The sequence below is a fragment of the Lathyrus oleraceus genome, chromosome 6 (assembly GCF_024323335.1).
Source record: "Lathyrus oleraceus cultivar Zhongwan6 chromosome 6, CAAS_Psat_ZW6_1.0, whole genome shotgun sequence".
In the NCBI taxonomy this organism is placed as follows: domain Eukaryota; kingdom Viridiplantae; phylum Streptophyta; class Magnoliopsida; order Fabales; family Fabaceae; genus Lathyrus; species Lathyrus oleraceus.
In genome coordinates, this window is record NC_066584.1 from 512001715 (window position 1) to 512073803 (window position 72089).

General features: G+C 38.8%; 1 protein-coding gene across 2 annotated transcripts; it reads right to left on the reverse strand.

Annotated features, from left to right (window-relative positions):
* Positions 1–24682: 24682 nt before the first annotated feature.
* On the reverse strand, positions 24683–32248 carry LOC127098136 (protein RDM16). Of its 2 annotated transcripts, none has more exons than XM_051036641.1 (6): positions 31656–32248; positions 31062–31346; positions 30479–30925; positions 30192–30386; positions 29924–30084; positions 24683–26079 (listed from the first exon to the last, which is right to left on the reverse strand). In XM_051036641.1, the coding sequence occupies exons 1-6, from the start codon at positions 32148–32150 to the stop codon at positions 25197–25199; spliced, it is 2466 nt and encodes an 821-aa protein (XP_050892598.1). In that variant the 5' UTR covers positions 32151–32248; the 3' UTR covers positions 24683–25196. The 2 variants fall into 2 exon arrangements, with proteins under 2 accessions (XP_050892598.1, XP_050892599.1); XM_051036642.1 differs by lacking the exon at positions 31656–32248 and having other exon boundaries at positions 31062–31180; positions 31263–31349.
* Between the last annotated feature and the right edge of the window lie 39841 nt (positions 32249–72089).

The following is a 72089-nucleotide window of genomic DNA, read 5'->3' on the forward strand; positions in this document are numbered from 1 at the left end:
CTTGTGACGGTCGTCACACTCACATAGTTAGAATTCTCGGGGTTTCTGTTTTGTGACTGCGCAAGGGTTGTGTTGATGCAAAATAATGTCCATTTCAAATGAATTAAAGGAATTTAATTTGGTTTTAATAAATTACAGGAATTAAAAATTAATGATAATAATAATGTGTTTGTTATTATCGCCTTGTTGTGATCAGTTATGGCCTTAGTCTTCCTTCATTTTGTTTTTGGTTTTTAAATACGACCTGCGTGTCGTGCCTCTCCTTTTAATCTCTTAATGTAACTTCTTTTCTCATCTCAATCCCTCGTATGTAAAACGAGTTTCTTCTGTAATGTAATGTTATGAAGAAAGAAAAGAAGACAATGTTATGAAGAAAGAGAAGAATTCAATATCAATGGAGGACAACCTTGAAGATCTTGCTTGGAGAAGCTTAGATCGTTATTAGGTTAGCTTAGGTTCTCTCATTGGCTTGGGAGAACAATTGCGCTAGGGGGCCATAATTGTTTCATTATGTATGTTGATGCATGTGTATGTATGTTGATGCATGTGAATATATGTTGATGCATGTGAGAGACGATTTATATGATAAATAAGCCGGTGAGATCAGAACAATTGCAATTCCCTCAAATTAAATATTAAGTTTATGTTTTCCAAGTTTTAGCACTCATCAAGACTAGTATCGGATAATGTAGGTTTCGCCTACGCGAGGTGCATGTTCTATATTAGTAAGTGCGATGGGATAATTGTAATATCCAATTGCTAAAACAATGGGTCAAACTTAACTAAACAAATTATAATAAGATTATATATATGTTTAGAAGCAAGAGTTGGGAATAATCCATATGATGGATTGGAATAAGGAGTTATTCACCCAACTGAAATTTTCGAGAGTTGTATGAGATACAATTGGAAGGAGCTCCTACCTAAATAACCTAGTTTTGTGTAATCCGCCTACGCGGACTTAGAACGAAGTGAAATATGGATCTCGACCCACTAGAAAATCTTCCAACGGGATTTTCCGAAACAAATGATGAGGGTCATTTATTTTGAGTAAAATAGTGGGAGCATATTTAATTAAAGGCCTAATTAAATATGTCAATGATACTTATATTTTCATTAATCCTTGTGTAGATTACCATGACAGCAAACACCTCTAACAACATCTTGCGATCAATCCTTGATAAGGAAAAATTGTCTGGGACAAATTTTCTGGATTGGCACCAAAACCTGAGGATTGTCCTCAAACATGATAAAAAGTTGTATGTCTTGGAGACACCTGTTCCTGAAGAGGAACCTCCTAGTTCTGCACCTAAGGCAGAAAGAGATGCTTATAAGAAGCATGTCGATGATGCCAATGAAACTGCTTGTCTCATGCTAGCTACCATGAACTCAGAATTGCAAAAGCAACATGAGAACATGTCAGCGTTCGATATGATCGAACACCTGAAGATGCTCTATCAAGAGCAAGCTAGGCATGAGAGGTTTTAAGTTTCAAAAGCCCTTTTTCAAGGCAAGTTAGCTGAGGGAGCCCCTGTAGGTCCCCATGTACTCAAGATGATTGGGTATGTGGGAAACCTTGAGAGATTGGGTTTTCCCCTCGAAAAGGAACTTGCAACTGATTTGATCTTGCAATCGTTGCCAGATAGTTTCAGTCAGTTTGTCCTAAATTTCAATATGATTGATATGGAAAAATCTCTTCCTGAACTGCTCGCCATGTTAAGAACAGCTGAGCAGAATCTGAAGACAAAAGGGAAGTCCATTCTGATGATCGGAAATGGAAAGAGACAGAACAAAAGACCCACCAAGCAGGGTGATAAAGGGAAAGGCAAGGAAGTTACCAAACCCAGACCCACTGTTGCTGCTTTGAAGCCTAGTGGAGGCATAGCAAAGGCAGGCACCGGCTTCCATTGCGGTAAGACCGGTCACTGGAAGACAAACTGCCCAAAGTACCTGGAAGATACGAAGAATGGAGTAGAGACTTCAACTTCAGGTATTTTTGTTATTAAAATAAATTTTTATACTTCTGCATCATGGGTATTAGATACTGGATACGGTTCTCACATTTGTACAAATGTGCAGGGGCTGAAAAGGACTAGAGATTTGGCAAAAGGTGAAGTTGACCTACGAGTTGGCAATGGAGCAAAGGTTGCTACTTTAGCCGTAGGATCTTATGTATTGACTTTACCTAGTGGTTTTATAATTCAGTTAGAGAACTGTTATTATGTACCTGCAATTAGCAGGAATATTATTTCCATTTCTTGTTTGGACAAGTTTGGTTTTTCATTTATAATAAAGAACAATTGTTGCTCAATTTATTTGAATGATATATTCTATGCTACTGCACAAATGAGCAATGGACTATATGTCCTTGATCTCGAAATGCCTATTAATAACATTAATACTAAAAGAGTTAAAACCAACTAGGTAAGAATATTAAACTCTTCGATCAGATCGAGGTGGTGAGTATTTAAGCCTAGAGTTTGATGACCATCTGAAAGAGTGTGGGATCCTATCCCAACTTACTCCTCCTGGAACACCCCAATGGAATGGTGTATCTGAGAGAAGAAATCGAACCCTGTTAGACATGGTCTGATCCATGATGAGTCACGCCGATCTTCCAAACTCCTTTTGGGGACATGCACTATTGACAGCAGCTTACACACTTAACCGTGTTCCATCCAAAAAGGTTGAGAAGACACCATATGAGATATGGGGTGGTAAGAAACCACATATGTCTTACATGAAGATTTGGGGTTGCGAAGTTTATGTGAAACGACATATTTCAACTAAGCTTGAGCCCAAATCTGAAAAATGCTTATTTGTGGGGTATCCTAAAGAAACAAGAGGGTATTACTTCTACAATCCTTCTGAGGGCAAAGTGTTTGTCGCTCGAACTGGAGTTTTCCTAGAAAAGGATTTTATTTCCAAAGGAATCAGTGGGAGGAAAGTAGAGTTTGAAGAAATTCAAGAATCACAAAGCATTGATACACCTATGGATAAATTAGAGCAGGAAACACAAGTAGTTGTGTAAGAGCAACCTGCTCAAGTAGAACAAGACCATCGTAGGTCAGGCAGGATACGTCACCTACCTGAAAGATATGGATATCTCATAACTGATCAAGGTGATGTATTACTCATGGATCAAGAACGGAGATGAGCCTTGTGTCTACAAGAAGGTTAGTGGGAGCATGATCGTTTTCCTGGTATTATATGTAGATGACATATTACTCATTGGAAACGATATCCCTACCCTACAACAAATAAAGTCTTGGTTGGGGAAATGCTTTTCTATGAAGGACTTAGGTGAAGCAGCCTATATATTAGGAATCAGAATGCAATCTGGTTATGTTTTTGCTGAAATGGTGGCGCTGTGAGCTTGAAAAGTTCAAAGCAAGATACAGTTGCTGATTCTACAACCGAGGCCGAGTGTATTGCTGCCTCAAGTGCAGCTGTCATACGGTGAACTGACTTTGTGTGTTTTTGCTTTGGAAAGCAAATGTCGCGGATAGCAAGAGTCGCCACCGACTTTTCTTTTATCCAATAAGGAAAGGCGAAAAAGAACAGGAAAGACCTTGATTAGATTTTGGGTTCGGGAGGTACATTATACAAAGGGAAGGTGTTAGCACCCTTTGTATCCATGGTTATCCATGGGCTCTTAATTGCTTGATCACTTAGGTTTGTCTGAAAAAGGTGTTTGTGAATTGCTTAAAAATGTTTTGAAAAGAGAGTTTGACTTTGTAATGATTCTGGTACGAATGTATACAAAGTATTTATCTCATTTAATTTTGAAAGCGGTTTAGAAAAATATAACTTGGCAATGATTCTAGTACGAAGGTATACCAAGTGGTGATTTTCTAGTAGTTGCAAAGTGTGAGGTATGAAAAATGTTTTAGGTTGTGAGCCAGCAATTAAGAGTTATACCTACCCAAGGTCTTTATGGGCATTTCCTATCCTTATGAGGGTAAAACTGTCCTTACTATTGAGAAGTAAGTAGTTTTATCCTTTGGATGTAAAAGGGTCATCGTAGGGTCATCGATTGGTCATTGAAGGCAACATTTGTAAGGATACCTTAGCATTCGAAGGGACAATCATCATTTAACCGTAGGCTACAACGACGGGTCACCGAGGGACAAAATCATATATTCGCAGGCAACATCCGAGGGACTATGATTTATCTTATAGGGACATGATGATTTAACTGAAGGGTCTTTGCTAAGTGTATCCCCACATTCGCGGGACATGACCGTAATACCGTAATACCGTAAGGCAACAAAGAGAGGTCCAAGATCACATATTCAAAGGCAATATTTTATAATCAATTAGGTAATTAGGATGAATCTCCACATTAAAATCAATTAAGTAATTAGGATGAATCTCCACAAGGGTATCCCACAAATAAAGTGGAATACCTAGCAAGCTACCTTTTCCGGGAATATGTGAACCCTTACAAAATTCAGCAAACAGGTCAGAATACCAAATAGGGTGCAATCAAGGGTTGCACCAAACAAAAGGAATATAGCGGTAGGAATATCAGGCAAAATAACACATGGTTAGAATAAAACAGATCCGATAAGCATAGAATAGAACAGAAAAATCGGCGACTGTCACGTTCGCTCCTGCCTCGCCTAGCGAAGGCTTAGCGAATGCTCGCTACATGCTCGCTTAGCGATGTGCTAGCGAGCGGCTGCGGGTTCTGGTTTTACTAACAGTACAATTCCATAAAGCTCCACACCCTATGGCATCCGTCATAGAAATTACATGGTTAAATGTTCAAGATATTCATACATACTTAAATTCACATGCAAAACTTAAGATATTTTTATAAATTCAATCATAATGCCATATGCAAATTAAGAACATAAAGCGGTAATAGTAATGCAAACCTGTTTGCAATTGAATTGCAACCTTGAATTGGCAAGTCACTCTTAGGGTTGGCGCCGGATTGAGTTGGGCGGAAATAACCTTGGTGCAGATGAGTTTCCTTCAGGGTTTCCTTTAGGGTTGCTCTGAATTCTCTGGGTTAGCCTCCAGGGTTTGCTGTGTTGCTTCTGTTAGGGTTTCCTTGCTAGGGTTTCTGTCTGTCTGCCTCTGTCCTCCTTTTCTGAATGAAGCTCTGCTATTTATAATAATTTTTATGACCTGATGGGCTCAGAATGAAGCCCAGAATTTTCTAGTATTCGCAAGCTTCGCTAGGCGAGTGGCGTAGCGAAGGGTTCGCTAGGCGAAGGATTTGCTCGCCTAGCGAGCATGCCAGTTTGAGTCATTTCCTCGGTTTGGCCACCTGTGAGTTGGGTCTTTGTTCCTTTAGGATCAATGCCTTGAAAAAATAAGTCGGAGTGCCTTGAAAAATGCTTGTAGTATTAACGGGCAAATTTTAGGGTATGACAGCTGCCCCTGTTCAATATTCTTGAACCGAGAGAGTTAGAATGGTGTGCACGCCATTTGTGGTCTGGAGGTGGAAGATTATTGAACACTAGAATGCCCCAAAAATTTGCACTTGTTAATCAAAAGTTAGTCTTGATGGAGATGGGCTTAAAGATGTCATCCAGGAAGTTTGATGATGAAAGATCAGAATGGATCATACGCTGCTGGGGATAAAGGATCAGAATGGACCATACACTAGATCGTATCCGAATTGCAGAATGAACCGTCTATTAGGCTGCCTCCGGAGAGGTAAAGATCAGAATGGATCGTACGCTAGATCGTATCTGAGTAGCAGAATGAGTTATCCCTGAGGCGGGTGACTTCGCTGGGGATGAAAGATCAGAATGGATCGTACGCTAGATCGTATCTGAGTTGCAGAATGAGCCGTACGTTAGGCTGTATCTGACGAAGGTAGAATCAGAATGGATCGTACGCTAGATCGTATCTGAGTTGAAGATCCAAATGGGTCGTACGTTAGACCGTATTGGAGTTGCAGAATGAGTTGTACGTTAGGCTGTATCTGAAGAGGAGTCAGAATGGATCGTACGTTAGATCGTATCTGAGTTGAATATCCAAATGGGTCGTACGTTAGATCGTATCTGAGTTGCAGAATGAGTCGTACGTTAGGCTGTGTCTGAAGAAGAAAGTAGTCGTACGCTAGACTACACCCCGGAATGTACCGTACGCTAGGTAGTATCTGAGGATTGAAGATCAGAATGGATCGTACGTTAGATCGTATCTGAGTTGCAGAATGAGCCGTACGTTAGGCTGTGTCTGAAGAAGAAAGTAGTCGTACGCTAGACTACACCCCAGAATGTACCGTACGCTAGGTAGTATCTGAGGATTGAAGATCAGAATGGATCGTACGTTAGGTCGTATCTGAGTTGCAGAATGAGCCGTACGTTAGGCTGTATCTGAAGAAGAAAGTAGTCGTACGCTAGACTACACCCCAGAATGTACCGTACGCTAGGTAGTATCTGAGGATATGAATATCCAAATGGGTCATACGCTAGACCGTATTGGCACAGTTGAAGGAATCATATGTTGTATATGTTGTATTTGCAATAAATGTCTGGGATGGGCTTAAAGATGCCACCATTAGGAGGATATCAGAGTGCTTATCAGAATGAATATTCATATGGATTATATCTGAAAGATGTATCTGAATCTCGAATGTAACCGCTGAGGGTGTCTGTCTGGATAAACCTTTATTTTGACTGTATCCGAAGGATAATTAACCTGAAAAATAAAGTTAGCTTTATGCCATGTCATGATGCATGAGATGTTTTATGCTTTCGAAAATAAATGCGAACATTGCATGCATGTATATGATGTGAGATGATGCATGAATGAATGAATTATGCATCTGAAAATTTCACCAGGGGAAAATAAATCCCAATATTCTGGTTGGAGATATTTGTATTGATGGCCCTTTCTTAGCTGGGGGTATTTGATTTCTGTCTGGTGGTAGAAATATTCACCAGAAGCCTGGCTGGGGATGGAAGAGATGACCAATCTGTCTAGTAATGCCAATTTTTCTGGGGAATAACTGGCTTGGCTGGGGAATAGAATTAGCAACCGGATTCATCGGAAAGCATGGTTAGACCTTATCCACGATCCCAAAGTCTTTTAGTAACTGTTGTTGCTATTTTATGCGTGTATTTTCGGTAAACATCAATCATATTCAAATGCATATGTTAATTCGAATTAAATCAATGGACGTTTATGCAAACAAAACAGAGGAAGTAAAACAACAGCATTTCTTTGGAAGTAAAATTGTATCGATTTTGAAAGAGGGCCTATAAACAGGCAATTTGTGTACAGGGAGACAGAAATCCTAGTAAGAGGAAATTGTCAAGAAAACCAAGAGAAAGCTATGCAGAAAAAGTCCCATCGATTTTAATTCCACGACTGTCATTATGTCTTCAAGCCTCTCATCTCCTGCTGTCGGATAGAAGTGATTGGCTTGTTCAGTCCCTTTGACTTGGGTGAAGCAGACCGAGAATGGGACATAGTCATACGCTTTAATCCCTAATTTTTGCCTGGACCGCCTTTTCAGATTTTCAGTCCACCAGGATACCCTTTTTTGCCCAAGCCGCCTTTTCAGGTTTTCGACTTGCCGGGTGTACATGCGTAGTATTTTTTAACTATGTCAGCGTTCACGGGATGCGGGGACCCTTCGTCATCCATTGTAGCAAGCATCATGGCTCCACCAGAGAATACCTTCTTAACTACAAATGGCCCTTCGTATGCGGGAGTCCATTTGCCTCTAGAATCACCTTGTGGTAGAATGATACGCTTTATTACCAAGTCGCCACTTCGGAATTATGGTGTTTTATTTTGAACTGCGTGCAGAGTTCAGTAATCATCTTGTTGTTCAAATTAGCACCATTATCAATTGTAGCTCTTTCAGGAGGCAGCAGGTTTCTCAAATAGATATTTGATAGAATCCATCTTAGAAATCAATAAAGCGGTATGATTCAACACATACTGTCTTAGTCGGCGAGCAGCCCAAGCCAGAGCACAGCAAGTTTTCTCGAGCAGTGAGTATCTTGTTTCACAGTCGGTAAACTTTTGCTAAGGTGGTATATTGCATGCTCTTTTCGACCAGACTCGTCATGTTGCCCCAGCACACACCCCATTGAATTTTCTAACACGGTCAAATACATGATTAGAGGTCCTCCTTCAATTGGTGGCATCAGAATTGGAGGTTCTTGGAGATACTTCATGATTTTGTCTCAGTAATTTGAAGATGGATTTGCAAGTAGCGGTCAAATGGGAGCTAAATCGGGCGACGTGGTCCAGATTTACGATTTCGATTGATGCCTCATGCGGCTGAATAGTCTTTTCTTCTTGCAGTAGTCTGGCAAGCTCTCTAGGTACCTCACAATCTTCCTCACTTCCATCCTCGGCTTGGTAGATCGGATTTTCAAAGTCATAATGAACAGTAGTAGAATTATTATCAATAGGATCCAGAGTGGATATGGATTTGCAATTTGTTACGTGAGTGTGTGTAAGAAAGCATAGCTTGTTTGAAAGATGACAGGAAAGATAAAGAGCGCAATATTTGAATGCAAAAGGTCCATTGATTTATTGAATGTGAATATGCTTATGAAAATGACAAAACCCATGAAAAATTAGCCATTGTGCCCCGGGTATAGCCACAATGCTTTGAGAAGTTCAATTGTAAAAATTAAAAATTTGCAACACTAAGATAGCAATAACAATTACTCCTGACTAAAGGAAATCGGGATAGTGTCTTCAGCCTTCCCATTATTGAGTCTGTCACCAATTGTTGGGAAAATCCAGCTATCCAAGTCGCAATCGCTATCAGCATCTTCTACAGCATTGACAGTCTTGTCATGATTAGGCAGAGGAGCAGTGATGACCTTAGGAGTCTCCGGAGGATCAGAGGTAGCCGCCTGTATCTTTCCACTTCGAATGCCGCTTTCAACATGTTCACCTGTCAATATAAGTTCAGTGAAACCCGATGAGGAACTTCTCAATAGATGGCTGTAGAATGGGCCAGTCAGTGTGCTCATGAACATGTCCACTAATTCTCGATTAGTCATAGGGGGTTTGACTCTGCCAGCCAAGTCTCTCCATTTTTGAGCATATTCTTTGAAGCCTTCTTTAGATCCCATAGTCATATTCTGCAACTGTAGCCGAGTAGGCGCTAGTTCAGAATTATACTGGTAGTGCTTATAGAAAGTTGTCGCTAAATCAGTCCAGGTGCGGATGTCAGAGCTCTCGAGCTGATAGTACCATTCTAACTGTGTGCCAGACAGACTCTCTTGGAAGAAATGGATCCATAGTTTCCTATCAGTGGTATACGGCTGAATCTTTCTCACGTAAGCTCTTAGATGCATCTGAGGACAAGATGCCCCATCATACTTAGTGAAAGCGGGGACCTTGAATTTGCGGGGAATGACCACAACAGAGACTAGACTCAAGCTTTCGAAGTCCAGACCGGGCGCCTTCTGACCCTCCATAGCTAGCATGCGTTCTTCCAGCAACTTATACTTATCATCTTTTGGAGAGTATTGTTCATTTTCATAATCTTCATCGTCGTCCTCCTGGCTGAAAGGATCAGCATTCTCATCTTCTGAATCTGTCCCCTCTTCTTGATCCTTCGGAATTCTAACCTTGACTCCTGCAACCTGTCCTTTAAGCCTTCTTCCCGGGTTAATGTAACTCACAGCTTTCTTGTCTTTCTTCTTCTCGAGCAAGAGAGCCTTAAGCTCCTCCTGCCCCTTGGATAAGTTCAGGATCATCTCCTGGAATTGAGCATTCTGAGCCTGGAGATCTTTGACAGTTTGTTCGAGAGCCATCTGTTCGAGAGCCATCTGTTTGCAGGAAAACCGTGAGAACATTGATCCCTTTAGAGTACCTGTTATGCAATGTTATGTCATGTTATGCAATGTATGAAATGTTTTCAATGTTTAAAGTCCTTGAAATGGTTAGTACAATGCCACGATGTTATGATGTTATGTAAGTTATGTAAGCAACAGACACAAACAAGTCACACTACAATCATTCCTAAGTTTTAAGGCTTGCATGAGTTCCATAGGTAAGTACCCTCCCCACTGAAGTTTGGTTGGTTCAACCTGTCCTAGAATAGTAACCGGGTTCTAACAGGATCTCCAATCATTGACCTTCCTTTAAGTCCACTTCAGTGCAACACCAAGTGGTTGACCAAAGCTTCCCTAAAGTCCAATCTCAAGGAGTGTAGTATCGAGTCCTCAACCAACCCCAGTCGGAACCGAAGTCAGTTATCTCACTACTTTCTAATGGCCAAGATGAGTCAATTAGGGTTCTAAAGGTCTGGTTAATGCTTTGATGATACCATGCAGACGCCAAATTTCTCCTCAAGTAAACATGAAGAACATCAGGACATCCAAAGTGTCACATTAACCATAGCCATCATTTTAACCATTCCAGTATACGCCGGATAGTCGCGATGATCTCTTGCTACTTACCTAAGGTACACTAGATCCGGGTGTAGGATCTTTCACTCAAGCACAACATACCCAAGCAATCCCTTAAAAGACAATTCAAATAAGTGATCTTGTTTTTTTTTTAAGGTAACCTCTCTTTTTAAGGGTCCCCAGCAGAGTCGCCAGTTCTGTCATACGGTGAACTAACTTTGTGTGTTTTTGCTTTGGAAAGCAAATGTCGCGGATAGCAAGAGTCGCCACCGACTTTTCTTTTATCCAATAAGGAAAGGCGGAAAAGAACAGGAAAGACCTTGATTAGATTTTGGGTTCGGGAGGTACATTATACAAAGGGAAGGTGTTAGCACCCTTTGTATCCATGGTTATCCATGGGCTCTTAATTGCTTGATCACTTAGGTTTGTCTGAAAAAGGTGTTTGTGAATTGCTTAAAAATGTTTTGAAAAGAGAGTTTAACTTTGTAATGATTCTGGTACGAATGTATACAAAGTATTTATCTCGTTTAATTTTGAAAGCGGTTTAGAAAAATATAACTTGGCAATGATTCTAGTACGAAGGTATATCAAGTGGTGATTTTCTAGTAGTTGCAAAGTGTGAGGTATGAAAAATGTTTTAGGTTGTGAGCCAGCAATTAAGAGTTATACCTACCCAAGGTCTTTATGGGCATTTCCTATCCTTATGAGGGTAAAACTGTCCTTACTATTGAGAAGTAAGTAGTTTTATCCTTTGGATGTAAAAGGGTCATCGTAGGGTCATCGATTGGTCATTGAAGGCAACATTTGTAAGGATACCTTAGCATTCGAAAGGACAATCATCATTTAACCGTAGGCTACAACGACGGGTCACCGAGGGACAAAATCATATATTCGCAGGCAACATCCGAGGGACTATGATTTATCTTATAGGGACATGATGATTTAACCGAAGGGTCTTTGCTAAGTGTATCCCCACATTTGCGGGACATGACCGTAATACCGTAATACTGTAAGGCAACAAAGAGAGGTCCAAGATCACATATTCAAAGGCAATATTTTATAATCAATTAGGTAATTAGGATGAATCTCCACATTAAAATCAATTAAGTAATTAGGATGAATCTCCACAAGGGTATCCCACAAATAAAGTGGAATACCTAGCAAGCTACCTTTTCTGGGAATATGTGAACCCTTACAAAATTCAGCAAACAGGTCAGAATACCAAATAGGGTGCAATCAAGGGTTGCACCAAACAAAAGGAATATAGCGGTAGGAATGTCAGGCAAAATAACACATGGTTAGAATAAAACAGATCCGATAAGCATAGAATAGAACAGAAAAATCGGCGACTGTCACGTTCGCTCCTGCCTCGCCTAGCGAAGGCTTAGCGAATGCTCGCTACATGCTCGCTTAGCGATGTGCTAGCGAGCGGCTGCGGGTTCTGGTTTTACTAACAGTACAATTCCATAAAGCTCCACACCCTATGGCATCCGTCATAGAAATTACATGGTTAAATGTTCAAGATATTCATACATACTTAAATTCACATGCAAAACTTAAGATATTTTTATAAATTCAATCATAATGCCATATGCAAATTAAGAACATAAAGCGGTAATAGTAATGCAAACCTGTTTGCAATTGAATTGCAACCTTGAATTGGCAAGTCACTCTTAGGGTTGGCGCCGGATTGAGTTGGGCGGAAATAACCTTGGTGCAGATGAGTTTCCTTCAGGGTTTCCTTTAGGGTTGCTCTGAATTCTCTGGGTTAGCCTCCAGGGTTTGCTGTGTTGCTTCTGTTAGGGTTTCCTTGCTAGGGTTTCTGTCCGTCTGCCTCTGTCCTCCTTTTCTGAATGAAGCTCTGCTATTTATAATAATTTTTGTGACCTGATGGGCTCAGAATGAAGCCCAGAATTTTCTGGTATTCGCAAGCTTCGCTAGGCGAGTGGCGTAGCGAAGGGTTCGCTAGGCGAAGGATTTGCTCGCCTAGCGAGCATGCCAGTTTGAGTCATTTCCTCGGTTTGGCCACCTGTGAGTTGGGTCTTTGTTCCTTTAGGATCAATGCCTTGAAAAAATAAGTCGGAGTGCCTTGAAAAATGCTTGTAGTATTAACTGGCAAATTTTGGGGTATGACAGCAGCAAAGGAAGCTGTTTGGATCAAAAAGTTCATTAGTGAACTTGGCATAGTCCCTAGCATTATGGATCCCATTGGTCTCTATTATGATAACAATGGTGCTATCGCACAAGCCAAGGAGCCTAGATCTCACCAACGATCCAAACACATACTTAGGCGTTATCACCTCATTCAAGAGATAACAGATAAAGAAGATGTGAAAATATGCAGAGTACCTACACTTGACAATATTGTTGACCCACTAACAAAGCCTCTTGCGCAGCTGAAGCATGATGGCCATACTAGATCTATGGGTATTAAGGGTATGCCTGATTGGCTCTAGTGCTAGTGGGAGATTATTGGTGTAAGCCCTAGAGGCCAATACTTTTGGTACTTGTATCGAATTATTTATTAATAATAAAAGGCTTTTTCTTTATTATGGTTGTTTAATAAAGTCCCTAGAATAGATAGTCCGTTTAATGTATTAAGTGTGACTTGATCATGAGAACACATTAAACATAAGGACACTATTCTTAAAGTATCTGTAGTCGAGCTTTAGTGTGAAGTGGGATAACATTAAAGCATTAAGACTATTATGTTTGTAGACTGATGATCACATCTTATGGATCATGGATAAAGAGGTATTAAGTCTTAAACATAGGTATGAATATTAGGAGTAATATTTATACCGGATTGACCCGCTATGAGAATACTATATAGAAAGTTATGCAAAGTGTCATAAGTTATTCTCATGGTGATAATGGTGTATACCACTCTTCGACCTGAAACCACTATGGATCCTAGATGTAGAGTCGAGTGCTTTATTGTTGATCCAACGTTGTCCGTAACTGGATTACCATAAAGACAGTTGATGGGTACTCCACGAAGCATGATGAGGGACATGAGTGACCTAGATGAAATTTGCCCATCCTGCATAACAGGATAAATGTCTATGGGCCCAATATTGAACTGGACAAGGATGACACGGTCTATGCCTTGTGTTCAATATAGACATAAGGGAAAAGGGTAATTATACACATAAGTATTATCACAGAAGGAATTGTCAGATCACTTGACATTTTCGTGTCTTGGGTAGCAGTGATGTGTTGCTAGATACCGCTCACTATTTATTATGTTAAATACATGATTTAATATAATTGCCAATGCCGCGAAAATCTACAGGGTCACACACAAAGGACGGATTGATGAGAGATAGAGTAACTAAGGAATACCGTAAGGTACGGTGCCCTTAAGTGAATTATAGAACATCGTAAGGTACGGTGTACTTGAGTAGAATACGAAATATGGTAAGGTACCATGGGCTTAAGTGATTTTGGGCATATTATAATATATGGGCCAAAATACACTTAAGTGGGTCTTTCAGCTTGAAGCCCACACAAGTGGTTCTATAAATAGAACCCTTGTGCAAAAGCATTTATCGCGGTTGCATTATTTTCATTTTCTCTCTCTCTCTCTCTCACTCAAATCCTTCATTCGTACCAGCTAGCACTGAGATTGAAGGAATCCGTTCGTGTGGACTGAGTAGAGACGTTGTCATCGTTCAACGTTCGTGATCGCTCCGTGGATCTGCATCAAAGGTTTTGATCGTCACAAGAGATCTGCACCAAATGTTTCAATCGTCACAAGAGGTAAATATTCTATCACTGATCATGACCATTCGTAAGGATCTCTAAAGGAGAAAATTTTAATTTCCGTTGCGTTTTGGACCGCAATTCTCCTTCATTCACTAGCTGATTCATCACAAAAGATTCTCACTAAATCTTTCTTGACATTCTCAGTCTAATCCCATTCCTTAAGCTCATCTATGATCACGTCCCTGCTGATCACTACTTGCTTATTCACTGGGTCGAACAACTTGTATCTTCCAGTCGAATGATATCCTATCAGGATCATCTGACTGGACTTGTCATCAAGTTTTCTTCTCAACTGATCTGGCACATGTCTTTATGCTATAGATCCAAACACCCTCATATGACTCAATCTAGGCTTGACACCATACCAACCTTCTTCTGGCGTGATTCCTTCTAGCTTCTTCGTCGGACATCTGTTCAGGATATATGTCGCAGTCGACACAGCTTCTCCCCACAATTCTTTGGGTAGATGCTTGCCTTTCAACATACTTCTAGCCATATTCATAATGGTTATATTCTACCTTTCTACGACTCCATTCTGATGTGGAGTGTAGGGTGGCACCACCTCATGCACAATCCCTTCTTTCATACATAATGCATCTAAGTCTTTCGACACATATTCTCCACCACCATCAGTTCTCAAAATCTAGATCTTTCGACCGCTCTGTCTTTCGACCATAGATTTAAACTTGGAAATTACCTCAATCACTTCACTTTTCTTCTGGATCAGGTAAGACCACAGTTTTCGACTGAAATCATCTATGAATATAACAAAGTATTTGTTACCTCCAATCGAATCCACCTAGAGAGGACCACATACATCAGAGTATATGACTTCAAGAATTGCCTTCGACCTGCTTCCTGCATCCTTACTGAAGTTGTTCTTATGTTGCTTCGCTTACACACTTCGTTTGGAATGTCGATTTCTGGTAATCCTGAAACCATATTTCTTCTCTTCAAATCTCTGATGTCTTTGAAATTGAGATGGCCAAGTCTGTAATGCCATATCCATTCATCTCTGCCGGCTGTTGTTGCAAGGCACTTATGCTCCATCACATTTAGTTCAATCTTGAAGGTTCTATTCTGAGATATTGGAGCCTTCAAGATCAACCTTCCATTTGAGTCAAGAACTCTCATCATCTTTTCTTCAATCGGCACCTTGTAGTTCTTTTCGACCAACTGCCCTATGCTGAGAAAATTACTCTTCATGCCTGGTATATACAACACATTTGAAATTACTGACCTCTTGCCATCTTTCCTCATAATCAGAACATCACCAACACCTTCAGTTGCTAGAGTGTTGTCATTTGCAAATTTCACCATGTTCTTCATTGAGGTTTTTATATTGACAAACCAATCTTTTCTTCCAGACATGTGTGATGAGCATCCTGAGTCCAAGTACCACTGGTCCTTGAATCTCTCTTCTTCTCTTGTTGTAACCATCAACAACGTCTCTTCTTCTTCGTGTTTCGCCAACTTTGCATAAGTTTCTTGATTCTTATGCTTTTCTGGACAATCACTAGAATAGTGACCATAATTCTGACAATTGTAACACTGAATGTGACTCTTGTCTGGCTTTTGACCACCACCCTTTCCTCTACCTGCAACACCATCTCTTTGGTTTCCTTGGTTCCAGGGTTTTCTCTTATTCGACCAGTTTCCTTCTTGCTGATTTTGACCAGTCGAATTGTTGTAGCCTCCTCTGCCTTTGTTGCCATTCCAGCTTCCTTTACCTTTTCTTTCTTTTGCTGATTGAGCCTGCAAAGCCATATCACTCTTCGATTTTCCTGCAGCTCTTTCATCCATTCTTTGTTCATGAGATTCAAGCGTCCCTTGAAGCTCTTCCTTTGTCAAATTTGACAAATCTTTCGAATCTTCTATGGCTACTACCATGTGGTCAAACTTTGGAGCCAACGACCTCAAGATCTTTCCAACAATAGATCTTGATGTCAACACTTCTCCACATACCTTAATTTGATTCACTAGTTTCGTAATCTTGGTGAAGAAATCAGTTATGCTTTCATTGTCTTCCATCTGAAGCAATTCATACGTTCTTTTGTGAGTTTGTAACCTCACCTCTTTCACCTTCTCCGCGCCTCCAAACGATTTCTCTAGAATTTCCCATGTTTTTTTCGCTGACTCTGCATCACTAACCTTTTTTCAAAGTTATCTGCATCAACACATTGATGGATTATAAAGAGAGCTTTATAATCTTTCTTCTTCAATTCTTTATGTGCAGCCTTTTCTTGATCTGTCGCGGCTTCTACAAGCGTTGTTACTCCTTCCTTCACAAGATCCCAAAGATCCTGATAACAGAACACAACCTTCATCTGCTTGCACCAATTCCCATAATTGGTGTTCTTGAGAATTAGAAGATTTGTTGGAAAATGCCCGTTTGGATGATTCGTTGTCATGGTGATTTTCTTCTCACGAATCATTAATCGGAACTCTTGATACCAGATGTTGGAAATCCCCCAAAACCTATGGAGAATTTCAATCAATCTTGATGAACAAGATTGTAACTATCCACACAATAACAACAAAAAGAAAGAACAGTGGAGAAAGAAAGAGTGTATAGAACAGTGAAGGAGAAGAGTAATAAAATTCTGTAGAGTTTCTCTCTGCCCACAAACTGTGGAAAACTTCTTATTCATTTTTGCACCTGCAAAATACTGTGAATTACAAGTGTTGTGAATACTCTATTCACTTCTGTTACAAAATAAAGGTTACTCCCTCTATTTATAGATCTAGGTTAACTTGGACTTCAAGTCAAAACTCAAAACTATAAAAGCCCAAAATAGGTAACATTACTAAATAGGCTTAGGTGGTTTGACACTTCCTTACTCTATCGAACAACCTGCTTCGACACAAGAAATTACAATTCAACCGTTATCAATTAGTTACACATAAATAATTCAATTTTGATCGGTCGGCCTATGGCCTTAAATTTGCTTATTGGGTGCAGTGACCAACCTGCCATTGAACACAAATCAGATCCTCACAAAGTAAAGTAAATATTCTGAATGAGATACATTTGTTATTTTAAGAAAACTATGGAAAGATGAAAAATGGAGTGTGAAAGGTTTGAAATATTAGATAAACTCTCAAACATGAATAACCGTGGGTGTAGAAGAAGAAAACTAGATCAATTATACCTTGCTTAAATTTGAAAACTTGAATTAACAATCTTTCATTTTACTTGTGTTATTCTCCTTTCTTTAATTTTTTTTCCACCACCATTATTTTGTTCATTTAAATAAAAATGTATTTATAAAAATCATTAATAAGAATTATTTTAGTTTTTAAATTTTATAATATTTAAATTTATTAAAATTATAAGTACATACTCAAATATATAACTCATTTATTAACTAACTCAAATTTTATTTAAAGATTGTTAACCTCTTATAATTTTAAACTTTTAAGTTTTATTATAGTATAGTATTATACGATAATCTTATTAAGATAAATAATTCTCATGTGTTTCAGAATTTCACGCTTATGTTCTTTTAGTAGACCACGTACTACATATGTAAACTTTCTTGAGTAATATAATAAATATTATATGTATAGTAAGTAATTCTTCAAAATTTATTGGGGGCATCAATCCATATCAATCCATATTCAGTTGAACGTGAGTCCGTCCCTGAGTCCAGAGATCAATTTTAGTATTAAATGATTTCACCATTAAATTAATTAATGATTGATAATTTTAAACAACGTGTTTAAAATAATAAAAAAATTATTTAAAAAAATTATTTTATTTTTGTCGATGCGTTATTTAATTTTTTTTCATTTTATTGTGGTGCTTTTTTTTCTTAAATTGACAAATTTATTTTAATATTAATGAAAATGAGTTAAATTATTTAGGAGTTGATTCATTTTAATAGATTCAAATTCTAATATTTGATGGATGAGTAATTTGTAAATATCTATATAATTTTCTTAATGAACTATCTAGACGGTGATCATTAAAAACAAATCAGCCTTAGTTCATTACACATGAAATCAATGATTTAGAGTGGACATTGTAAATTGTAAATTCTAATATATCTTGTAGGATTGTGAATGAGCTAAATGCAAATTTAATAAAGTTGTGCAAAATATGTGTATACTCTAAGTATATAAAGTATTTAGTGGTAATTGATGATCATGAAAAGATTGATCAAGTCATTTATCGGTGTTAGTGATTTTGTTCAATAGTGATAACAGTTATGATGTTTGTGGAGTCTAAGGATCTTTAAGGATTGTGACACTCCTGAAGATCTTTTGAACCAACTCTCGTATCTAGCGGTTCATAGAGATGGAAAACTGACAGTAATTTTTCGTTCCCTTCTGAGGGGAAGTTCTCTCAAGATATCTTGAGATTTTAGAGGTAAAACACTTGGTAGAATTTGAATTGGAAAACTCTAATGAAAATATCTAACAAGTAATCTTATTTATGCTTAGTGAATATTATTTATCACTGACATATTTTTTGTTTGAGTTAAATTTTCTTTTAGCAAGATTTCCATACGAAAATTTGAAATATCTAGTCTAAGGGGTGCAACGTTAAAAGAAAAAGGGTACCAAAAGCAAATGAGCATGCCCAAATGCATACTAAGGCCCAAAAAATCAAGGAGACTGAAAACAGACTACATAATTGACTATCATATAGGTCTAATCAATTAAAGGCTTTTTGAAACTCCAATTTCGCGCCTCATAATAGATTAACCCTAAGGCATAATCGATTATGACCTTAATGAGAGTACCCCCCCCCCCCCCCCCCCCCCCATCAATCAACCATCCTGGCTTAAAGTTTCAACAACTTTAATCGATTAGAACAGGAAAATAGTTGATTATCATCAGCCTATAAAAGGTAAACCCTTCATCTCATCTTGCATTTTCTTTTTCTTATTCTTGTTCTCTAGTTATTGTATTTTTGCAAATTTGTGTCTATTCTACTCCTGGTCTTTGTACATCATCATGGCACCCAAGAGAATCAAAACTTCATCTAGCTCTTCCACTCCAGCATACTTTTCAAAAAAAATATCAACCCATGAGCAAGAGGTCAAATGCAATAGGGAGTATGTCACCAGAGAGATCTTGTCTTCTTACATTTTGGAGGTGAGTGTTTTCAAAGATTCTGATTTCTTTAAGATGTTTGAAAAAGAAAATCTGAGAAGCCTTATATGTGGTTCATAGATGGAGATATATCTAACTTTGGTAAAGATTTTATATGTCAACCTCATATATGCAAATGATGATATCACATCTAAAATCAAGAAACATCAAATATCGTTGTCACTTGAAGAGTTTGTTGAAATATGAAATATTCCCTGCTCTGGTCCTCAATACCTGGAAATTGATCAAGGTGGTGGTTTTATATCTTCTGCTTCTTTTTCCTTTCTTCCAGATCCAAACTTCGGCATTCCTTCTCCTTTTCTTGTGGATAGTGTATGCCCGGATATTAAACTAATTCAATACGTGGTGAACCATATTCTCGTCCCTAGAAAACATAATTTGGGACAATTATAAAAAGATGATGTGGTCAGGACCTGGTCATTGGCCAATAAAGTGAGAAAAACTTGGTTAGCACAATGATCCATCACATGATGGTGAGCAAAATAAAGGAAGTTATGTAGAATATCCACTCAAGGAAGACAAGCCCGATAGCAAGCACCTCAGCACGCAGACTCGTTAACTCTAGAGGATTTTGATTACTAAATTCTTCAGACTCCTCCAACCCAATCTCTCCTCCAAACTATCATCAAATGACATAAAAGTACCAACAAGAATATTAGTTTCCTGGCACATAAGCTTGCTCAGATTTAGATGTCATCCGAGTTGTTCAGTGATGATGATGAGGACACAAAGTATACCTCAATTGTTTGCTTGCTTGTTTGTGGTTTTTTCTTTCTGCACATTCCTATTGTATTCCAATTCTCCTTTAAATTAATAAAATATTTTGTTTATTAATTACATGTTCTATTTTCCTTCTTATACCATGATTTATGTGCTTGGATGTTTTTCATATTTTTTTATCTTTTCATTCCTTTTTTATAATGCCAAAGGGAAGGGAGAAGTATACTCTCACGGGAGTAGGATATGCTCTCTATATTTAGAAGAGGGTTTAATTTCTCCAATTCTTTACTGTTATTTATTTATTTATCCACCTCTCTGAGAGATGTGTTATCATCATTAAAAAGAGGGAGAATTTGGATATATATGCTTGCATGTATAATGTATGTAACTGACAGTTAACCTATATGGTTTTGATAATGAAAACAATATGAAGTAAAGTATTCATCTGAATGGATGATCTTGCTGTTATTCTTGGGAGGTCAAATATATTAAAGTCAGTCTCTTAATGACAACATCTGATTTCAAGTTGGTGGAATCCTTGATGATCTTCAGTCAAGCAAATTTCTCTAATGAAGGTGTCTATCAAGAAGATTTAGCAGGCCTCGTCGGATAGAAGAAGTCAAATCCCATATGAAGTGTTAAATCTTTGATGTATCAATCAAGGGATCTTGAAGCTTCAGATTTTCTGAAAGAGGGGAAGTGTGAAAACTCACTTAGTTTGTGTCTAAGTTATCAGAGTCTTCTAAAAGACATTTGAGTAGTTCTTAAACTAATAAAGCATTGAACACATTCACATAAAAGTATTTTCAACCTCACTATTTGGTAAAACTCCTTAAAAACCTTGGAGGAACCAGTAAAGTGCTTGTGGGATTGACAAAGGGTGTCCCTAAACATTTAGGATGTGTATATATATTGTCTAATGGATTAAGGCCTTATCCAATCGATTAGAGCAAATTTTAAAGCTTCATAATCAATTAAGAACTATCTTAATTGATTAGGACACAAGTCGTTATAGGGTATTCCTTTTGGGAATTAGGGATGCCATTTTTATGAAGGACGTCATCATTACGTGATAGGCATGATCGGCTATGAGCATAAAAAAGCCCATGGATAGTTTTCCTTTTTGAGTCATACTTCTCTCATATAAATAGAGGGCTCTCATCACTTTTAAAATACAACAGAAATCATTTTGTAACACTTTTTATCACTTTCTACTCCTTTTATTATCATTTCTCTCATTTCACTAAAATTATCTTAGTGATTTATGAGTGAAAATATCAGTGAGATTTTTGTTGTGTATTTTAGTGCAGGGGTAATATTATAATTTGTGCAAGAGATTTTTTATCTCTTGCAAATATATTTTGTGAGAAATTGTTATTTGGTATATGAGCTTAGCTAGTAAAATGTCTCGTTTGTTTTGTGAGATTTTCTGTTAAAATCTTTGTTCGGCTCGTGAGCTTCATCTGGTATAAAAAATCTCATTTTCTTTGTGAGATTGACCTTTAAAATCTCCCTTTAGTTTGTGAACTTCACCTGGTGTAAAAGCTCTCAAAACTCCAAGGTTGATTATAAGAAGGTATGTGGACACAATCTGTGAAAAAGTTCACACATATAGTGGAAACTCTTAAGAATAAATTCTTGAGAAAAAATAAGGTTAGGTGATTAGGTTGAACCTCTATAAATCTCAGATGAAATCTTCTTATCCCCTATCTCTTTCTATTTCAGTTGTTTTATATTTTTGATGTGCTCAAATATATTTTCTGCTCTTATTTTATTTTATTTATTATTTTGCTGCTTACACTTTACAGAGTTATTTTAAACAATTTCTTTTATCAAAGATTTTTTAATCGGACATTATTTTTCAAAGAAACATAATTCAATTCTCTCTATCTATCTATCTATTTATCTCTATCTCTTTATCTCTATCTCTCTCAGTTTTTTGTCCAAGGAAAAAAACATTGTTAAATAGAAATTTAAAGGATGAAGTCTATATGGAGATTACACCTAGTTTTAATTCCTCGGATGGAGCGAACAAGGTCTGTTAATTGAAGAAGACCTTGTATGGACTAAGCAGTCCCCTCGAGCATGAATTGGAAGATTCACAAAAATAGTTGTATTTGAACTATATACAATGTCAATGAGATCAAACTTTGTTCTTTCAACATACACGAGGAGAGAGAGAGAGAAAAAACTAATTGTACTTATTATCTATGTTGACGATATTATTGTTACAAGAGATGACTGAGAGACAAATACTTCAAAAATTATCGGCAGAGTTTGAGACGGAGAACCCTTGAGAATTCAAGTACTTCTCTAGAACTAGGGTAGCTCATTAAATAAATGTTTTTTGTTTCTCAAAAAAATATATATGAGTGATCTTTTGTAGGAAACAAGAAAACTTGAAAGCAAACATATAAGTGTTATCATTGAACAAAAACAAAAGATGAATTATGAGAAAGAAAGTGTTAAAGTTGACAAGGGTCAATATCAGAGGTAAATGGAAAACTTGATTTATTTGGCACACATTAGACCTGATTCGACACATGCAATCAGAGTGATGAATTAATTTATGCATATGATCTAAGAGTGGGACATTTGCAATTTATAGATTGTATTCTACAATATCTCAAATTCACTTCAGAGAAAGAACTCTTGTTTAAAAGAGGTGGAAGGTTAGCTATGTAGATTTACCCTAATGTTGATTATACATAATCAGTGATTGATATGAGATCTACTTCAAACTATTGAACATTCTTATATAAAAACCTTGTTACTTTAAGGAATAAGAAATAAAGTGTATTTGTCCGATCAAGTGTTGAAGTAGAATTTAGAGTTATGGCATTGGAATTTGTGAAATATGATATGGATAAAATAAGTGTTAGAAAATCTGAAGATACGGTGAGAAGGTTCTATGGAGTTGTTTTGCGATGATAAATCGATCATCATTATTGTACATAATTTGAAAGGATAATTTCATCAAAGAAAAATTGAATATTAGATCGATAAATACTGCCTACATAACTTTTATACCGCCGCCTGTAAATGTTTTAACAAATAATTTGCCCAGAGAATAATTAAACTAATTGTTATACTAACTACCACTAATAAAATTATTTTTAATAAAATAATATCAATTTTATAATTCAAATAAAAAATTAATATTTTTAGTTTTATTTTTTATTTAGTTATTTAGTGCTTGAAATTTTTGTTCTTAATTTCTACGATTAAATGTCTGATCACAACTACCATCTGAACTCGCTTAATAAAACAACAACATTTATTTATATGTATATATTAATGCAAACAAATCATTAATATTTATAAATTAATAACTTTTAAAAAAAAATCCCAATTCTTTCACACTTCAATAAGAGCAATATCACTATCTATAAAGTTCATTTTAATTTTATTTTCCAAAATTATTTGATTAAATTACATGTCAAAAATTTATAACCAACTTCAATCAAATAAATATACAAAGAGAAAAATCACATTTTATATAACTTTTTGAGTCTGGTTTGTTTTGCTAAACCAAACCCATTTATAATCAAATTTATACTAAACATGAACAAATAAAATTTCACATCTTTGAAGTCACACTCATACAATCGTGTTCTTTTCTCAACTATATATTTGAACTCGTAATTCTACAATTAAATTAGGTTTTTAGGTTTTTGCAACTAACAACTAAAATGGATTAATAGAATCCAAAATCAACTAAGGGATTGTTAGTTTTAGTTTTAAAAAAACAGATTTTTTCTTTGTATTTTAAAAATAAATTCTATAAAACTGTTTTTCAAATAAGTTTTCATTTTTTTTTCAATTATTTATAAAAAAAATATACAAAATTATATACACTATAAAAATCATTTTTAAAAACCAAAACAAATAAGTCACCACTTTTCAATTTCAATTTTTTCTTTTTCATGTCTTTTAATATTTGAAATATTGTAGAAATTATAATATAGACCCAATATTCTAAAAGAATGAACTAGACCCGCTTGCCTTAAATAGAATTATATTGAGTAGAAAGAACTTGTGAAAAACAAAATAAAAAATGGATTGAACTATTTAAACTTATCAGTTGACATAAGTAACGTTATTTTCAACTTATTTTTATAAACTATTTATAATGACTTATATAAACAACAAAAATAATTTTTATTTCAGTTTTTATCATAGAAATAGAGATAAGTTATACGTATAATTTAACAATGATGATGTATGCGATAAACTCTTAAATTATTAAATTGTTCATCTAAAATACTACAACCACAACTAAATTTTATTCCACTAAATAGAGATACTACAACAACCACATCCAAATCCTATTCCACTAAATAGAATTAAATATATGAATCTACTTCCACTATAATTTCTATCCATAATCATATTTTTATTAAAATTATTAATCTCAAAATTTTATCCACTATTTTAGTATTATCAACCCTTGTTCAAGAAAAAAAAATGGAATTAAGGTTAGACTTTATCTTCGGTCACTTGTATTAACAAATATTACAGTTTCTCAACATCATATCTTTAGAATCTCATTCATTAGATTTTACATGTTTAAATTTCAATTGAAGTTTATATCCAGTTTCCTAATTTATTTTCATTTAAACAATATTTTTATATCTCAAATGTAAATAAATTAACATGAAAAAATTCATGCCTTCATTTTTGTACCTTGAATAAAAAATGCCTCAAAAGAAGGTCAAAGATAACATTAAAATATTCAACAATTAATTATAGTGATATCATAAGTAGTTCTTCATCTCAGAATTCAGAGTAACAGCATATACTGATGCCATACATACGGCCACCTGTTTGCATTGAAAACATGTTTTTAGCAAGACAGGTGAAGATTACTGATATACTAGAAACAGATCAACACAATGTTTGCATATTCAAACATAATAGTGAGAAAGAAAGTTTACATAGTCAGAAACATTGTAGTAAATCCTGAAGGCCTAAAATTTTTAACCAAATGACATTGCACACAATCATTGGGGCATATCGAAGGGACACTTTCCAAATTAATGCAAGAACTTTTACACCACTAAATGATGTACCAAATTTAGAGTGATTGTAGACATCATTGACCATAGGAAACGAGAGAGCACCAACAGCTAATTTTGTTCAAAATTCTGCTGATTGTAAATTGTATAACCGAATCACTCACCAAAAGATGGTCTAGGCATGCTAATAATATGACCAAAAACATTAGAAGACAATTCAAGCAGCTTCGTCATCAACGTAGTTGACAGCTTGGTCCCAATAATGAGGAACTCCAGCATCCACAAAAACTTTCCTAGCAGCTGCTTCAGTGATGCAATCGTGAACGCTGAACCTATTGAAACTTGGTTTGGCAATACTTCCTTGCCATACCAGAACACATTTATTGACAGGCTTGTCATCATCTGAATCTTCGTCGTCTTCTTTCTCTTTTGAAAAATCACTCCAATTGATACGCCTAAGCATAAGTTTCCCATACCTCTTAATTGACTTGCTTCCACCTTCAACCACAACAACACTAATACCATCACAAATCACAGAACATCCAGTCAAACGGTTTTCTTGAGCATTAACATCAACTCTAAAGCGGGCCTTTGGATGAGAGAGATCATTAATCCTGTAAAGTGAGACAAGTGTGTCCAATGTATTTGGGTCATCAAACAGCTTTCTTTCCTTCTTCTCACGCAGCTCAGCAGGAGTAAGCTTGCGTGCAATATTCCTATCTATGTGAGCCTGCTCACGCTCAGCAGCTGCATTACGTACTTCCTTTTCAAGCCTAGTGGGATCTTGAGTTGCTTCAGTTCCTAGTACTTTCATTAAATTGCTCATCTTGACCTTTGGTTTTGGCGGTTCAATGACACCCTGTCTAATCATCTCCTGCCGCTCTTTCTCCTTAGCTATTCGTCTTTGGGTCCTGAGTTTCTTCTGCTCCTGTTTGGTTAGCTTGAGGGGTTGAGGTGGTGGAGGGGCAGGCTCAGCAGGTGGTTCAATGGGACGAGGATGCTCCACATAAAAGGTGATTTTTTCAATTTTCAGTTTGTCTTCACCTATGGTTCCGTTGGCAATGTCACCATAATTTCCAGAATGCAGAAGTGCCACGTCCCTGACAAATTCTAAAAGTTAATTTATGATTTATAAACATACACAGACATGGAGACAAATATTTTGAATACGTTTTCTGATTCTAATTTTTATACTATTTAAATAACAAGACAGTATCCTCAACACAAACACTACTATATTTAGAAGTAGTCACATTGGTCATTTTGCAGCCATGTCCAAGTATGTTATATCACTATACAGAATGGACGGAAGCACCTAAAATAATGTACAGGTGCTGTGTATTTTATTTTCCACGGTCTGGGGGAAAGATACTGCCTGCCTGACTATCACCAATTGCATCCCCCCCCCCCTCTCCCATAACGGCGTAACCTATATTTATTATCCCCATACACTTCACTCATTAACTAACAACCTTGCCTTCTTGCTCTAAATATACTTAACATACATTTGGGGTAGGACCTTGTACCCACACCTGGTCCATAGTGAGCTCCACTTCTCTCCTTTGCACCATCCACGCTTAAATTATTATCCTCCAATGAGGTATACCATGTGACCAAATCAAGTCTTTAGCAGAAATACTAACCAGACTCCTTGTTGAGTATAGATGTGTAAGAAGAATGAAGTGATTATAATAATTAAAAGCTCTATAGTCGACACACATCCTCCACGTGGTATTCTCCTTCAATAGATTCAAAGGGCTAAAAAGATGCTTGAAGTAAGCCTAATCTTCCCTTGCTGCAACATCCTTCACCTGCCTCTATATCATCCATATGATGACGACAGGAATATCTCTAAGGATGAATACTTCTTGGTCCTGTTCCTACTCCTAGATGCAATACAATCACATGGACAATGTTCCATATGATTAGCCATGTAATCACCTTACACAACTTCGGAAAATTATGCAAGTAATTGTGAAAAACTCCTCTTGTTGTTGCTTGGAGGACAACAGACTCTTCACTTCTACTAACTCATTCTGCTGGTGAAATTAAATCCCCATACTCCCTTTTCCACCAGCCGGTAAGGTGTGATACAAAGAGGGCTTGTTGAATTGTTGCAATTCATGTTTTGACAAAACATTATTCCCCCTTCTCCCTCTAAACTCCATCATATTCCCGTCATCCTGAGCTATTAAGTCATATATCATGTCAATTCATTATGACCTCCCCCAAGTTCTGCACCCAAACAAGTACCAATATAATGTAAAGTCCGCCCAAACCAAAACATAGGCATCTATAACTACATCTGTCTCCTAAGAAAAATCAGCAGCCGAATGCTTCTGGGGGCATTCGTGTAAGGGGTGAATTATTTCCCAAGTCCCCAAGACTTCTCCCTACAACATGATCATTCTAACTCCACTATGTTATCATATCGAATGGCAAGTTTGACACCCTATTATATGATGAAACCAAGGAAGGAGTTGACCATGTATGAGGACAGGTCAGCCCTGCTCCACAACTTCCTCCAAGATGATTCAGATCCACGTAATCATACTACTATGATTCCTTCTGGACCACGTTTCCCCCACAAACTCCTCAAGTAATATGGAATGTGATTCCCTTGTTTCCCGCTCCTACCTTGCGAACTAGATAATTCAGGCTCATCCATCTCTTCAAAAAAGCTGCAGTTGCACCAGCTTACCTCAAAATGCATGTGCAGCTTCTCCTCAGTATTTGATAACTCATCATCTGCTTCAATACCTCTACTGCAATGGCTAACTGATAGAAACCAACTGGCATAGAAAAGGAAATAGGGAAAGTCCCTTTGATTACAGAATAATATTGCAGAATTTCAAGGGTCTGCACCTTCCACATTGCCAAAAAGGCCCCTTTCCAATCAAATTCCAATATACCCTCTCTCAAACACCCCTTCTATTTATAAGCAACATCTCTCATTCTCCTTATTAATTAATTCTTATTCTAAATGCAGTTACATATGGCAGTTATTTTTAATAAAAACTGCCTAGTAATATTAACTAGCAATGCCCATTATTATTGTTATCCTAACTCAGAGCACATATCTAAAACTAACCTCATCAACTGCATGTGTTCCTGGAGAATAGGGATAACAACAACTCTATTTCATGCTTCAACCTTGTAAACTAGAGAATTCAACCCCATCCATCTCTCCAACAAGCTTAGCCTCTACTGCACTGGCCAAACTCATTAAATGCATGTGTTATTGGATTAAATATCATAATTCAACGCCATATAGCCCGACCCTTATAGTGTTCATCAGGCAAACGACCCACTTATGATGTATAATCAATCCAAACAATTGAACTTCCACCACCACCAATTGTTTCAAACACGCAAATTATTCGAAGGAACTATCAAACATCATCCGCAGCAAGCAATCCGAGCTTGTTTCAAACACATAAGCTATTCAAAGGATTTATCAACTTCATCCATAACAATCAACAGCTTGTCTCAAATTTATCAACATCAAATTGTCTTTTTTTATTAGAGAGTTGGTCAAATTAACTTACTGGGTGGCCCTAGAGTTTGGTTTAACCCATCCCTACAAAACATGCTTGTGAGGTAAGGGTTGTCGCTCTATATATGTTATTTAGAGGCTCTAAGTCTAACCAATGTGGGACTTGAGATTTCCTCAATACACCCCTCTCATGCCCAGCACTAGTGGGCTTCGTGCCCAGATATAAACGGTGGGTAGCCCATGGTCCGATTGATAGGCTCTAATACCATAATAAAATTAAAGTTTGGCCTAACTCATCCCTACAAAACTGACTTGTAAGGTGAGGAGTGTCACTCTATATAAACTCTTTAGAGGCTCTATGTCAAACCAATATGGAACTTAAGATTTTCTGAATACTACTCATCCACCAAAGTGTTTTGAATTTCTATGAATGACTCTATTATGTGATGGACAGGATCAACCCCCTTCAAATGAAGGCAGTTCCACCTCCCGAACAGATAGCCTATACAATCTTGACTGTCACCAAATTGATATGCTAATGTACCACACAAAGATATCCCTCCTCCTGATCTCTTGTCCACTCTTGTACTCCTTTTTCTAAACCTATGCATACGTGCCTACAATGATTAATGTATTTCTATAAGCATGAAGTGAACAACCCTCATGCCACCTTCCAGCACAACCAAAAAAACATCCTACAAGTCCACTCTGTCACATCTTTGGTGGCATGGGTTGCTAAATGTCTGGGAAATCACCTCACCCTATCCAACAAGTCAAACCAGAAATTTTAGAACCATAAAGAGAATGGAAAGCACAAGGAAAGACTCTTCTGGTGTAATGTCCTACTCAATGAACTAAAAGTTCACATAACTCCCTCGAGATAGATCCCCGCCTAACTTACACACCAATCAAAGGTCTAACCCAACCCAAAACAGCTCCACCTATATTTACTCTTACCGTACACCTCCTTATCTCCAAACAGCATTTACTTCTTCCTTGTTATAGAATACACTTCATACATTAGACTTCCTAGGACCAAGTTCAACACATCGCCCATAATGTGCTCTACGTCTCTGATTGGCCACCAACATGCTAAATGACCCACTCAATGGAGTTATGAGACATCAAAAAGTCCTTGTAATTTCTAGTCAAACAGTATTGTTCCGCAGTTGCAATTTTTTTCAAACAGCACTGTTGCACAGTTGCAATTTTTTTCAAACAGCATTGTTGCGCAGTTGCAATTTTTTTTCAAACAGCCTGGCAGGTTAATTCCTATTTATCACATTGAGCTTTCATCTAACATCAACTTAATCATCATTTAGCATACAGTCATAACCTCTTTAACATGCATATAATGCATGCTAGTTGAATTTCTTCGAAACAATCCTTGACCTTTACAAACACAGTACATAAATGAAAACCAGTAGTCAAGTAAAGCAAGAACTTACCACCACTCAATTTCGGGAATTTGGTCCTTCAGTTTTTCTTTTATTACAACTCTCTCTGTTATCTCTATTAAGTTCGGATTTATATCAGGAGCAGCCTTTGCCTTTGCTAGTTGTGCTTGTTTGGCCTTCTGCTCTTTTGCTTGAGCTTCTCCAAATTTACTCTGCAGGAGGAAAATAATAATTGCAAAGCACACATAAGACAATTGGAAAGAAATAAGTAAACGTGCAAGTAACTAGAACGAGCGAAAATGGAAGAACATAAAGAAACCTTCAATTTTATTGATTCAGCATCTCTTGACCATTTTCCTTCCTCCACAAATAGAAAATTCATCCTCTTGGGCCGCAGGAGCTTTGTTTTGTCGATACCCATCCTCTCATCAAAATGAGGATTAGATTCAGGATCAACTTCCAATACAGGTTTTAGTATTTCAAATGCATCCTTCTTCTGTTTATTAATGTTGACCTGAAATCCTCGGACACGGAATGTAGTGTTAAGACAACGATCTTACATAGAAAAAGATAAATGATAAGAAGACAATTGAGAAAACTACGCACCTTTAATGTGCTAAGGTTGCTTGGCTTAGTTACATTAACAACATTTCCATGTTCATCTATTTCCCGTCCCTGGGCGTCAAGACGAAGAACAGGAGCCTTTGTTGGTTTCTGAGGGATAGTACCATCTGGTGTTACAATCTGGCCAGGAAACATATTTATTAGAGGGGCAAATTGTGGATCGTGACGGAATCCCATCCTGGCAGCAAGCTCCTGAGCGCGTCTGACAGCTTCAAAGTTGGTTGCAGTTGCAACACCAGCAACATTAGTACCACTAGCTGGAGGGTTTGCAGCAGCAGTAGGAAAAATTGGCATATTGGCAACAGAACCTGAAGAAGCTGAGGTGGCAGGTCTTGATGCCACTCCAGCACTAAGAGAGGGCGCTGTAGATTCAGTCTTGAGACCCAAATTTGTGCTTTCTCGCAAATTTGAGGTAGAACCCTTATTCAACTGCACAATAAAATGCATAGCCCTTGATCCATTCAGAGGTATAATTATGGTGAAATAAATCAGTATTCTAACGAGGCTGTCAGAGAACTATCCAGTAATAAAGGATAATCATTAGTAGAAACAATAGACAATTTACCTGAGGAATTCTCTTTAGCTTTTCTGACAACTCTTTTTGCATTTGTAAAGCCTTCTTAGCCTTAGCTAAGGCGTCAATAGAGAGGCTTCCAGGTTTTCCAGCAGTTGAAGAAGACCCATCTGTACTAGATTTTCCAGTAACCTCATGAGACCTGGTAATACTAACGCCCTTATTTTCATTTGTGGTAGAAATTGAAGATACCTTTATAGGAATGGGAGGAGGAGGGGGCAAAGATGTCTCTGGCACACTAGCATGCACCACAGCAGGAGATCCCACCACAACTCCCTGAAACAGCACAGACCAAACACCAATGAATGCATTTCTCTCCAAATATCCCAAAAGCAAGTAATGAAGTTGAACAGAAACAAAATAAATCACAGCAATGGACAGATAAAGATTGTCATACATATTTCCCAGCTCAAGTATATCAGCATTCCTATTCTAATTCAGTAAACAGTTACTGAAAGACAAGAAAAAAGGGAAAAGAAAACCTATAATTTGAAGTAATATTCCAAATCACAGCAAATACTATGGAATTAAACATTCCTACAGAATAACTATAACCAAAAACCATAGGGCACAAAAGAATCTCACGTTATGCACAGAAGCGTTATCTTCGGAAGAGGCAAAGCCATGGGCACCATTGGTAACTTCCTCCTTAACCTTGGGCTCATTATTATAATCTTCATCTTTCTTCACTTTATCACCAAACTTCCTACGTTCCTTCTTCACTTCCCTCTTCTCTTCAGAAACCCTAATTCTCTTATCCTCCAAATCCCGATCTTCACTGTGTTCCCTATCCTTCCGTTTGTGAGAATGCGAGTGTCGCGGCTCCACTGAATTTTCCCTCTCTTCATCGCGCTTCACTTTGGACCTACCTTTGCTACCCTCTCTTTCGTCTCTGTCATATACCCTATCTCTGCTTCCTTCTCGGTCTTCTCTGGTTTTGTGTTCGTGTTTGGCATTCCGGTCCGACCGATGATGACGGTGGTCATCGGAGTCGTGCCGGCTCCGATGATGCTTGTGGTCGCGGTCGCGTTCGGAGTGTCGATCTCTGGTTCGCCTCTCGGATTTGTCTCTGTCATCCATTTTAGGGTTTGGGGAAATACTCTGTTCCCTCCTTTTCTATCGTGAATTGGGGTCGAGGAATCACTTCAGCTTAGCTTTTAGAATGTCATAAAAATATTGAAATAATAAATACCGACCAAAATGATAACCTCAAATTATTGAAAGGAAAAAACAAAAAAACAAAAAAAAAATATATATATATATATATATATAACTTACTCCAAATTATAATTTTAAATTTAATTTAATTTATATTTTTACTTAATTAATCATCACTTTAATTGAAATGTATTGACAGTATAAAAGAATTGTCCACTGTCAGTTAATTATAACCGTTGGATATTGGGATAAGTTTGATTTTTATTTATAAAATCTATAAAATAATGCAAACGGGTGATGGTGATGAATCGTCAATGTAAAATTTTTTACTCTGACAGTATATAGTAATTAAGATATATATATATATAATATATATATATATATATATATATATATATATATATATATATATATATATATATATATATATATATATATAAAATTCATTTCATAAAGAAAAAAAACTTTAGTTTCCAACTATATAAGCTTGGGCCTAGAGGAAAATATAATTTATTTCATGAAGAAAAAAAACGTTTCCTCGTTTCCTTCCTCCTTTTATGGAATTTTTTATCCAAATAATCCTATTTTTCAAAAAAATAAATCTAAAATAATTTATTTTTTAAATTATTTCCTAAAATACCTCACTTTGAAGAGGAAACGCCAGATGAATTTGTGTCTGCTCTTAAACTTAGAGAGAAGACGTCAATTGGATTGGCTAGTGCACTTAGTGTTGTCAATCCAATTGGCGTATGTGTATTAATTTTTAAAGGAGACGTCAATTGGTCATACACCTTTGTGTGTTTCGTAAATTTTTTTGAAACACATTGTACATTTTAGATAAAGTCGAAATCGGACCAATTCATATTAATATTAATACGTGTTTACACAAAAAGACTAATGTCGTTGACCAGGATGACCTAACTGACTTCCGGTCCCACATCCCCTAGCTATTGAAAAGCTCGGATATGCATAATAGTATCAATAGAATGATAATAATACACAAGTTGATCAACAACTATTAAGCATAACTAACTGAATACTGTACAGTAGTAAAAGTCTATCTCCAATGATATTTACACACAAAAAACTAAGTCAAGTAATTTGTAGAACACTTGGTGTACGAAAAACAAAGTTTGGAATTTTATATGGTGTTTGTTATTCTAAGAAATCCAATCATAACCAAATGGTTAATGATCAATATAATAAACACAAGATTCAAAATGTAATCAAAATTATGATTCAAACTATGTTGATCCAGTGATCAAAGTAATCGACAATTTGTGAGTCGAAAAATAAAAAAGAGAGACAGAGACGAAGAGAGAGTATGCAAGGATTTGTTTAGGTAGTTCCCCAATCGACCTCGCTATGGGTACGTCTGCCCTCAATTCGAATTGAGATATTAATATAATAAATCTTACTTTGCAAATGTATGAATATAAGAGGTGAGCAGTCAAATCCCACAAATCCTAAGTTTGTTATTGACTATAGCACATCCAAAAACCTTGATCAAAGATTGATCAAGTCACCAATAATGTCGCTTCAATTTACTTGTTGTTGCTACTTCCTTGCATAACCTCCTTATCTCAAGGCTTTCACCCCGTTGAATTAATACCAGGCGCACACTTGTTGAACCCAAGATTTGTCAACATGATCCACCATTTCACACTACTCCCTTGCCGACACACCTAGTCTCAAGGTTTTCACTCTACCGGATCCGAATTTCACAATCTTGTCAAAAACCTTCAAACCCTAAAGATCTTGAAGGAAAACCCAAAATTGGTTTTCTTATTTGAATCCCTCAAAGATTGCAACTCAATATTCTCGGTACAACAAACCTAATTAGACGTTATCAATCCTAATATAGATGGCCCACAATCAAAAAATGATTATGTGTAGTTTAATTATGTGTATGCATATATTAAATTGAAGATGATGAGATACTTTAAAATCCTGGATTCATGTAGGTTTTACTCAATTTAAAAACCTTATTAGAGAATGATGCATGTATGAAGTATTTATATGCATGGGTGATTTAGGGCAAAATAAATGTAAAAGTGTCGCAACCTGAAAAAAGAATGCGAAAAAAAACAACCGGCGAAAAAAAGAAATGACAGAAGAGTCGCCACCGTGTGTTATTTATCCCAAAGGAGGGAAAGGAAACGCTCGAAGTAAACCTGGGAGAAAGGAAAGGAAAAGACAAGGTCTCGCAACCAAATCTTGGGTTCGGGAGTCGATTATGCGAAGGGAAGGTATTAGCACCCCTACGCATCCGTAGTACTCTACGGGATCCACTTTTGTTGTTCTTGTCTAAAGGGTGTAGGTTTATCTAATGTACTATTTACTAAAAGGGGGGCCAAAAGAAAATGACTCGCACGGATGTCGCATCCACTGCATACGTATCTCATCTGAATATGAGAATCAGAGTCTTCGTAGCTCAGCTACCTAGGGGTTAAAGAGAAGTGTGCTCGCTAAGACATCGCGTCTTATGCCTACGTATCTCATCTGGAATGAGAATCAGAGCAAGTCGTGGTTCGGCTACCTACGGGGGGTAAGGGTTGTGTTTTGGGGTGAATGACGTTACCACGCAATCTACCGGATGCTCGACCTTTGGAGACTTACTCGCTTGTAGTAGAAGGAGTAAACGTGTTCTTAGGAGAAAAAAAATCAATGAGTTGGGGTGTTTTAGGGATGCTCATGCAAAAAGGCAGTCCTAGACGAAGGGACCGCGCTACCTTAATTGACATGCAAACGGGAGACTATACGAAGCCTAGCAACCCTACGGGGAGACGATCACACCACACAAAACATGTATATTCAAGTAAACACGCCAACAAGGGGGCTCAAACATACATGGGTAGAGCTTTAGTCAAGAGGGGTCATATCAACCTCGACAGACAAGCCATGGAAGGGTAATCAAACGGGCTTTTAACCACTGACATTGAACGTCAGGGTGAGCAGATCAAATGGGTAATGAGGATAAGACCCCATAGCTTTTAACCCTGGACAAGGTGAGCTCATGACAAAAAGTGGGGATTCAGAAAGGTGGAACCCTCTCCACTGACTGACCGAACAAACGATCTTGGGCTTTTGTTTTGAAGCATCGACACGTAGTGTGATCTTAAAGAACGACACACTGAATAACGGGGGATTGATTACTAATCCCTTTTATCCGTGAATTGCCTCTTCAGGGAGGTCTTTAGCACTGATGCCTCTTCTTGGAGGTCTTTGGGCATAAAAGTAAACAAACAAAAGAAAACATTGCCTCCTATTGAGGTCTTCCAGCTAAGAAAGCGGTAAAATGCGGGAAAGATAAAGGATCAAGAGATCTACCACACGGATAAAGATCCGAAGTAACAACAATTAAAGAAATAAGAAACCCAGAGATCTCTCAAGCTGGCACCATCAAAGAAAGCAAGTCAATACAGGTAATCGGAATAAATCTCCAAATGGTATCCCACAAATAAAGTGGAATGCCAAGCAAGCTATCCTTTCAGGAGTCATGTGAGCCCTCACAAAAAAACTCAACAAACAGGTTAGAGTGACAAGATGGGGCGCAATCAAGAGTTGCCCCAAATCAAAATGTAACCACATGAATCATGCTATTAAAATTCACAAAAAGAACTCACAAAAAGCACCTAAGTGTATGAGGCCTAAACCTCTTGTCAAACACATGCATCAAAAGGGTATCAAAATTCAAAGTATAAAGTAGTGGAAATAGGGCATACCTGATTGGGGAGGATCGATTGAAATTGAATTGCACCGTTGGCTTTGCAGAACAATCTTAGGGTTTATATGAGAGGGAATTGGTTCTTTGCAGATGAGTTCCCTTCAGTCTCTAGAGGTTGCTCTGAACTCTGTTAGCTCTTCTCTCACTATCTTTTTCCCCAGGGTTTTTTTGGGAGATGGAAGTCTAGAATTTATAACCTGATTTTTGTGACTTTGTGGGCTCAAAAGAGAGAGGTCCAAGTCCAAGATTTTTCTGTTATATTTTATTTATTTATTTATTTATTTATTTATTTATTTATTTATTATTTTTTTTCGTGTTTTTTTTTAAAACGCGTGGGCTTCGCCTAGCGAGCATGACAGTTCAAGAAATTCCTCTGAGCATAGGTGATTCTGGTGGCTTTTCTTGGGACTCGCTAGGCGACCCATTCTGCTCGCCTAGCGAGCATGACAGCTCATGAACAAACTTTTGCTCCTTCAAGATTAACGTTTTGACTGATGAATAGACCCCATTTGAACATGTTGGAAGTATCTCAAGTCATTCCCTTGTGTTGACTGATCACCCAGATAGGACCCACAAAGTGTCTTAGATGATATTCAAGCTTCTCGGATCTAATTTTGATTGACATGATGAAATGCAATATGAAATGTTAAATGACCTAAAAATGAATGCATGCATGAGGGGGGCAAATTTTGAGGTATTACAGCTGCCACTATTCAATCAACTGGAGACCCGAAAAGAAGATAGCAGCGGCTTTCGCACTTTCGAGGTATCAATGGATTGAATACAATAAAAGCCCGAAAATTTGCACTGAAGTGAAGTGAAGTAACAATGCCTATAAGAATCGGCAAATAGGTGGTCTTGAAAGAAGAATCCGTCTAGTACGGTGAGAGTCAGTATGAATACCGAAAAAGAATGTTAACTTTGATACCAAAATAAATGGTAATACAGAAATAACCATGGCCTGAATGTCGCTCATCAGTCTGAATACTGGAAATGACTTCGATCTGAACATCGGAAGATATGAGATTATTAATATCGGTCTGAACACCGAGAGGCTGGCATGAATGCCACAAGTTGCGTCGACCTGAATGTCGGAAACTTCTTCGATTTGAACATCGGAAAACTGGCCTGAATGGCACTTCGATCTGAATACCGGAAACTAGCCTGAATGCCACTTCGGTCTGAATACCGGAAACTGGCCAGAATGCCACAAGTTGCATCGACCTGAATATTGGAAACTTTTTCGATCTGAACATCGGAAAACTGGCCTGAACGCCACTTCGGTTTGAATACCGGAAACTGGCTTGAATGCCACAAGTTGCATCGACCTGAATTTCAGAAACTTCTTCGATCTGAACATCGGAAAATTGGCTTGAATGCCACTTCGGTCTGAATACCGGAAAAACTTCATGCCTGTTAGCATCGGCAGAAATAGGGAAAGATAATAGAGGCGGCGCATGGGCCAATGACACTTGCTGGGGATAATAAAGGTAAGTCATGAACAATCTTCAGTCTGAGTACTGGAAACAATTTTTGGCTTATCACTTGGGATACCGAGAATGTTTTATGCTTACATGCGTATGTTTGAATTTTTCAATGGCGTAATGCTCCATGAAAATGGAAATGCTACGCGATTTGGGAGGATGCAATGCAATATGATTCTACATGCAGGGATGCGAAATGCTGGGTAGAATGTCAAGCCGAGGCAAGGGAATCTGTTGGGGAAATGATCACCATCTTCTGGACCCTGACAAGGTTGTTGGAGATGCACAGCGCAAAGAACTTTGTGGGGAAATGACCCGCCACACGGTGTTCTAGCAATGACGAAATACCGAGACTCTGACTGGGGAGAGAACGGCACTGAAAACCTGCTGTTGGGGAAAGCAATAGTGGTTCTGGCAACCATAACTTGCGAGAGAGACGACTTAGCAGGGGAAGCAAACATCGATACGGTACCGAGATTCTGCTTCAAGGAAAAAGACCATGGATTTGGCGTCGAGATCATCGATTTGGCATCGAACCCTAAGGAGCAGCCGCTTCTGCTGGGAAGATACAGTCTGGCACTGTCAACTCCGCTGGGGAGTGTATATTCTGAAACAACCGCTTGGGGGAGGTACAGCAGTGAGAGCCTGCTGGGGATCGAAGAATCCAATGCTCTGATCAGCTCTGCAGGGATAAGATACCAACTTCGACTGTTGGGGGAAAACATTCGCGATCATCGGCTGGGAACCTTAAGGAAATGCCCTGAGGGTACCTGTTCTGAATAGACGATCTAAAGCACTTAACATTTACAGCAATTTTAAATGTTTATTAAGCATGTACCTGTAAAGCTCTTATGTTTCATGATGCAATGTTTATCAAAAATTCAGACGTCATTTTTGCAAATAAAACAGTAAAATGAAAATGAAAACAGAGATATACTGAATAACATGATTTTATTGATTGAATGGCCTCGGAATAGGCATTTATATCAGGAAGCAATCCCTGGAAAGAGGTAATCGCACAAAAGATAAAAACAGAAATTAATCTAATGGCAATGTGAAATGGATTTCTATTGGGTTCCAATTCTGCTATGACTTACTCGTCTTCAAGATCCTCCAGATGATCATCTTTCTAAAAAGAGTGATTGGACTGTTTCCTATCCTTCAAAAGTTTCCAGTCATTGACACGAGATGAGATTCAGAACTACTCAGAACGCAGTCATTCGTTTAATCCCTAACTTTTGCCTTGATCGCCCTTTTCGGGTTTTCAATCCACCGGAATACCCATTTTTGCCTAAGTTGCCTTTTTCAGGTTTTCAACTTACTGGGTGTACGATCTTTTCATTTTTAATCCCTAATTTTTGCCTGAACCTTTTCATTTTCTTGGTTCCTCGGGATGCCCATTTTTGCCTGGACTATTCTTTTAACTGTCTAGCGGGTCTATTTTATGCGAAGTATTTTTTAACTGCGTCTGAGTTCACAGGGGAAGTGAAGTTTTCACCATCCATCGTTGCAAGCATTAAGGCCCCACCATCAAAAACTTTGGTGACAATATACGGTCCATCATAGTTAGGAGTCCACTTGCCCTTGTGATCTGTCTGAGGAGGAAGGATCTTTTTCAACACTAAATCTCCGACTTGGAAACATCGAGGATGCACTTTCTGATCAAAGGCTCTCTTCATCCGACTCTGATACAATTGCCCATGACAAATGGCTGCCATTCGCTTCTCTTCGATAAGACTCAACTCATTGAACCTTGTCCGAACCCATTCAGCTTCGTCTAACTTGACATCCAACAGGACTCTTAGAGAAGGAATCTCCACTTAAACAGGTAGGATTGCTTCCATACCATACACAAGGGAGTAAGGGGTTGCCCCGGTCGATGTACGTACTGAAGTACGGTACCCATGCAAGGCGAAGGGTAGCATCTCATGTCAATCTCTGTACGTAACGACCATCTTCTGCACAATCTTCTTTATGTTCTTATTTGCCGCCTCAACAACACCGTTCATCTTAGGGCGGTAATGAGAAGAATTGTGATGCTGAATGTTGAAGTTCTGGCACAACTCTTTCATCATTTTGTTGTTGAGATTAGAACCATTATCAGTAATGATTCTTTCGGGAATCCCATAGCGACAAATGATTTCTTTCTTGATGAAACGGGCAACCACATGTCTGGTGACATTCGCGAACGATGCTGCTTCGACCCACTTGGTGAAATAGTCGATGGCAACAAGGATGAAGCGATGCCCATTGGAGGCGGTCGGCTCAATCTTTCCAATCATATTGTTGCCCCACATAGCAAAAGGCCACGGTGAAGACATCACATTCAAAGGATTTGGCGGCACATGTACCTTATCAGCATAAATCTGACATTTATGACACTTCCGAGCATATTTGAAACAATCAGATTCCATGGTCATCCAGTAATATCCCACTCTCAACAATTTCTTAGCCATTGCATGTCCGCCGACATGAGTACCGAAGGAGCCTTCATGAACTTCCTGCATTAACATGTCTGCTTCGTGTCTATCCACGCATCTAAGCAGAACCATGTCGAAGTTCCTCTTATACAGCACATCGTCTTTGTTCAAGAAGAAACTGCCTGCCAATCTTCTCAAAGTCTTTCTATCATTGTTGGATGCCCCTGCAGGGTACTCTTGATTCTTCAGAAAGCGCTTGATGTCGTGATACCAGGGCTTGTCGTCAACTACCAGTTTAGCAGCAAACACATACGCGGCCCTGTCGAGGCGCATCACATCGATCCTGGGAGCGTGGTTCCACCGAATCACGTTGATCATGGAGGATAGAGTGGCAAGAGCATCTGCCATCTGGTTCTCATCACGAGGTATGTGATACAACTTTACTGTTGTGAAGAAAGTCAATAGTCTTCTCGTGTAATCTCTGTAAGGGACCAGATTGAGCTGGAGAGTATTCCAATCACCATTCACTTGATTGATCACCAGAGCTGAATCTCCGAAGATATCCAGAGTCTTGATTCTCAAATCAATGGCTTGCTCAATACCCAAGATACAAGCTTCATACTCAACTTCATTATTGGTGCACTCAAAAGTCAAACGAGCGGTGAAAGGCATGTGGGCACCTTTCGGAGTAGTGATGACAGCACCAATTCCACTTCCTCTGGCATTGACAGCCCCATCAAACAACAAAGTCCACTTTTTGTTTGGATCAGGTCCCTCCTCAACAACTGGCTCCTCGCAGTCTTTCATCTTGAGGAACATGATGTCTTAATCTGGAAAATCAAACTTCATCGGCTCGTAATCTTCAACCGGCTGTTGAGCAAAATAGTCTGACAGAATACTCCCCTTGATGGCTTTCTGGGATGTATACTGGATATCGTACTCTGTCAGTACCATTTGCCAACTAGCAACCCTTCCGGTGAGAGTTGGCTTCTCAAATATATACTTGACTGGATCCATCTTGGAGATCAGTAAGGTTGTGTGAGACATCATGTATTATCTCAAACGCTTAGCAGCCCATGTAATTGCACAACATGTCTTTTCAAGCATCGAGTATCTCGACTCGCAATCTGTGAATTTCTTACTCAGGTAGTAGATGGCATGCTCTTTTCTACATGTCTCGTCGTGTTGACCGAGAACACAACCCATGGAATTGTCTAGTACTGTCAAATACATAATCAGCGGTCTCCCTGGGACCGGAGGCATAAGGATAGGAGGATTCTGCAAATACTCTTTTATCTTCTCGAAAGCCCTTTGGCAATCGTCATTCCACCTGATGGCCTGATCTTTTCTCAATAATTTGAAAATTGGCTCACACGTGGCTGTTAGGTGAGAGATGAACCTTGCAATGTAGTTCAACCTTCCTAAGAAACCACGGACTTGTTTCTCTGTTCTTGGCTCAGGCATTTCCTATATCGCTTTCACTTTGGCCGGATCCACCTCAATCCCTTTTTCACTAACAATAAAACTCAGTAGTTTTCCAGATCTCTCCCCAAAAGTACACTTGTTCGGATTAAGCCTCAGCTTGAATTTTCTCAAACGCTCAAACAATTTCTGCAAATTCACCAAATGCTCTTCTTCCGTCTGAGATTTGGCAATCATATCATCAACATAAACCTCGATTTCATGATGAATCATATCATGGAAAAGAGTCACCATCGCTCGTTGATATGTTGCTCCAGCATTTTTCAGACCAAACGGCATCACCTTGTAGTTGAAGGTGCCCCATGGGGTTATGAATGTTGTCTTCTCCATGTCTTCTGGTGCCATCTTAATTTGATTATAGCCAGAAAAGCCATCCATGAAGGAGAATACCGAGAACTGAGCGGTGTTATCCACCAAAACATCGATGTGAGGTAATGGGAAATCATCTTTAGGACTAGCTCTGTTCAGATCCCGGTAGTCAACACACATCCGTACCTTTCCATCCTTCTTAGGTACTGGAACGATATTTGCAACCCATGGCGGATAATTTGTGACTGCTAGAAACCCTACATCCAACTGTTTTTGCACTTCTTCCTTTATCTTGACAGCCATCTCTAGTCTTGTTCTTTTGAGCTTCTGCTTGACCAGAGGACAATCCTCTTTGAGAGGCAAACGGTGTACCACGATATCTGTGTCAAGCCCGGGCATGTCCTGATAAGACCAGGCGAAGATGTCAACATACTCTTGCAGCAATTCAATCAGCCCCTTCTTCACATTATCTTCCAAAGCAGCCCCTATCTTGATTTCTCTCTTGGCGTCCTCGGTGCCGAGATTAATCACTTCAACGGACTCTTGATGCGGTTGAATGACCCTTTCCTCCTGTTTTAATAACCTGGTAAGTTCTTCAGGGAGTTCACAGTCTTCATCACCCTCTTCTTCAGCTTGAAAGATTGGATTTTCAAAGTCGAAGCGAGCCATAGCAGAATCGTTATCAATAGGATCCGGTGATGTGCATCTGCATGAGTGATGGTATGTGCTTATGAGTGTGAAAAAATGAAAACTAAACAAAACATTGCCAAGTATTTTTTGATTTTTGAAAACTGCAAAAATGGAAAAAATGAACGAAATATTTGAATGCAAAAAGACGTCCTTTATTGATGATAAAAAATGCAGGTATTCGCATAGATGAGCCCTACAATGAGTCATTACGCCCTGGGCGGAACGTAAGACTTGGATATGCATGAATAAACAAAGAAAATTACTCTTCAAGAAGAGTGACTTGGATAATCTCTTCAGAAGACCAGTTGTGGAGAGCTCCACCCGGGATCCTCGGACGCAACCAGTTATCGATGTCGCAATCACTATCCCCATCTTCATTGTTGACCGTAGAGACCTGGCCATATTGAATGACGCCAGCGCTGGAGAAAGTAATCGGCCCCTGATGAGTCTGAAGTGTTGGCGTTGTAGAAGTCAGGGTCGACTGATACCCAATCCCGAACTTGTCTTCTTTCATTGGTAACACCAACAGACGTCCCCAACCGGGAGCAACACCTGAATCTACCAAGGCCTGTGCCTGCTTGAAGGATGAGATAGAGGCACCCGCTTTAACTTCTTCCACCAGAGCTGCGTCCTTGATCTGAACTGCCTCAAGGGCCTGACATAGGGTCTCATGAAATTCACCTTCTACCTCTACATACTTGAATGTAGACAGGTTACTGACCAGAATGTCCTCCTCACCACAGACAGTGATAATCCTTCCATTGACTGGGAATTTAATCTTCTGATGTAGAGTTGAAGAGACTGCCCCAACATTGTGGATCCAAGGACGACCCAGCAGGCAACTATAGGAATGACTGATATCCATCACATAGAAGATAGTGTTGAAAGTTTGTGATCCAATCAGAATTGGCAATTCTACCTCTCCGAACACCGACCTCTTAGACCCATCAAAGGCTCTCACAATAAGGTTTGAGGGCTTCAGGACCAAACCCTCCACTTCTAACCTTGACAGGGCTCTCTTGGGTAGCACACTGAGAGAGGAACATGTATCCACCAGAACATGAGATAACATGGTGTCTCTGCATTCCATCGAGATGTGCAGAGCCTTATTATGATTGCGTCCAACTGGTGTTAAGTCAGAATCAATAAAACCTAACCCGTTGCTTGCATGAACATTTGTAACGATCCATTTTAGTTGGTTCACTGAGATCTCCTGAGGCACATATGCAGCATTTAGGACTTTCAGCAGTGCCTCCCTGTGCGCCTCCGAACACAATAGGAGTGAGAGAATGGATATCTTGGACGGAGTCTGAATCAACTGATCGACTACCCTGTAGTCACTTCTCTTTATAATTCTCAAAAGCTCGTCCACATCCTTCGCAAAAGTAGGCTCAGAACCAGCCTGTGGTGCAGAGGCACCCTCGTTCATGACCTACTTGCCTTTGGCTTTTGCCGCAGCATCAACACTATCAGTTTGGGTAACGGGTGGTGAGAATAGTCTACCACTCCTGGTGAATCGCCCGATTCCACCAACATTGTCCACTGCGGGACCTTCAACTTCAAGCTCAAACTTCTGGCCCTCTTCTACCTCCAGTGGTCGTTCTACCCCATGATCGTGCGCGTACACACTCCCCCCATAATGCCAAGGAATCACCCTTTCGCTGGTGAAAGGTAAAGGACCAGGGGTTGTGATAGTCATAGTGGACGGTCGTGCTGGTGGTACCGGCTGCGCTTCTGGTACATTGATCTGATTAGTTGGGTAGAAAATGGTGATAGTAGCAACATCATAGTCATACTCTGAAATCTTATTCATTGAAGCATAAACATCCGAAACATCGGAATCAAGTTCAATTACATCAGAATCAACCACATTGGAAAAATTAAATACATCATCATGGATTACAGAATCAGTAGGAACAACATCTGCAAATTCATCAGTAGCATCTTCAAACACTTCTTCCTCAACCTCTTCCACAGACTCTTGGACAGACAAATCTTCAACCTGGAGGATACCTTTGTCAAGCAAGGCCTAGATACCCTGTTGTAGCTTCAAACAACCTCCACTCTGAGTAGCACAATCCAAACAACCATTCCCACAACCGGGGAAAACATCAGCTTTCAACAAGTAACCCTTGATATCCAACAACGGAGTCTTCAGCTTCAACACATCTTTGACGGGTCTGGCTTCCCCTTCCATCATATTAACATTCGCACCACCATGCTGGGGCATGGGATTGTTGACGACATTCGGAGCCGGTGCGAGGTCGATGACCTTTGAATCTATGAGGTCCTGAACTACGTACTTAAAAGCTTTGCAGTTCTCAATATTATGGCCAGGTACCCCAGAGTGGAAGCTACACCTAGCGTTGGCGTCATAACCCACTGGGAGTCTACCAACGGGATGAGCCAAAGTGCGTAACTGCACAAGTTGTAGTTTTTGAAGACTAGAAAGCAACTGAGCGTATGACATTGGAAGAGTGTCGAAACGCCGGTCCATCGTCCTTGGCCTCTGTTGATAGGTGGGTCTGTTACTCGATTGTTGCTGTTGGTACTGAGCCGGTTGACGCTGTGGTTGTTGTTGTTGTAGTGGTGCTGCAGCTGGAATGTGTTGGTGTAAGCCCTAGAGGCCAATACTTTTGGTACTTGTATCGAATTATTTAAAGGCATTTTCTTTATTATGGTTGATTAATAAAGTCCCTATAATAGATAGTCCTTTTAATGTATTAAGTGTGACTTAATCATGAGAACACATTAAACATAAGGGCATTATTCTTAAAGTATCCATAGTCGAGCTTTAATGTGAAGTGGGATAACATTAAAGCATTAAGACTATTATGTTTGTAGACTGATGATCACATCTCATGGATCATGGATAAAGAGTTATCAAGTCTTAAACATAGGTATGAATATTAGGAGTAATATTTATACCGGATTGACCCGCTATGAGAATACTATATAGAAAGTTATGCAAAGTGTCATAAGTTATTCTCATGGTGATAATAGTGTATACCACTCTTCGACCTGAAACCACTATGGATCCTAGATGTAGAGTCGAGTGCTTTGTTGCTGATCCAACGTTGTCTGTAACTGGATAACCATAAAGACAGTTGATGGGTACTCCACGAAGCATGCTGAGGGACATGAGTGTCCTAGATAGAATTTGCCAATCCTGCGTAACAATGTCTATGGGCCCAATATTGAATTGGACAAGGGTGACACGGTATATACCTTATGTTCAATATAGACATAAGGGCAAAGGGGTAATTATACACATAATTATTATTACAGGAGGTTTTGTCAGATCACATGACATTTTCGTGACTTGGGTAGCAGTGATGTGTTGCTAGATACCGCTTACTGTTTATTATGTTAAATACGTGATTTAATATAATTGCCAACGCCGCGAAAACCTATATGGTCACACACAAAGGACGGATTGATGAGAGATAGAGTAACTAAGGAACACCGTAAGGTACAATGCACTTAAGTGGGAGACAAAATATGGTAAGGTACCAAATACTTAAGTGATTTTGGGCATATTATAAGATATGGGCCAAAATACACTTAAGTGGGCTTTTTAGCTTGAAGCCCACACAAGTGGTTCTATAAATAGAACCCCTTGGGTAGAAGCATTGTCACTCCAATCCACTCAGACATAAATTCAAGTAGAGACTTGGAATTTTGTTTCCCTCTTTCTCTCACTCAAAGCCTTCATTCATAACAGCTAGCACTACGATTGAAGGAATCCGTTCGTGTGGACTGAGTAGAGATGTTGTCATTGTTCAACATTCGTGATCGCCCCGTGGATCTGTATCAAAGGTTTTGATCATTATCAGAGATCTGCACCAAAGGTTTGAATCGCCACAAGAGGTAACGATTCTATCATTGATCATGCCCATTCGTAAGGATCACTAAATGGAGAAATTTTTAAATTCCGCTGCGCCTTGGATGGCAATTCTCCTACAGTGGTATCAGAGCCACTTACGAAACCATGAATCTGATAACTATTTTTGTTCTGTAATAATATGATTAAAGACAGAATGAATCAAAGGTTAAATTGAGATCGATCAAGTTACATATATGTGATATATGTAATCCTGATGCAAAATACATTATATATGATATAGTGTTCTCGTTTCGTTCATTCAAACCCTCGATGATTGTTTTCCTTTGAGCGATCAATGGTCGTTTGCTTCTTGATCCGACATTAGTATGGTGAAGCAATGACGTGTTGATCAATCATACTGAATTAACAATCGAGATGTGTTTGACAGTCTGAAATTGGTGCATCAGGGTTAGTGACGGCACAAGGGTTGTGTTGTCAGAGTGTTATGCGATTGGGGTTTGACTACACAAGAGTTGTGTGTTCTAAACACTTTTCTGAACAGTGTTAACCGGTTAACGCGTATGGTTAACCGGTTAACGAGAAACTGAATACAGCCTTCTAAACATTTTTTGGAATAGTGTTAACCGGTTAACGCATATGGTTAACCGGTTAACGCAATGCGAAATAAATTTTTTGAGATTTTCAAACAGTGTTAACCGGTTAACGCATTTGGTTAACCAATTAACGCAAGGCGGAAAACAGTTTTCCAAGACATTTTTCAACAGTGTTAACCGGTTAACGAATATGGTTAACCGGTTAACGCAAGGCAGAAAAGAATTTTCTAAAAGTTTTCAAACAGTGTTAACCGGTTAACGCATATGGTTAACCGGTTAACGCAAGAAAAAATTCACCCGTTCGGCTAGAAAAAGTGCTTTGAAGTATCAAGTGTTGATACGAAAAACGACATCAATTTTAAATGAATTGTTCATTAAAATTTTCGAGCATGGGCGCTGCCCCCTTGACCCCTGTCCGCTGAACGGTCAGCGAAACCACCGTCCGCTGACCGGGCAGCGGAACACCCGTTCCCGCTGTCCGGGCAGCGGACCCCCGACTAACTCTGTGTAGTGTGAACGGTCGTCGAAATTTAATTTGATTTTAATTAATTAAAGGAATTAATAATAATAATAATAATAATAAACTGTTTATTATTGTCTTGTGGTGATCGGTTATGGCCTTAGTTTTCCTTTGTTTTCTTTTGGGTTTTTAAAAATACGACCTGCGTGTCGTGCCTCTCTCTTAATCTCCCAAATGTAACTTCTTTTCTCATCTCACTCCCTCGTATGTAAAACGAGTTTCTTTCATGTAATGTAATGATATGAAGAAAGCAAAGAAGTCAGTGCCAAAGGAGGACAACCTTGAAGATCTTGCTTGGAGAAGCTTAGATCGTTGTAGGTTAGCTTAGGTTCTCTCATTGGCTTGGGAGAACAATTGTGCTAGGGGCCATAACTGTTTCATTATGTATGTATGTATGTTGATGCATGTGAATGTATGTTGATGCATGTGAGAGACGGTTTATATGATAAACAAGCCGGTGAGATCAGAAAAATTGCAATTCCCTCAAATTAAATATTAAGTTTATGCTTTCCAAGTTTTAACACTCATCAAGACTAGTAATGGATAATGTAGGTTTCGCCTACGAGAGGTGCATGATCTATATATTAGTAAGGTGCGATGGGATAATTGTAATATCCAACTGTTAAAACAATGGGTCAAACTTAACTAAACAAATTATAATAAGATTATATATATGTTTAGAAGCAAGAGTTGGGAATGATCCATATGATGGATTGGAATAAGGAGTTATTCATCCAACTGAAATTTTTGAGAGTTGTATGAGATACAATTGGAAGGAGTTCCTACCTAAATAACCTAGTTTTGTGTAATCCGCCTACGCGGACTTAGAACGAAGTGAAATATGGATCTCGACCCACTAGAAAATCTTCCAACGGGATTTTCCGAATCAAATGATGAGGGTCATTTGTTTTGAGTAAAATAGTGGGAGCATATTTAATTAAAGGCCTAATTGAATATGTCAATGATACTTATATTTTCATTAATCCTTATGTAGATTACCATGACAGCAAACACCTCTAACAACATCCTGCGATCAATCCTTGATAAGGAAAAATTGTCTGGGACAAATTTCCTGGATTGGCACCGAAACCTGAGGATTGTCCTCAAACATGATAAAAAGATGTATGTCTTGGAGACACCTGTTCCTGAAGAGGAACCTCCTAGTTCTGCACCTAAGGCAGAAAGAGATGCTTATAAGAAGCATGTCGATGATGCCAATGAAACTGCTTGTCTCATGCTGGCTACCATGAACTCATAATTGCAAAAGCAACATGAGAACATGTCAGCGTTCGATATGATCGAACACCTGAAGTTGCTCTATCAAGAGCAAGCAAGGCATGAGAGGTTTGGAGTTTCAAAAGCCCTTTTTCAAAGCAAGTTAGTTGAGGGAGCCCCTGTAGGTCCCCATGTACTCAAGATGATTGGGTATGTGGAAAACCTTGAGAGATTGGGTTTTCCCCTCGAAAAGGAACTTGCAACTGATTTGATCTTGTAATCGTTGCCAAATAGTTTCAGTCAATTTGTCCTAAATTTTAATATGATTGATATGGACAAATCTTTTCCTGAACTGCTCGCCATGTTAAGAACTGCCGAGCAGAATCTGAAGTCAAAAGGGAAGTCCATTCTGATGATCGGAAATGGAAAAAGACAGAACAAAAGGCCCACTAAGCAGAGTGATAAGGGGAAGGGCAAGGAAGTTGCCAATCCCAGACCCACTCCTGCTTTGAAGCCTAGTGGAGGCATAGCAAAAGAAGACACCTGCTTCCATTGCGGTAAGACCGGACACTGGAAGAGGAACTGCCCAAAGTACCTGGAAGATAAGAATAATGGAGTAGAGACTTCAACTTCAGGTATTTTTGTTATTAATTTATCTACTTCTGCATCATGGGTATTAGATACTGGATGCAGTTCTCACATTTGTACAAATGTGCAGGAACTAAAAGGGAGTAGAGATTTGGCAAAAGGTAAAGTCGACCTACGAGTTGGCTATGGAGCAAAGGTTGCTGCTTTAGCCGTAGGAACTTTTGTATTGACTTTACCTAGTGGTTTAATAATTCAGTTAGAGAACTGTTATTATGTACCTGCAATTAGCAGGAATATTATTTCCATTGCTTGTTTGGACAAGTTCGGTTTTTCATTTATAATAAAGAACAATTGTTGCTCAATTTATTTGAATGATATATTCTGTGCTACTGCACAAATGAACAATGGACTATATGTCCTTGATCTTGAAATGCCTATTAATAACATTAATACAAAAGGGTGAAACCTAACGAGTTAAAACCAACTAGGTAAGAATATTAAAACTCTTCGATCAGATCGAAGTGATGAGTATTTAATCCTAGAGTTTGATGACCATCTGAAAGAGTGTGGGATCCTATCCCAACTTACTCCTCCTGGAACATCCCAATAGAAGGGTGTATCTGAGAGAAGAAATCGAACCCTATTGGATATGGTCCGATCCATGATGAGTCACACCAATCTTACAAACTCCTTTTGAGGACATACACCATTGACATCAGCTTACACACTTAACCGTGTTCCATCCAAAAGGTTGAAAAGACACCATATGAGATATGGAGTGGTAAGAGACCACATATGTCTTACATGAAGATTTGGGGTTGCGAAGTTTATGTGAAACAACAAATTTCAACTAAGCTTGAGCCCAAATCTGACCAATGCTTATTTGTGGGGTATCCTAAAGAAACAAGAGGATATTATTTCTACAATCCTTCTGAGGGCAAAGTGTTTGTCGCTCGAACTTGAGTTTTCCTGGAAAGGGATTTTATTTCCAAAGGAATCAGTGGGAGGAAAGTAGAACTTGAAGAAATTCAAGAATCACAAAGTATCAATACACCTATGGAGGAATTAGAGCAGGAAACACAAGTAGTTGTGTAAGAGCAACCTGCTCATATAGAACAAGACCAGCGTAGGTCAGGCAGGATACGTCACCTACCTGAGATATATAGATATCTGATCAAGGTGATGTATTACTCATGGATCAAGATGAGCCTGTGACCTACTCATGGAATCTTCGTTATGATGAAACAGTAAAACTGTATGGATTCATCAAGAGCGAATATGAGACTTGTGTTTACAAGAAGGTTAGTGGGAGCATGATCGTATTCCTGGTATTATATGTAGATGACATATTACTCATTGGAATCGATATCCCTACCCTGCAACAAGTAAAGTCTTGGTTGGGGAAATGCTTTTCTATGAAGGACCTGGGTGAAGCAGCCTATCAGAATCTATAGAGACAGATCATGAAATGCTTGGCCTAAGTCAGAGTACATAAACAAAGTGCTGAGACGCTTTAATATGAATGATTCCAATCTGGTTATGTGTTTTGCTTAAATGGTGGCACTGTGAGCTTGAAAAGTTCAACGCAAGATGTAGTTGCTGATTCTACAATTGAGGTCGAGTATATTGTTGCCTTAAGTGCAGCAAAGGAAGCTGTTTGGATCAATAAACTTGGCATAGTCCCTAGCATTGTGGATCCCATTGGTCTCTATTATGATAACAATGGTGTTATCGCACAAGCTAAGGAGCCTAGATCTCACCAACGATCCAAACACATACTTAGGCGTTGTGCGAAAATATGTAAAGTACCTACACTTGACAATATAGTTGACCCACTGACAAAGCCTCTTGCGCAGCAGAAGCATGATGGCCATACTAGATCAATGGATATACGGGGTATGCCTGATTGGCTCTAGTGCTAGTGGGAGATTGTTGGTGTAAGCCCTAGAGGCCAATACTTTTGGTACTTGTATCAAATTATTTAAAGGCATTTTCTTTATTATGGTTGATTAATAAAGTCCCTAGAATAGATAGTCCGTTTAATGTATTAACTGTGACTTAATCATGAGAACACATTAAACATAAGGGCACTATTCTTAAACTATCCGTAGTCGAGCTTTAATGTGAAGTGGGATAACATTAAAGCATTAAGACTATTATGTTTGTAGACTGATGATCACATCTCATGGATCATGGATAAAGAGTTATCAAGTCTTAAACATAGGTATGAATATTAGGAGTAATATTTATACCGGATTGACCCGCTATGAGAATACTATATAGAAAGTTATGCAAAGTGTCATAAGTTATTCTCATGGTGATAATAGTGTATACCACTCTTCGACCTGAAACCACTATGGATCCTAGATGTAGAGTCGAGTGCTTTGTTGCTGATCCAACGTTGTCTGTAACTCGATAACCATAAAGACAGTTGATGGGTACTCCACGAAGCATGCTGAGGGACATGAGTGTCCTAGATGGAATTTGTCAATCCTGCGTAACAGGATAAATGTCTATGGGCCCAATATTGAACTGGACAAGGGTGACACGGTCTATACCTTGTGTTCAATATAGACATAAGGGCAAAGGGGTAATTATACACATAATTATTATCACAAGAGGTTTTGTCAGATCACATGACATTTTCGTGACTTGGGTAGCAGTGATGTGTTGCTAGATACCGCTCACTGTTTATTATGTTAAATACGTGATTTAATATAATTGCCAACGTCGCGAAAACCTATAGGGTCACACACAAAGGACGGATTGATGAGAGATAGAGTAACTAAGGAACACCGTAAGGTACGGTGCACTTAAGTGGGAGACGAAATATGGTAAGGTACCAAATACTTAAGTGATTTTGGGCATATTATAAGATATGGGCCAAAATACACTTAAGTGGGCTTTTTAGCTTGAAGCCCACACAAGTGGTTCTATAAATAGAACCCCTTGGGTAGAAGCATTGTCACTCCAATCCACTCAGACAGAAATTCAAGTAGAGACTTGGAATTTTGTTTCTCTCTTTCTCTCACTCAAAGCCTTCATTCATAACAGCTAGCACTGCGATTGAAGGAATCCGTTCGTGTGGACTGAGTAGAGACGTTGTCATCGTTCAACGTTCGTGATCGCCCCGTGGATCTGTATCAAAGGTTTTGATCATTATCAGAGATCTGCACCAAAGGTTTGAATCACCACAAGAGGTAACGATTCTAACACTGATCATGCCCATTCGTAAGGATCACTAAATGGAGAAATTTTTAAATTCCGCTGCGCCTTGGATGACAATTCTCCTACAGAATGGTCACAACCGCAACATACGGTTGTTGATGATAGTTCTGAAAGTTATTCCTCCGGTTACCCCTGTTCTGATAAGAAGATATGACATCTGCATCCCCTTCTCTCCTCTTCTGTCCCTGAATGAACGGCTTCTTCAACCCTGATGAAGATCCAACTCCACTCTGGATCTTGTATGTCTTCAGGTAATTCTCCACCCTCTCACCGGTTGAGACTACATCAGCAAAGTTTGAGGCATTGCAACCCACCAGGCGCTCCAAGTAAGGTCCTGGCAGAGTGTTCATGAACATGTTAGCCATTTCCTTTTCCAACATAGGCGGTTGAACACGAGAAGCTGTCTCCCTTCAGCGTTGAGCGTATTCCCTGAAGCACTCATTACTTTTAAGAGACAAATTCTGAAGTTGAGTTCTGTCTGGAGCCATGTCTGCATTATACTGATACTGCTTCAGGAAAGCTTCAGCCAAATCCCTCCAGCAGCGGATGTGGGCTCTGTCCAGCCTCATATACCATTCCAGGGATGCCCCGGCTAGGCTATCCTGTAAAAAGTACATAAGCAACTTTTCATCATCAAAGTATGCAACCATCTTTCGAAAGTAGGCTTGCACATGGGTCTTCGGGCAAGAGTTGCCACTGTATTTGTCAAATATCGGGACCTTGAATTTCGGTGGCACCCTCACGCCTGGGACCAATCCCAAGTCAGCAACGTCTACTCCTAGAGGATTTTGTCCTTCCACTGCCTTCAACCTTTCTTCTAGTCTTTGAAACATAGGGTACATACCATGACCCATACCAAAGTCTTCCTGAAGCAAGGGGAACTGATCCTCCTGGTCATCATGGACGGGTTGTTGACTGGAGGTGACATGTAGGATCGGGGTAGGCCCCGGTCCACTGGGTCCGTTAACCTCTCCAGCTGGAGGATCAGTCAACGTCTCTGGTTGAGTAGTGGCGGGATTCCTCTACATCATCTGCCTAAGCTCTTGCTGTCCCCGAGCCACCCCCTGAACCACATCCATGAATTGGTTCATGCAGATCTTCATCTCGGCGAACTCTGCTTGTAGGCTTTCCATTGCTCTCTGGTGGTTTCTGCGGGTACCGTACCGGTGAATGCCTGAGTCAGCTATCCTGCTAGTGGAACACCAAACAACTGAGAACACTGCGCAAGTATCTGTTATGCAAGACATGCTAATGAATATGCAAATGCAATGACATGTTTATCAATTCCAAAGGTATTCTACCCCCTTGATTCCAGTCTCTCATCAGATAAAATATCCCTTTTAAAAAGTACCAGAAAAACCCCGACTAGAATCAAGAAGAAGATATAAACCCCACAGAAATGGATAAACATGTGTTAAATGATATTAATGCAAATGATGTGATGCAATTCAGTGACATGCAAATCAAGGTTGCTGTATCTGCTTGAATATCTGTTGGGTTGCACTGTCTGAAGAGAAACCCACTGAAGAATGTACTACGAGATCAAAACTTTGCTCCAGAAAACCAGGTTGGTTGTATATCACGAGGCACGGGATCAGAACTTCAGCATGAATTCGGAACCGGGAACCATAAAACACAGTCATCAATTTAGAACCCATACTTCAGAACCAACGGTCACCAACAAGGACCAAACAAAAGTCACTATCAGGACACGGTCACCAACAGAACAAGTCACCATCAGTACCTGTAAATGATTCATTCCCGCCCCACTCACGGGTGTAATCTAGGCCAGGGTAAGGTCAAGAGAAACGCAGGATAAACAATCCTTTCAAGAATATCATCATATGCATACCAGGTGTATGCAACGATAATACCCCATCAGAATCTGAACTGCTCGCGATACCATGTTCCGCTAAGTGGCGCCATACCACCCGTTTCCCATGAATCACTCTATTCCTAGGTGTCCTAAAGTTCACTCATAGCCTGTGTATTGGGCCTTTTACCTCTTGTGACTCCCACCCAACAGTGGAACAAATGCACAACCAGCACAGTATGCATGAGACAGTAAAGCGCACATAGGATGCAATGCAAGCAGATAAGTATGCAAAGCAATAAATAAATAACACACAATAGACAATAAACAAACAAACGCTAGGAAAGGCCACCTAGGGAAAAGAATTGTCCCCAGCAGAGTCGCCAGCTGTCGCAACCTGAAAAAAGAATGCGAAAAAAAACAACCGGCGAAAAAAAGAAATGACAGAAGAGTCGCCATCGTGCGTTATTTATCCCAAATGAGGGAAAGGAAATGCTCGAAGTAAACCTGGGAGAAAGGAAAGGAAAAGACAAGGTCTCGCTACCAAATCTTGGGTTCGGGAGCCGATTATGCGAAGGGAAGGTATTAGCACCCCTACGCATCTGTAGTACTCTACGGGATCCACTTTTGTTGTTCTTGTCTAAAGGATGTAGGTTTATCTAATGTACTATTTACTAAAAGGGGGGTCAAAAGAAAATGACTCGCACGGATGTCGCATCCACTGCATACGTATCTCATCTGAATATGAGAATCAGAGTCTTCGTAGCTCGGCTACCTAGGGGTTAAAGAGGAGTGTGCTCGCTAAGACATCGCGTCTTATGCCTACGTATCTCATCTGGAATGAGAATCAGAGCAAGCCGTAGTTCGGCTACCTACGGGGGGTAAGGGTTATGTTTTGGGGTGAACGACGTTACTACGCAATCTACCGGATGCTCGACCTTTGGAGACTTACTCGCCTGTAGTAGAAGGAGTAAACGTGTTCTTAGGAGAAGAAAAATCAATGAGTTAGGGTGTTTTAGGGATGCTCATGCAAAAAGGCAGTCCTAGACGAAGGAACCACGCTACCTTAATTGACATGAAACGGGAGACTATATGAAGCCTAACACCCCTATGGGGATACAATCACACCACACAAAACATGTATCTTAAAGTAAACACGTCAACAATGGGGCTCAAACATACATGGGTAGAGCTTTAGTCAAGAGGGGTCATATCAACCTCGACAGACAAGCCATGGAAGGGTAATCAAACGGGCTCTTAACCACTGACATTGAACGTCAGGATGAGCAGATCAAAAGGGTAATGAGGATAAGACCTCGTAGCTTTTAACCCTGGACAGGGTGAGCTCATGACAAAAAGTGGGGATTCAGAAAGGTGGAACCCTCTCCACTGACTGACCGGACAAAAGATCTTGGGCTTTTGTTCTGAAGCATCGACACGTAGTGTGATCTTAAAGAACGACACACTGAATAACGGGGGATTGATTACTAATCCCTTTTATCCGTGAATTGCCTCTTCAGGGAGGTCTTTAGCACTGATGCCTCTTCTTGGAGGTCTTTGGGCACAAAAGTAAACAAAAAAAAGAAAACATTGCCTCCTATTGAGGTCTTCCAGCTAAGAAAGCGGTAAAATGCGGGAAAGATAAAGGATCAAGAGATCTACCACACGGATAAAGATCCGAAGTAACAGCAACTAAAGAAATAAGAAACCCAGAGATCTCTCAAGCTAGCACCATCAAAGAAAGCAAGTCAATACAGGTAATTGGAATAAATCTCTAAATGGTATCCCACAAATAAAGTTGAATGCCAAGCAAGCTATCCTTTCAGGAGTCATGTGAGCCCTTACAAAAAAACTCAACAAACAGGTTAGAGTGACAAGATGGGGCGCAATCAAGAGTTACCCCAAATCAAAATGTAACCACATGAATCATGCCATTAAAATTCACAAAAAGAGCTCACAAAAAGCACCCAAGTGTAAGAGGCCTAAACCTCTTGTCAAACACATGCATCAAAAGGGTATCAAAATTCAAAGTATAAAGTAGTGGAAATAGGGCATACTTGATTGGGGAGGATCGATTGAAATTGAATTGCACCGTTGGCTTTGCAGAATAATCTTAGGGTTTATATGAAAGGGAATTGGTTCTTTACAGATGAGTTCCCTTTAGTCTCGGGAGGTTGCTCTGAACTCTGTTAGCTCTTATCTCACTATCTTTTTCCCCAGGGTTTTTTTGGGAGATAGAAGTCTAGAATTTATAACCTGATTTTTGTGACTTTGTGGGCTCAAAAGAGAGAGGTCCAAGTCCAAGATTTTTCTGTTATATTTTATTTATTTATTTATTTATTTTAAAACGCGTGGGCTTCGCCTAGCGAGCATGACAGTTCAAGAAATTCCTCTGAGCGTAGGTGATTCTAGTGGCTTTTCTTAGGACTCGTTAGGCGACCCATTCTGCTCGCCTAGCGAGCATGACAGCTCATGAACAAACTTTTGCTCCTTCAAGATTAACGTTTTGACTGATGAATAGACCCCATTTGAACATGTTGGAAGTATCTCAAGCCATTCCCTTGTGTTGACTGATCACCCAGATAGGACCCACAAAGTGTCTTGGATGATATTCAAGCTTTTTGGATCTAATTCTGATTGACATGATGAAATGCAATATGAAATGTTAAATGACCTAAAAATGAATGCATGCATGAGGAAGGGGGGGGGGGGGAATTTTGAGGTATTACAAAAAGGAATGAAAACAAATGCAATTTTTCGAAAACTTTAACCAATAGGTCGACCTATACGAATCATGTGTCGACCTATTCAAGTCATGTATCGACCTGTAAGGTTATGTGTTGCCCATAGGTCGACCTGAAGACTCAGCATATGAGACAGAAGCTACATGATTTAATATTATAACATACGTGTCGACCTATACCATCTATGTGTCGACCTGATGTTTTAAAAATTCATCTATAGGTCGACCTATAGTCGTATGTGTTAACCTACAATGAGGATTTTTCACATTAAACAAGTTTCTCATGCACAACACACTATTTTGATGCGCATATGTTTTCTAGACCATTTCCAAGAATGTTGACATGTTTCCTAATGCAAGAACGCTAAAATACACAGCTAGACTGGATGATACAGTACAATGTACATAAACGTTACTTCCTAATTTTGACATCATGCAAAACATATCTAAACGGAAGAATGCACTTACATAATCCCCCATTTTGATGATTGCAAAACTTGAGGCAATGTGCTCTTGTTCATGGAAAGCTCCCCCTGAATGTGTGCATCATATTCCCCCCCCCCCCTTTGACAATATTAAAAAGAGGCCAAGCACACAATTAGAAGAATCACATATATATAATAGAGAATACATAGGCAATTTACAAAGACAAGAAATATGCTCACATGTATACAACATATATGACAACATACAAACTAAATAAAGAACATAACAATAACAACAACCATAAGTACTTAATACAACAACTATTGTCTAAATCCAAACATTTAAAGAGCCATTGTTAATACATAAACCAAAATAATCAGACACCAGAAGACCAATCTCACAACATATTATTTAACCACCAATCTATCTTCTCCCACGTTCTCTTGGTACACCCATTTACCAGCCTTGTTCGTCATTGAGGTATTGAGAATCAATAACATCACACATTTCCTTGTAGAAACTCTCATAATGATGATAGTCATCGTCATATAAAGAAATAATGTGATTTATTCTAGCCAAAGTGGCTTTGTTATTTGCATTCATGTCAGTACGTAAGGACACCAATGCCTCGGTCACGTATGAAGCAAAGGCCTCAAAGTTGGAATCCTGAGTAGACATGTGTTGCTGCATCAGACGAAACTGCTCCATTTGTGCAACTTTAAAGGACTCTCGCCACTTGCATTCCTCATCATATCTCTCATCTTGTTTCAGTTGCATATCCGGAAGCATAATCATAATAGAGGCAATATCAACATAGTTAGTACCAAGACACGCACCATGGTAATCACCACTAGGAGCATCATGCATTACAACATATCCTTCCATAACATCATGATAAACCCTCATAGGTTGCTCATCAATCGTGGGAGCTTCAATTGCGTCATCACCGTACTCAATAGGATCATCAAAATGTACACCTTCCCGCCATGCTTACTTAAGCGTAGATAATATACATGGCGATTTACATCCTAAAAGTAGTTCATGTTAACTATTGTGCGGTGAGAAAATTCCTGAGATAAACTGAAGCGGGAAATTCATGATCATCAAGCTATTGACAAGCTAGGGATCAATTAACAAGAGTCGTCACCGCGCTTTTATTGTTTCCAAGAGAAAAGGGAAAAAAGTACGAACAAAACCCAAAAAGTAAGAAGTTTTCAAATAAAAACTAATAAAAATCAGAGATCACAGGTAAGGGGGTTGGTTACACAGAGGGAAGGTGTTAGCACCAAAAGTGTCCTAGGTACTCCTAGGGAGCCCTTTTTGTGTGCATATGTATTTTGTACAAAGTGATGTTTACAAACAAATAGAATGATGGGATGAGAAAAGAATTTATTGATTATATTTTTGTGTTTGACAAGACCTTCGGTCTTGTGTCTACGTACCAACATAAAAATGAGGGATCAAAACCTCGTAGTTCGTGATACAAATTTCAAAATGAGTGTGTTGATTTTAACAAAATTTAAGTTTGAAAGGCACAAAGGCCTAAAATAGTTTGAATGAGTTAGTTCTTTTGGCTTTTTTGAAAGTCTAAGTCAAGTATAGTTAAATTTATTTACAAGTTTGATTTAAGAAAATAAGTTTGAAATTGCAATGGCATAAGGCCAAAGTTTCTATCTTTTTTGCAAAAGTGGTCAAAGTTTAGAACAAAAATAGTTCACACAAAGAAGATTTTGAAATTAAAGAAATGGGGAGAAGATGAAGAGACTATCCTATGCATAAAATTAAAAGTTTAGAGTTGAAAAGATCTGACCAAATGGGTAGCAATCCAATAAACAAGTATATCAATAGAAACCCAGAATTCCCTTGGACTTTTTAGAATCAAACAATACACAAATGCACAATTATATTATCTTGAAGAGCAAGGCATCAAATAAAGATGGCCTCATCCAAGCTTATCCATTCCATGATCTTCTTCAAAATAGCCCATGCAACAGATGAATTCCACAAGTCACAGGTTCAAAATAACAGTTTCACAATGATCATGTTGCAGATGAATCTTATAGAGATCTTCAAAGATGTATCAGATGAATTTCAAATTTGCAAGCACTTGGTTCTTCAACAAATTGGCATTGGCCAAGTCCATTAGCATAGGAAGGTTGCCTAGATTCTAAGTCCATTTGTCCAAGATCAAGCCAATAGTTCACTCAAAAGTTTTTTAGGGTTTTTTTGTTATTATTATGTACATTAATGGTCAAAGACCACACAAACAAGCAAAGTATATACAAACAAAATATATCACACAAAATGGTCCAAATGGACAAAGTGAAAATTACATTAACATAAACAATTAGAATGATATGTATAATAGCAAATGAAATAAAGTGCTAAAAATAAATTGCATTAAAGTAAAAGCTTGAAATTAAAAGTTAGTAGTTAGTAGGTTAGAAGTTAATTTTGCTTTGCTTTTGCTTTTCAAGACATTCCTTGGAGAACACTCAACCCACTTATCACAAGTATGAATCCTTGAACCAAAATATCTTCCAAAGGAAGGAAAGAAGGCCAAGTTTCCATACAATACCATGAAAGAGGGGAGACTTACAATCTCACTAACTAGAATGCTTATGCCTTTTATGTCACAAATGTAGCGATATGTTAAGCAATCGTAATTGAACTTATGTAGAAGTCACAACTATTTGAGGTCGGGCAATGGAAATTTGGTGTTAATGCATATTGGAGACATAATATAATGGATTATGCTCATGAAATATACCACACACAAAAAGAATATGCAAAAGGTGTGGCCTAATCTCATCCATACTCATGTCAATTTTTCAATCAACTATCATTAGGACTTTGAGATGTCATATGCCAAATGAAATAAACAAATCAAGAAGAGGAATGAGATGAAGTGGGAAGGGGACGAGTGAGATCACAAATTGGTCAAAGGAGGACTTTTATTAAATTAATATCATTCATTCATTTTGGAAGATGGAATGTACATTCCGTCAATCCCCTAAATCCGATGATATTAACTTGACAAAGTCAAATAAACCTTGACGAAGGCCCAACAACAATAAGCAAACTCATACAAGTCAATACAAATGGTCAACAAAATTTAATTGACATTTATTCAATTAAAAATAATAAAATGATGCATTTAAATCAAATATATTTTGTCCAATTCCTAAAATCTCATCAAAATACCAAAGAAATGGTCATGAGATTTATCATAGGTCAAACAAGGTCAAAGGACCTTGGAGAAAAAAATTCATAATTTTTGGACATTTAAAAATATTTTTAAACAATTAAAAACAAATGCAAAATCAATTAATTCATGAAAAATATTAATAATGACCCAAAAATAATTTTAATTCAGAATATGAAAGAAAAAAATATTTGATTTTTTTTTGTGAAAGTCTCATATTTTTTGGATAAATATTGAATTTAATATGAATTATTGAAGAAAATGCAATAAAAATAAAAAACCAGAAAATCTAAATTACGGGGACCATCAAATCTCCCTCATTAATTGAGGTGGCAGATTTGATGGTCCCTAGTGCGCATTCCACAATGAACCTTAGTCAGCGCGTGGAAAATGTGGTAATCAACACCAACGATCAAGATTAAAACGTGAGGGACGAATCATGTGGTTCAAAGCCTTGCCAAGTCATCGCCGGAGCCAGAGCTCCGGTCATCTTCTCCGGTGGACCTCACCGGACTGGTCAACATGAATCATCACCAAAAAGAAAAACAAGGACATGATCTTGAAGAAAAAATGGCACTGAGCTCGAATCTGACCTCCATTCATTCCAATTCCAAGTATATTGAGAGATATATGGAATTGAAATTTGAGGTACATGAACTGAGTTACTTTGATTTGACCTCAAAGCAATTCAATCTTCTTGCCTACATTGGTAGGACTTCAGACAACCAAAGAATCAATAGAATTGAGCAAGAATTTGAGATAATCGAAGAGTTTAAAATTTCTAAAAAATACCTTCAATGGAGGTCTAAATTTGATGGATCTTGATCTTGCTTGTGCTTGGACTCACTCCACTTGCTTGCAGGAGAAGGATTGAATGGTTTAGAAGCAATGGATTCCTGGAGAATTGAATTCCAAAACAGTGGAGATTCAAGCTCAAATTCAAGAGAATTTATCAGGCTTATCCTTTGAGAATTGAGGGTTTGAAATGGGGGATCAAAGTTGGCACGATTGTGTGTGTATTTCTGAGCAATTGAAGCTCTATTTATACCTGGAAAGGTTGATAATTGCACACTCACTTTCACTTTCTAATTTTGGAAAATGGTGATGTAATGGTGTATGGGCGTGCATAGGCCCATGAAATGATTGCTAGAGGTCCAAATTTGAAGATCAAATGCTCTGAAGTAGGCTTGGATTGCAAGGCAAATGCACATTGATGTTTGAAGTTTGATCCATGCCAAGTGATATCACTCTGTTTAAGCCATGCACAACCTATGCATTTCTTGTCCAAAATGAATGAATTTGAGCTCTTTGGAAAGGTGATATCAAGAGGAACAACTTTCATGTTCAACACTTTTTCATTTGGAGCTTGGAACTTCGAGAAATTTGAGGTGGAAGTTTAGAAATATTTGACATATCAAAAAATTTCTAAGTGTCAAGCCATATGTCTCAATATTCCACCTTGCTTAACTTTTTATATGAGCTTCAAATGAGAAAAGTGTCTTCATAAAAGTTGTATCTCTCTCAAATACCTTCAAAATAGTCACAAATTTCATGTCATTTGGATTTGAAATGATAGAGTTATGCATTTTTGAAGTTTGGAAAAATCACTTGATCAATGGTATATGTCAAAAGTGACCTATAATGTATCCTCATATCACATGCTCAAAAAAGTTTAATTATCTCCCAATACAAACATAAAAGTTTAAGTAGACACATTTAATTTGATTGTACAACTTGGAAATATTTCATCTCATAAAAATTGAGACGGTTATGGCCTTGGGAAGTTGACTTTTAAATTAGGGTTTAGACAAAATGACCTATAATGTTTCAACATAGAAAATGATTTTCCAAGCAAAACTAGCTCTAGGTCTCAATATTAAAGTTGTTTGGAATGTCCTTTAGAGTAAGTTTTCTCTTAGAATCATTTTCATATGGTGAAAATTGTAGGAGATAGGGTCTAGAGAGACCCAGTTTTGATCAGATGAATTCATGTGGCCAACCACCATCAACCAACTTGCTAATTTCCAATTATCTTGACTTTATTGGCTCATGGTAGATCATATATGCATAAATATGATGAATTTTGAAGTTTCCCTTGAGAAATTTGATCAATTGGTGAGATATCTTGTTGGAGAAGTTACTCAAGATACCCAGTCAAACTAGGATTTCCAAGGCAAATCACCCTCAAACTCTTGAAGAAAACTTGATCAATATAACATGTAGAGATCAATGGGACTCATATATGATGTTCATAACCATTCTTGAATCAATTCTTCTTTGTTCATGAGGGTCTCAAATCCTAGATGTGAACTTGATGAATCAAATGAGATCATGTCCTACCTACAAAAGAGTTAGACAAATGCAAAGACATATTTTTGGTATTTTGGTTAGTGAAATGATAAAATACAAGTATGATATAATCACAAAGTGCTTGGTGATCTCTCCCAATACAAATCCAATGAAGGAGGGGTAAGGAGGATGGCAAGACATGATCCCAATGCTAATGCTTATGATGAAATTGCATGAGGGATCTTAGGGTCAAAATTGGGGTCTTACAGTTTCCCCTATTTAAGGACATTCTAACTGAGGAGGTGAAGGTTAAAATATTCATGTCCACTCAGTAGAATGGGCTTAAATAACAACATAGAAACAAATTTTGGTCCCTAAGATACCTCATGATGCATATGACATGAATGCAAAAGTTAATGCTCTGTGGGGAAATATTGCCACAAAGGAAAAAGAAATCAGAGATACCGAAAGTCCACGGGAGTATAATGCATTCCGTAAGGAAAACTCGCTGGGGGAGACAGAGACTCTGAGGGGATAAAAAGGAGTTATGCGTAGGCCAGGCTACGACTTAAAACTGCTGGGAGACTTAGAGGGATTCCATGCAAACATGGAAAGACTCAGCCGGGGAAATAATATCTGCAGGGGATACGAATAAGTCAGGATAAAAGTGAGGTACTCGACTCGTGTAGGAAAAACGATTTCACTAAGGAAATGCGCACTCAACTAGGGAGAATGAACTTGAACACATGAGGAGCAGAAATCTATTATCTACTACCTGTTACTGGGTAAGGAGATAATAAAGATCTGACAGAGAGAACATCCGTCATCGGTTAGGATGAACATATCAAGGATGACTCGCTGGGAACCGCCAGGAGGGAGTATTCATTATCGGTTACTGGGTAAGAATAACCTTGTTGGGAAAAATTGCAGAAAATAGGATTTACAACTACCAGTTACTGGGTAGAAGACCAAGGGTGAGAGTATCTGTCATCGGTTAGAATGAACATATCAAGGATAAACTCGACAGGGAAGAAAATCCGTCATCGGTTAAGATGAACATATCAAGGATAGACTTGCCTGGAAAATGTCAAGGAGTATACCCGTCATCGGTTAGGATGAACATATCAAGGATATACCAACTGAACAAAAGGGTAGGAATTACATCTATCAAAACTCTGGATAGAAAACCGTCAGAGAGATAATCCGTCACCGGTTAGGATGAACATATCAAGGATTAACTCTGCGAGGGGACAAAGTAGGATTTACAACTACCGGTTACTGGGTAGAAGACCAATCAAAGAGAAAATCCGTCACCGGTTAGGATGAACATATCAAGGACTGACTATGAAAAGGGGACAAAATAGGGATTACATCTATCAGTTGCTGGATAGAATACCAAAGAAGAGAAAATCTGTCATTAATTAAAGTGAACATATCAAGGAAAAAACTCCTGCGGGGGAAAGAAAGATATTCGTCATCGGTTAAGATGAACATATCAAGGATATACTTCCAAGGGACTCCACTAGGAGAACAAGGGGTACTTTTGCCGGGTATTGGGCAAGAAGTAACAAACTGCAAATTAAGAAGAATATTACCAGTTACTGGGTAATAGACTCTTAGGGGACCAAAGTATCCATCTACGTAAGAGCTAGAAGGAAGAAATCAATAAAGACTCGGCCCATTGAGGACATAACTCAAGGGGAGTAATTCCATCCATAAAATTTGCTGGAGAGGGAACTGAAATAACAACCATCCACGAGGAAACGAACTTAGTGGGGAAACGGAGAAAGGTTAAAGTCTTTCTGCTTAAGGGGCTGACACTCTACAATTGAAGGAGGACAGACACCAAATTCGGTATGGGGATAAAGTACCGCCATAACAGAGAATGAGAATCTCAAACAAATCAAATATGAAGGTGCAAGATATGCAAATTATGAAATTGTATGAATGTATATGTATATGTATATATGATGATTATGCTGACAAAACGATCACAAAGGATAGAGAGGTGTCACAAAGAAATTGACCCACCGGTACAATCCTCGGTCAATCCCCAAAATATGAAGACTACTATTGGAGAACAGAGAGATCAACATCCCAAAGGCTCAAACCTAACTGAGGAAGGAGGAGATCTACTCAGGATAGAACGTCCAATCTATGGGGGATTTTAGGTCAACACCATGAAAATGGGAGACAACCCTGCTAAGGAAAAGCTCATAAGCTGCTCAAAAACCAGGAGGAAGCTCTAACTGGGAGCAAAGATACATGGCGACTGATGGGGACACCAATGTGATCTACCGGGGAAGATCAAACATCTCTGACGAAAATCCACCTGCTGAGGAAATACGAACTCCGCTGGGGAAGGCCGAAACTATGTTGGGGATAAGGATACACTACAGGGTATCTGAATCAACCAACTCAGCTGGGGATAAAGAAAGAAGCTCCATTAGGGATCAAACACTCCATCGAGGAACTGAATCAACACAAACGTCTAGGGATACCCGAAGAGTTAACTGCTTGGGGAACCATGGACTTGTTTCACACTTAAGGACTTGCTTCTTACTGAAATGTGATTGATATTCCTTTTACTTGCTTTGGAAAAATTCTTGATTTTATATATTAAATAAATCTTGATTTTGATTTAAAATTTAATTTCAAAATGATCATAATAAAATTTAAAACTATTAGCTGAAATAAATAAGAGTAGAAACCATTGGATAAAAGCTCAATTTTATTTAATGGAATGGTAGTCTGTAAATGACAAGACTCCATAGATTTTACAAAGTTGAAAATGGTAATTTATATGGAAAAGGGTTATATTGAATACAAATGATCTTTAATTGCTCTACCAACTCTTGATATCCATTATGCTCTCGACCGCTGTTGGGATGATAAACTGATGTCAACCCTTGTGCTCAAACAAGTCTTCAAAATCACTGAAGATAAGCAGAATGCAGTTACTTGCCATAATCCCTCATTTTTGCATAAGTTTCCCCAAGGTGGGGTACTTAACTTATTGGGAAATTTCTTTCTGTTTTTATGTCTCTAATTTTTGCCTAGATCGCCCTTTCGGGTTTTCAATCCACCGAGGCTCTCATTTTGCCTAAGCCACCCTTTCGGGTTTTCAACTTAGCGAGCTATTTTTTTGTTTTTTTAGGCGAAGTATTTCTTGACTGCATCTGCGTTCACAGGACGAGTGAACTCTTCACCATCCATAGTTGTAAGAATCAATGCACCGCATGAAAAGACTCTCTTGACAACATATGGGCCTTCATAATTAGGAGTCCATTTTCCTCTGGAATCTGGCTTGAACGATAAAATCTTCTTGAGCACAAGGTCACCTTCTCTGAACGCTCGAGGTTTGACCTTCTTATCAAAAGCTTTCTTCATCTTCTGTTTATATAACTGACCATGACATATGGCAGTTAATCTATTCTCTTCAATCAAATTCAACTGATCAAACCTGGTCTGACACCATTCAGCTTCATCAACTTGGCTTCCATGAGCACACGCAATGAAGGAATCTCAACCTCTACGGGGAGTACTGCTTCCATACCATATACGAGAGAGAAGGGGGTTTCCCCTGTTGAAGTGCGGATGAATGTACGATACTCATGCAAAACAAATGGGAGCATCTCATGCCAATCCTTATATGTGACAACCATCTTCTGGATAATCTTCTTGATGTTCTTATTCACAGCTTCAACAACCTCATTCATCTTAGGTCTGTAGGGAGAAGAATTATGATATGCAATCTTGAAGTTTTCGCAAAGAGCTTCCACCATATTATTATTCAAGTTCGATCCATTATCAGTAATGATCTTACTCGGCACACCATAACGGCATATAATCTGATTCTTGATAAACCTTACAACAACTTGCTTGGTTACATTTGCATATGATGCCGCTTCAACCCATTTTGTGAAGTAATTAATTGCACTAGAATGAAACGATGTCCATTCGAAGCTTTGGGCTCAATCATCCCAATCATATCAATTCCCCACATGGAGAAAGGCAATGGGGAAGAGATAACATTCAATAGTGTCGGAGGAACATGAATCTTATCAACATAAATTTGACACTTGTGGCATTTCTTCACAAACTTGCAACAATCAGATTCCATTGTCAGCCAATAGTAACCTGCTCGCAACATTTTCTTTGCCATTGCATGTCCATTAGAATGAGTACCAAAGGAACCTTCATGCACTTCAGTCATCAACAAGTCTGCTTCGTGTCTATCCACACATCTGAGCAAAACCATGTCAAAGTTTCTCTTGTACAGTATATCACCATTCAAGTAGAAATTACTGACTAATCTTCTCAAAGTCTTCTTATCTTTCAAAGACGCCCCAGGCGGGTAAATCTGACTTTGGAGGAAACATTTAATGTCGTAGTACCATGGCTTCTCGTCTTTGACCTCTTCAACAGCAAACACATGAGCTGGCCTATCAAGACGCATCACAGATAAATTGGAAACTTCATTCCAATATTTCACTACAATCATTGTTGCGAATGTTGCAAGAGCATCTGCCATCCGGTTTTCATCTCGATGGATATGATGAAACCCAACCTTTATAAAGAAAGTTGAAATTCTCCTTGCATTATCTCTATATGGTATCAAACCGGGTTGATTTGTCTCCCATTCTCCTTTGATTTGATTCACAACCAAAGCCGAATCACCAAGACATCCAAAAACTTGATTATGAGATTCATGGCCTCTTCAAGCCCCATAATGCAAGCTTCATATTCTACCATGTTGTTTGTACACTTGAAAGTCAACCTAGATGTAAATGGTAGATGCATGCCTTGAGGAGTAATAATCACTGCCCCAATGCCATTTCCATATTGATTAATAGCTCCATCAAATACCATGCCCCAACGGGAACCAGACTTTGGCCCTTCTTCAAGCAATGGTTCATGACAATCTTTCATTTTCAAGTACAAAATCTCTTCATCAGGAAAATCATACTGCACTGACTAGTAATTTTCAATTGGTTGGTGAGCCAAATGGTCAGCCAAGATACTACCTTTGATCGCTTTCTGAGATCGGTATTCGATATCATACTCTGATAACAATATCTGCCAACAGGCAATTCTCCCAGTTAAAGCAGGCTTCTCAAATATATACATTATTGGATCCATTTTGGATATCAACCAAGTGGTATGATTCAACTTGTATTGACGCAGACGCTTAGCAGCCCAAGCCAATGCGCAACAAGTTTTCTCAAGCATAGAATACCGAGTCTCGCAGTCGATGAACTTCTTATTGAGGTAGTAAATTGCAAATTCTTTCTTTCGAGTTTCATCTTGCTGACCAAGAACATAACCCATACTATCTTCGAGCACAGTCAAATACATGATTAACGATCTTCCTTCAACAGGGGGAGACAAAATAAGAGGTTCAAGCAAATATTCTTGGATACTGTCAAATGCTTTCTGGTAGTCTTCGGTCCAATCACAAGATTGATCTTTTTGAAGAAGCTTAAATATAGGCGCACATGTGGCAGTCATGTGGGAAATGAATCTGGAAATATAATTCAAGCGGCCGAGAAAACCTCTGACTTGCTTCTCAGTTTTGGGCGCATGCATCTCTTGTATTGCTTTGACCTTGGTAGGATCAACTTCAATACCCTTCTCGCTGACAATAAAGCCCAACAACTTACTAGAACGAACACCAAAAGTACACTTATTGGGATTCAGGCGGAGTTTATACTTCCTCAAACGCTGGAATATCTTCAACAAATGCTCAACATGTTCCTCTCCATCAATTGATTTAGCAATCATTTCATCGACATAAACTTCAATCTCTTTATACATCATATCATGAAAAAGAGTAGTCATTGCTCTCTGGTAAGTTGCACCAGCATTCTTTAAACCAAAAGGCATCACTCTATAACAGAATGTTCCATAGGGTGTAATAAATGTGGTCTTCTCCATATCTTCGGGTGCCATCTTGATTTGATTATATCCGGAAAATCCATCCATAAACGAAAAGACTTTGAACTTAGCAGTATTGTCTACCAACATATCAATGTGTGGCAGAAAGAAATCATCTTTCGGACTGGTTTTATTCAAATCTCTACAATCGACACACATGCGGACATTTCCATCTTTCTTCGGTACAGGCACAATATTGGCCACCCATTGCGGATACTCAGCAGTTACAAGAAAACCGACATCAATCTGCTTTTGCACTTCCTCTTCGATCTTCACAGCTATATCAGGATGCGTTCTTCTCAACTTCTGCTTGACTGGCTGACATTCTGGCTTCAACGGCAATCTATGCTCCACAATCTCAGAATCCAACCCAGGCATGTCTTGATAGGACCAAGCAAACACATATGAATACTCTTGAAGAAGATCAATCAACCCCTTCTTGGCATCTGGACACAATCGAGGCCCAATCTTGACTTCCTTCACATCATCTTCGGAACCTAAGTTGACTAGCTCAATATGCTCTTCAAACGGCTGAATAATCTTTTCATCTTGCTCAAGAAGACGAGACAATTTCTCACTTACTTCTACATCACTTTCCTCCTCGACCTCAAACACAGGGAATTCAAAATTTAAAGAAGGAGTGAGATCATTGTATTCAATGGGGTTAGGAACCAACCTGCATAATGATTTGATATTTTGATTTTAGAGAAGTGAATTTGTGACCAAATATTATGTAGATGGACAATTATATTGCTTATTTATGTTTTTTGTGATTACCATTTTCAGAATAAAGCAAAAAGTAAAAATAAACATCAAAGATGTGGATGAATAGAATTAATTTTATTGATGATCAATTTTAAATGCCCAAACAATGTTCACTTCTCCCTTAGGCATAAGAGAAGGATTTTAAAATATAAAAGCAATTACTTAGATCGATGCAAAATAACAGGAATATCAACGACAATCCAATTGTTACATGTCCTTCCATGCGTTACAAAGTTGGTGCAGTCTTCCTCTTTGCTATCCTCTAGCACAACAACTAAGTGTTGTTCATTGTCATGAATGAACCCTCCGCTACGGAAGTTAAGTTGCATATCTTTAGATCTAACAGTTGATGAGCCTTTCTGGAACCCCAAACCGATTCTGCCTTTGTTGTCAGAGACCTCTACCATGCGCCCCACTGGTCAACAGTTCCTTCTTCAACGATCTTCTGAGCATCTTTCAACGAGGACATAGGTGCCCTAACTCTCTTCTCAGCAGCAATAGACAAGGCTTGGAACAGAGTTCCAACCTCATCCTCAGCTTCTACATACGAGAAAGATGACAAATGGCTAACCAACAATGCCTTCTCACCTCCCACAATCAATAGCTTGCCATTCTTGACAAATTTGAGCTTCTGGTGCAAAGTGGAGGTAACAACTCCTGCCTCATGAATCCATGGTCTTCCCAATAAACAACTGTAGGCCGGGTGGATATCCATTACTTGAAAAGTAATATGAAAGTCACTCGGACCTATCTTAACTGGAAGGTCCACTTCACCAATAATCGTTTTGCGCGAGCCATCGAAGGCTTTGACAATCACCCCACTATACCTCATGGTAGCTCCTTGGTAAGATAACTTCGACAAAGTTGACTTCGGAAGCACATTGAGTGACGAACTGGTGTCAATAAGCACATTTGACAAAGCATCTTTCTTACAGTTCATTGAAATATGCAAAGCCAGGTTATGATTTATTCCCTCTTCAGGGAGTTCTTCGTCACAGAAGCTCAGATTATTACATGAAGTGATGTTAGCCACGATGTGATCAAACTGATCCACAATAACATCATGCTCTACGTACGCTTGTTCAAGAACTCTCTGTAGTACTTCTCTATGTGCTTTGGAATTTAAAAGCAGAGACAACACGGAAATCTTTGAGGGGGTTTGGAGCAGCTGCTGAACCACATTAAATTCACTCCTTTTAATCAATCGGAGAACCTCATCATCATCATTGGCTTTCAAGTTGTTGGATTCACCAGTCTTATCCTTTGAACAACCAGCCGGGTCTACATTAGGTACCTCCGCCTTCTTACCAATAATCATTTCCTCTTTACTTTCTGGGACGACTGGCCCAAACACTCGACCACTGTGGGTCACCTTCGTAACATTGGCAATGCTCACCACTGAACTAGTCGTAGGTAACGAGACCTCTTGATCATTCTTCACCATTGTAGCATTATACTGGTACAATACAGCCTTATCATATGCATACGGGACTGGGCCCGCTAACCGTATTACCAACAACGATACTGATATTTGACTGATGTTCTTGTTACTGCTGCTATCATACTGAATTATCAACCGCTCTTATTGCTTGAAAACGGGCACTATGACATTAACGTCGTCATCTACATGACGGGACTGAACAATCTGAATCATGCCTTCATCCAACATACGCTGGATGTCCCTTTTCACTATATCACACCCTCTTGGGTTCACGCTACAAACAACATAACCATCATGGTATGTTCACAGTCACTCACCAAACAGATATCCTTGTGCATCTGCACCAAAGATCTTCGGATAAACCAGACATCAAAAACTTTGAATTCACCAGGATAGTCGTCCACCATATTCACTAAAGAGTTCCCATGAGTGGGTAAATGGTTAGCTTTCACATTCGGCGCGCGGTCCTCAGAGGACACCATACCACTCTTCATGAGCTTTTGAACCTCATACTTCAACGGATAACAGTTTTCAATATCATGCCCAGGTGCACCATGATGAAAAGCACAGCGAAGCTCAGGTTTGTACCACCAAGGAAGTGGTTATGGGATCTGCGGTGGGTTCCTCGGTTGAATCAGGTTCTTGAGAACCAAGGAGGGATACATCTCTGCATACAACATTGGAATCGGGTCAAAAGAGACCTTCTTCCTCTCAAAGTTCTGCTGATGACGATTGTTGTTGGTATTGTTGTTGTTGTAGGTGTTCGTTCTTTGTCGTGGTTGTTGTTGTAGACGTTGATGTTGTTGTTGTTGTTGTTGAATGAGTGTTGTTTGTTGATTAGAAAATACTGGAATAATGAAAGATACTTGATGATGATGATGTTGACGGGGTGGTGGATTTCTTCTAATCCGAGGCCTCCTCTGCCTCCCACTGGAAATTGCATTTACTTCATTGTCCTTCTTCTTGCTGAAACCACTGTCATACCTCTTGCTCGTTGACGCCTCATCTCTTGACAAACGTCCTTCACGGACCCCTACTTCTAGTCTCATCCCCATATTTACCATTTCGGTAAAATCACAGGGGGCACTGGCGATCATTCGTTCATAATAAAATGAACTCAGGGTTTTCAAGAAGATCTT

What these genes read in the sequence shown, in the direction of transcription:
- LOC127098136 (XM_051036641.1), bottom strand. Translation starts at nt 32,150, where the DNA reads ATGGATGACAGAGACAAATCCGAGAGGCGAACCAGAGATCGACACTCC. An exon ending in ATAACGCTTCTGTGCATAAC is followed by an intron (nt 31,347 to 31,655) that starts GTGAGATTCTTT and finishes GTGCTGTTTCAG; the next exon opens with GGAGTTGTGGTGGGATCTCC. An exon ending in CTGAATCAATAAAATTGAAG is followed by an intron (nt 30,085 to 30,191) that starts GTTTCTTTATGT and finishes TTCCTCCTGCAG; the next exon opens with AGTAAATTTGGAGAAGCTCA.